The 71,543-nt window shown below is 41.8% G+C and overlaps 2 protein-coding genes across 4 annotated transcripts in view; both read left to right on the top strand.

Annotated features, from left to right (window-relative positions):
• Window positions 1-5,858, top strand: part of CHST10 (carbohydrate sulfotransferase 10) — an 18,058-nt gene extending 12,200 nt beyond the window's left edge. For all 3 annotated transcript variants that reach the window (XM_062601603.1, XM_062601602.1, XM_062601600.1), the window contains exons 5-6: window positions 1,215-1,320; window positions 3,200-5,858. In XM_062601603.1, coding sequence (XP_062457587.1) covers window positions 1,215-1,320; window positions 3,200-3,737 — 644 coding nt within the window. In that variant the 3' untranslated portion in view covers window positions 3,738-5,858. The remainder of the gene's footprint in view (window positions 1-1,214; window positions 1,321-3,199) is intronic.
• Window positions 5,859-28,935: 23,077 nt separating this feature from the next.
• On the top strand, window positions 28,936-65,510 carry LONRF2 (LON peptidase N-terminal domain and ring finger 2). Its single transcript, XM_062601598.1, has 12 exons — window positions 28,936-29,701; window positions 46,041-46,159; window positions 49,745-49,867; window positions 50,973-51,134; window positions 51,612-51,831; window positions 53,856-53,952; window positions 54,345-54,459; window positions 55,132-55,253; window positions 56,100-56,258; window positions 59,030-59,192; window positions 61,157-61,306; window positions 61,668-65,510. The coding sequence occupies exons 1-12, from the start codon at window positions 28,936-28,938 to the stop codon at window positions 61,824-61,826; spliced, it is 2,355 nt and encodes a 784-aa protein (XP_062457582.1). The 3' UTR covers window positions 61,827-65,510.
• The last annotated feature ends 6,033 nt before the right edge of the window (window positions 65,511-71,543 follow it).

Here is a 71,543-nt window from a genome sequence, read left to right as displayed (position 1 = left end):
ATCCAGAAGGAAACAAAGTCAAAAATTGACAAGTTTCCCAGCAAAACTTGTTTAGGGAGGACTGTATCTTAAATACTTGAACATTAGTTTCATGTCTGATGTATGGATGAAGGAGCTGAAAAGCTAGCAAGGATATGGATGCATGTAGGTATGGATATTTGCCTTAAATGCCTGTGAAAGCCACACTCCAAGAAAAAAAAAAAAAAAGGTCGTTTCAGTTTCTGATATCTGTTGTCTCCATCTAATTCTCTCTGGCTACCAAGAAACAGAAGATGGAATAAAACTGAGAGTCTTAAGTGATATGAATTACACATTGTAGCTCTGGCAACCCCTGATGTTTTTACTGAACCTTTTATTACCTTACCACTCCCACAGTCAGAATACTGGAAGAGAGAAGGCTATAGAAGCTTTCTGTTAGACAGCTGTTTTGTATCACCCTGCCCCTATTGCAAATTAGTACTCTTGAAATGATACTGTTGTGTGAAGGTTTACTCCTGAAATCCAAAGGGTCTACATGAAAATATTTCCCCAAGTCATTACAACTTCCAGGATCAGGGTCTTAAAATAAATGTATTAGGATTTAGTGACATTTTTCTTGACAGCTTATGTGCTTGAAAAATAAATTTCTGCAGGATTTCTGACTTTAAATTTAGTGCTTTTAAATATATGTAATATTGTGTGACTGGAATTTTGTTTTCAGCACAGTGTAGCTGTTGAAAGAACTTCATGGATCTTGACAGCGAAGTGCTTTTGTGCTGAAACAGTTCCAAAAGCAGCCTACAGTATTTATTTTTTGTTGCTTGTAGAAAGTCGGTCAAAAAGGCTGATCTCGTCTTTGGAGTTAATCCTCAAAGTCTTCCTCTCTCTGTATGTGTGGGCAGAGTGAAAGAGAACGGGGATAGTGAGGTAGGGAGTTACAGGCTTAGCCATAATTGCTGGTAAAATTTATGTAATGTGCATTTCTAAGAGATTTGAACTGATTTGGTCTTGAACCGTGATGTTACATCTCCTAAAGAGTTTTAACAACTCTTAGCATTACAGTCAGAATCTCTCATCATTTAACAGTTTTAAACATAGTAACCGTAAGTACTAAAAATAGAGAAAAGAGAAAGATAAAAAGCTATGAGCCAAAGGCACAAACATCCTTGCTTGTACTCACTCTCTCTTTCCCCCAGCCCTGAAAGATTTATTTGCTCTCTTTCTGATTTGTCTAGGAGCATTTTCTTCCATAGAAGAGATCCCAGAAAATATTGTGCACGACCATGAGAAGAATGGCCTTCCACGTTTGTCCTCCTTCACTGATGCTGAAATTAAGAAACGGTAAGAGGTGGCTTCCCAGGAAAGTGGGCGCTGCTTGGAGACAGCAGTGTGGGTGAGCAGGCAGTAGTACAGTTGAAATCTACATCTGGAATGGAGGACAGCAGAGTTTTTGTCCCACCACTGATATTAAAGTGTTATTCCCTAAGCCACTCAGATGTTGCTGTGACTATTCCCCTCCTGTCTTCAAAGACATACACAAGTTTAACTGATAAAACAGTTAGATGATCCAATGGCTCCTTGGTATGGGATTTCTGTAGTTCAGTACACCACTATTTGTGGTCCACCCGGATCCCTTGTAAAGTAAAACTTCCCAGCTCCGTGTAAGATCGGCATTGCAGGTAGATTCTCTTATCTGGGTTGAGCCATACAGATTTAAAAAGTCACTCCTCCTTAGCCACAGACTATTGTCCATTCAGCTGAAGCACTTCATCTTTCTGTTGGAGTACTCATGGTCCATTTCAGAGCAGGGAGTTTATTTTTCTGCAGTGATGCCTTCTAAATTACTCTGACTAGGTTGTATCTGCTCTTGTTCTTGTCTCTGCTAGCTCCTTTTCTGTATACAATCCCTGTAGGGAGTTGCAGCATGGAGAGAATAGGAAGTAAAATGACAGTGGACACTTGTAAGGTTGTGCTTGCATAGTTTTCTTGTACATTAAGCCATTCTGAAGAATTAGCACCTTATACAGGAGGTGGCAGCCATCACTTGAGCACAGTCCAGTGATTGTTGCATTCAGTGTTATGAATGCCACTGATCACCGTTGTGGTACTTCATTGCAACTGATAGTTTGCAAAAGGAAATATTATCACTGTGTTCATGAGGACATGGATTTATCTCCTGGTGAACAGCCCTGCATAGAAAATAACTGTTTGCCCAGGGGATGAGCCATAGTTAGGGTATTTGAAGTCAAATGTCATCATTTGGGGTGTTACAGTCAGACCATTACAGAAATAGTGCTGGAGATACATAACATGGGTTCTATTGGGAATTCTGAAGTAAATTATTGGGGCACTTAGCGGTAGCAAGAGGGATTGTGTGGATCTGTTGATCTACTTTGCTCACCTCTTGTCCCGCCTGGTTGGGTGTCAGTCTGACAGAAGACTGATCAAGAGCCTGTTGGGGCTGGAAAAAGTCCATCCACTTATTTTAGGATGAGGATGAGGACTTACTCTAGGATGAGAGGATTAAGCTCTAAATCACTTTTGTTAGCTGTTTACCTGAAATAAACTTTTATTTTCAGTTTACTCCTCCTACAGATAATCTCTAACTACAGCATGTTACAGTTCAGTGATGTCACGACAAAATATGAAATTCTGTTGAAGACTGTTGGGTCTCGTTAAAATATTCTCAGCCATTTTTAAAAGCATGCCAAAACTTCAAATAAAATACCAGAAAATTTTTTTTATTTTTTATGTAAGCAGTAATTTGTCTAACTACCTGTCATTGAAATCTGCAACCCTCTGCATGCATTTAGGTGTATTGAGTCACTTTTTTGCGTGTCATTTTATGTATGTTGCTTCTTATTTTGAGCCTAGTCCCATGACATTATTAAGTTCAGAGCTTTCAGCATCTTAAAGGACTTGGTCTTCTGTTTATATCGGTCAAGATAAACTAAGCTTCTCCTTTTGCATAAAGTGTGACAAATAGCAAATACTGTTTATAGTTTGTATTGTATACAATTTATGTCTTTTTACTAAACAGTTTTCGTATTTTGACTCTTTTTGACTACAGTATTAATAGACTATGAAAGTTGCATATGTAAGATTCATATTGCTGTCTCTGTGATCAGAGTTTATGTACATTTTGTAAGTCTTTGCTAAACATTTCTGATACCGCTTTAATTATTTAATTTCTTATTTCTTTCTTCCTTCCTCTATTTAGACTGAATTTATACTTCAAGTTTTTTATTGTTAGAGATCCATTTGAAAGACTTATTTCTGCATTTAAAGACAAGTTTGTGCACAATCCTCGGTTTGAACCTTGGTACCGGCATGAAATTGCTCCTGGCATCATTCGTAAATATAGAAAGAATCGCACAGAGACTAGAGGGCTGCAGTTCGAGGATTTTGTGCGCTATCTGGGTGACCCAAATCATCGATGGCTGGATGTTCAGTTTGGTGATCACATCATTCATTGGGTAACATATGTGGAACTGTGTGCCCCCTGTGAAATCACATATAGTGTGATTGGACACCATGAAACCCTGGAGGATGATGCTCCATATATCTTGAAAGCAGCCGGCATAGACCATCTGGTATCATACCCCACGATTCCACCAGGGATAACAGTGTACAACAAAACAAAAGTAGAGCGGTATTTTTCGGGAATTAGCAAGAGAGACATAAGACGCCTCTACGCTCGGTTTGAAGGCGATTTTAAACTCTTTGGCTATCGGGAGCCAGATTTCTTGTTAAACTGACACCTAGAATAAGCTCTGGAGAAGTGTCGGGTGGATTAACCTAAACCCCCATGAATACCAGCTGCGACACTGACAGAGCTAAGAATGACCTTTTGTTTTCTAGCTTTTTGATGTTGCTCCATTTTTCAGTGAAATATTTGTCATATGAACAATTAGGGGCTTATAGTTGTTGTTTACTGACCGTATTTTCAACATGTGGCATTGAAATCTGTTAGGAGTGAAATCTCTATTATCTAAAATACAGAATTCCACTTATTCCCTCTTCCCTCCAGGGAAAAAAGAAAGGGGGGAGGGGAGAACCAATGGGCTACGACCTTCCTGGTCTCTCTCCCAGCTAGAATACCGTTTAAAAAAACAGAGTGAAGCATTTGTAAAAGATGGCAGTTTCACTGTAGGTTAACTCTGACATGTGGGTGAAATTACAATTCATGCTCATGAGAAAGGCATGTAGAGTCTCCCACGAGCCATGAAAACTAGAGGCCAGCACAGGACTAAAATTTGATTAAATACTTGGCAAGTAAAATCATCCAGGTTCTGTCATGTGGCTGATACAATAACAGTAATGCTGATCTAATCCCATTTTTTGTTTTTCACAGAACGAATCTAATTAGACAGAACTGTCCAAAAAGGGGGGGAGGGGGCTGGTTCCAAGCCCATTTGTCTTTGTATTCTTGTCAAATGTTTACTGTACTTACTTCTGGCCTGCTTTTTAAAATATTATTTAACTCCTGGCTATGTAAGTTATCTGAGAACTTCAGAGACAAATGGAGCACAGAGAAATATAAAGCTTTTGGGGAAACTTTAAGGAAATTTAATTTAAAAAGAAAATATGAGTAGTAATTTGAGAAGCACATCACAAGATGCTCTCTAAATATCAAACATTTTAACTTGTTTTATCTTCTAACAGTTAAGGTTAAATAAGCCACAAAAGCAGGATGTCATGTAAAATAGTTGCTGGAGTTAATTTGGGTTAATGCTTCACCTTTTTCTTATATCATGCCATGCTCAATGTTTAGTACCTTAAAGAAGACAGAAATTGCCCCCCTCTGAAAATGCATCTCTCTACTGCTGAAGAAGGCAGGATAAATCTTTGATTTTTCCAGTGTTTTGCTGCTATGATGTCTTAAGTCAAAAATGCCCAACATCTGTGTTACCAATGGGTGAATTGGCAACTTGCCAGGAGTTTGAATGTCACTTAAATTTATGTGTATACTTTGTGCATTAAAAAAAAAAAAAAAAAAAAAGCAAGCAGAACTGAATGGGTGCAACCATAACATTTGCTTGTGTTTGCATTCTTCCTGTCTGATTAAAAAAAAAAAAAGTCTCTTGTCTGAGTTCACCAGCAATAAAGATTAATGCGCTGTCCTGCAGTTCATAGGAAAGAGAGGCTGTGTATCTGAGTTAGAGGAATTGGTCCATCACAGTGAGGCATTTGAGCTGTATTTTTGAAATCATAGTCCTAAAGGATTAATTTTCAGACCAGTAACATTGCTGACGAGAAATGCTAATAACGGTCAGTGCTATGGAGCCTGCTCTTAAATCCAGCTACAGTATGTTTTTGATAGCTTCCTGTATCAACATAAGGAAGCATCTTGCAGTCGAGAAAAAGGAAAGCTGTGCCAAACTGACATGTGCTGCTCTCTGCAAAAAAGAAGCCCTGTTGTAGTTGGATGTAATTTCAGAAAGATCTCAACAGTCTGATTGAAACAAGGGAGAATCATTAACTGGGCATTGTTAGCAAGAGAATACTCCAAGGTGGCAACGCTGGAAGAGTTGTTTGGGGATTTGTTTGTTTGTTTAAAAGAAAAAACTGAGAAGTTACAGTACCCTAGACTTGTTAGTTCTTAACTTATGAGAAAAAGATGTTAACAGCTCCAGGTTTGTGTGTGTTCTGTTTTTCTTTTTGTTTGGTTTCTTTGTTTTTGTTTTTAATACGGGAACCTAGCAAAATGTATTATTAAATGCGTTTTGGAGCTAATGAGCTGATCGATTACCTCTCTGCCGATTTCAAATGTAACAGTGTGAATAATGTATAGTGAATTCAGGCCTTAATCTTTAAATCTAATAAAATAGAATCATTTTTCTCTGAAAACATAAGCTACTGATCACATAGCACACAAATGTATCTGGTTTTATTTTTCTTCATAAACTACTAAATGTACTGATTACTTAAATTGCCAGATGGAAAGTTCTAAGTAACAGTGTTTTCCCTAATAGCCTTTTCTGAGTTGAATTCTCTTGGGAGTTTGATGGGAAATGTGGATGGATTTATGCAGTGATGTAGAAAGCTCCAGCAAACTGTATTCTGAGTGCTCCTTTCCCCCAATTCTGTGCTCCTGCACTTTTCAGGCTGCAATTGGAATAGTCATTATCTTTTCTTCAATTCATACGCGAAGTTTCTCCTTACAATGCTTACTCCTGAGCTTTTTTTTTTTTTTTTTTCCTTTTCTTTTTTTTTTCTCTTGAGGCTAAAATAAATTACAGAGCAATTTTGGCATGACTCTTGCAGAAACTTAGATAACATTAAAATGTTTCAGATATTTAAGGAGAGTCCTTAAAGGGGTATGGTGAAATTTGTACCATGTAGGTTTGGTGCAGATAGAATGACCAGAGGATTTGGTGTCCTAGAGAGGACTCTTGCCATGTCAGTCATGCTGAATTAAATTATTGTGCTTTGTTTTAAATTAATTGTAGTCTATACAAGGCGTTTACAAATTTAATCCCAGTGGCATGCATGAATGACATTTGGCTGTGTGGTTGTCATTTGCCTACCACTTTCAAGCTGTAGTGATATATATGTATTTTGGGAACTACTCATCCAAGGTATTACTTCTCTTTTTTATTATCACTGCAGCTTCAGAAAGCAAATTTTCATGATTGCTTTATGTCTGTCTCTCTGTGTATTTCTTTTTGTTGTCTCCTCAGCAACTTCTGAATCTTTTAGGCAATTTTAACCACATTTTACAGGGGAGGGTTGAGTTCTTAAAGATACTGAGTTGCAGTAACCTTTCTGAAAAATGACAGCTAGTTAGAGGAAAGAAATATTCTTTGTGCATTTTCTTGATGCACATATCCCTCTTTCTTGCAGTAGAAGTGGATCCAAAATCTACGTGCCTGTGAGCAAACTTTAAGGGCAGTGCCTGTCCCCTTTTCTTTCAACTCTAGTGCACAGTCAGTTATTGCCAGTGGTCTCTTTCTGATTACACACCGTGAACATGCTTCTCCGTAGTTAGAATTAATGTGCAAGTTCTTATTTTGGGACCTGTTCTTTAAAAGAAGTTATCAGTTCAAGAGTGTGCATAAAATACGTTTTTCATGGATACCCTGTTGTCATCTCTTGCTGTTGGTGCTTGGATGTTGCCCTGGGCAAGAGCCCCCAGCTGTCACCGCTTGTCCCTGCAGTCGAATCAGCCAAGCCACCAGGCAGCTCTGGCTTTTGTGCAACGTTACTGCGCTTTTTCCTTCAGGTGTTAGTATATTTACTCGCTGGCAAAGCCAGCTCTGATCTTATCTGTGCCTGAGCAAGTTTACTGAGAAAAGCGTGATGATACAGGCATAGCTTAAGCTCATTTCTCAGACAAGAAAGGATTTCCTGTCAGTGTATCAGTCTGTATCTGATACGCTTGAACTGCAAGAGAGAGAGCAATATTTCTGCTTAATGGCCTTATTGTAGCTTACACTAAGGCACAGGCCTACTATTCTGCTAACTAAGGGGACCTTAAAGGAGATGAGCATTCAGCGAGTGCTTGTTTTGAATGTAAGGCTGGGGGGACTCTTGACATAGGAATTGCGCCCTGAAGATTTATCGTGGCTAACTCCGTGCTACGTGTCGTCTGTGGAGGCCGCTGAGGTTTCCTTGTGGCCTGTGCTTGAGAAGACCTGCAAGGTAAAAAGCGGCTTGTGGCTCTTGTGTGGAAATTCCCCTTTTTAGCCAAAGTTAGCCGCGTGTGTTGCTGGGCCACTGCTTGGGGGATGGTTTGGGAATTAAATTCTCTATTAGCAGCGAAGGCTGCAGTGCTCAGGCTGGCAAATGCCGAACGCCTCTCTCACGGCGAAGGAGGGAGCTTGTCTCGCTCTGATGTTTTCAGCTGACTTTGGCACTGCTCTCTATAGATCTTTATTTTTGTGCTTTTTACAAGCTGTTGTATTGTTTTCCCGTGCGGGGCGATAGCCCGAGGTGCCTCATCTCATCGTCACCAGAGCAGCTTTGAAAGATCTGGGCCTGCTTTGCTGCGCAGTAGAAGTTTCCCTTGTGAAGTGAGCGGCGTTAGGCCTGCAGTCATGCAGCTGGTAAGAACAGAAACGGTGCTGTTCGGGGCTAGCTACTGTGAAATCATCGTTTTCCCTTTTCAGCCAGGCAGGAGAGAGAGGGTAAAGAAAGATACGTTTGCTTTGAGTCAGGAAAAGGAACCGCACTGATAGAAATTCCAGAGTGGTAAACTGGAGCAACGTCTGGGAGAACAGCATGAGAAAAAGCAGCGGGCAGTCGTTTTAAAGAACCCCAGGGAGGCTGGACTCCATGCCGAATGGAAGTTGCTGATGCTCACACTTCCAGTGATGAGTGGTAGCAAATGTGCTTCCCTGTATCGTGTGTCTGTATGGCAGAGAAGCCGCTGCCAGTAAGACAAAATGCACATGACAGACTGAAAACATGAAGCATCTGCTGTACATGAATGTTTGAAATCATTCAAAGAAAAGCAAAAGAAAAGCTTTTACTGCAAAGGAACAAATTAAAAATAGTCATGAAGACTGTGTACCTGGAAATGCAGCACCCAGCTAACAGGCAGAAATAGGCTGACTGCCCTGGAAGTGTACAGGGCATTTCTGAGCAGCTTGTGGGACAGAAGAGAATCTGCAAATACAAGGGTAAACATGGGCCACAGGGCATCTATATACTCTCTGAAAAGCTATTTAATACTGAGAACCTAGCCAAGGCTACCAGCCTTGCCTAAGCACATAGATCTTCTCTGGGATAAATGTATGGCTGTGCTGGGAGCATACAGAAAGGAAGAGCTCTTGTGAAATACCTAGCGCTGCGAATAACTACAAGTTGCACACCCACTGTGATTTAAGAAGTAGGAACATTCTGTTATTTAGGTTTCTTTTATTTCTGCAGTCTAAAGCCTTTTTTTATTATTCAGCTTTCTTTCCCTGTCTTCAGGGGTCTTTGGACAGTATACTACACCGTGACGCATCATTCTTCCTTTGCAAAAGGGTTGGAGAGGCTATGGGACATTTCCTCCATGATTTCAAGGAGTTACAAAGACAAATTCAGAGCAGGGAATTATTATCCTTCATAAATGACTCGCTGTGATTGTGAAACATCAAGATTGCATTAGCTACTTCTTAGATATTTCATCTGTAGGTCAGGAATTCACTTACAGAAAAATTATTGCTATTCTGTTCTGTATTTGAAATCTTTGTTTTTCTGTTTTGAAAGAGATCTAGTAAGGCTTTACAGCAAGTAAAATTTAAAACCTTGCATACAATAAAGCTTCACTTTTGAATCTACCTATTTTACTGTCATTCTACTTTAAGTAATTTATAGAGTAAGATTAGGCCCTTTGCACTTAAATACTCTGTCTCCTCAATTACTGTCTGTTCCTTGAAATTCTGCATTTTTTGAACTTGTAAAAAGGCAGCTAGAAAGGAGACTCAGAAAACAGGGCTTCAAAATGTGTCATTACTTGTTTGTGAAGAGGACAGAAGCATACTTCTTTAATCTGACATCAACTTTTTTTTTCTTTCATTATCTTTTTGATTTAACTCTTTCCAGTAAAAACCATCCAGATATGTATTTGTGATTAAAATTACATATTTTGAGAAATATGTGAGAGTAAAAGGATTAAGGGCAAAGAGTTGCAGCAAAAAAAGGGGGGGGGGACTGAAGGAGAGGCCTCAAACAAAGCAGTGGCAAGTGGCAATGTGTTGCTTTCTTCCTCTTGAACAGTAGACAGTAAAAACACAATTTCATTTTTCTGGAAGCTGACTATTGACAACAACAGTACTTTAATCAGCTTTTAATCTCAACACACTATTTAAATGCATCTCTGTGTGACAGCAAGATACTGCAGTAAGTTGTAATTGTTTTTTTGTGGACTCAGAGTGGACCTAGAAGGTTATTTGAAATGCCGTTCTGATGGAAAAAAACTCAGCTGCATTGCTGCCATGTAAGGATCTATCATATGATTGTGTAACAGTCAGAGAAAAACCACTTTGATAGATAGTGATACTTTGTTTTTGGTAATCCTCTTAATGATGAATTTCTGGCTTAAAATACAGCACAGTAGATTTGCTTTGTTCATGCCTCTCTGTTCTGAATAGCATTTTCAGAGTTTTCCTACTTCTTTATTTTGAGGCCTCTTTGCTGCAACTTCTGTTTGGGAATTAATTCAGGATTAAACAGTTTGCATTGGATTTTAAGGTAAGCATGTAACTGGACTGTAGGTAGGACAATGTGAGGACGCTGTGGGCTCTGATTGAGACTTGTTAACCAGCAATGTAATATGGCTGTGAGGAAGCTACCACCTGACTCTGACATGTATCCAGCAAGGTATTTCCAATAATGGCCAGTAATTATGAAGATGGTGGATAAGCCTGCAGAGAAACTTCACCTTGACGCCTGTGTCCAGTGGTCATCAGCTGTGATCTAGCACAGGTGCAGCAAGGGGTGGATGGTGTTTCAGCAGGATGAAGAGCCTACCTCCAAAGGGGAGAGCAGCAGGCATGGCTTGTTTAGCCTGCGAAAGAGAGAGGGTACAACCACTGTCTAAAACTGTACTGGAGGAAATGAAGGAGAACAAGATGAGCTCCCTGCAGAGAAGGAGGGGAGCCAAAAGACAGTGCAGTAACAAAGACAAGTCAGTCTGCATTGACTGGAAGCCAGCTGAGGCTGGGAGCTGGCAGGAGGTTTTGTACCTTGAGGCTCTGCATTGTCATTTCAGTATATGCAAAGGAAATAGAGATTAGGGTGCTGTTATATTGTCTGCTGAAGCAGCAGAGGCCTTGATTTCACGACCCATACGATCTTTCAAGTCCTGTGCCTTCTCCCAGGCTGGTGAATGATGGCTGTGAGCACAGGGGAGCAGCATTGGTGTGCGAACACTGGGTAATCTGACTGTGGGAGGAAAAAGGATCGGCTGAAGCAGCTAGGGCTGATGCCACATGGTCATGTGCACCCTGCTTGGCTCTGTCTGCCAAGAGATGGGCCACAACTGGGGAGCTGTTGTCATCTGCTGCCCATGAGCCTGAAATGCTCCCTCACCTCAGCTCTCTATAGTGTGTGCTGCATCTCACAGGGCCCTCAGCCGGTTTGCAAGGTGAGGGAAGCCAGCCACCCCCATGCTATGTTCCTACAGTGGGCAGGTTACATTATTTATTAAGTTGTTTTTTATCTTACATTAATCACATTTGGAGGTGATGGAAGAAGTGTCAGCTTTTGTAAGCAGCTGGAAATGCAGAATTAATGATGTTTCCCCCTGCCTGTCCTTGGGTTGTGCATCTGACACAGAAGTGACTTGGTAGGAAACAAAAGGGAAGGAACAGAATATTATGTAGTAATTCCTTTATTTGGAGAGTGATAAAGTGGCACCTTGTGCAATTACTGTTACCCTTCTGAAGTTTTGAGGATCACACTGCCCATCTCCCTCCCTAACCAAAGGGGATGGTTGGGCAGCACAACCAAACCACAGACCTCGGCCCCAAAGCCAGATCCCATTCCACAAGGACCAGATTGACTCGGCTGGCACGGTGGCAGCCACATGGACATCTGTGGAGTATCATTGCTGAGGAGTGCTTCTACACGGTGTCACCATTGCAGGCTGTGCTGCTCAAACAAGTATCAGCTTTCAAAAAATAATCAGAGCTTCAGTTTACCTCTTCTTTCTCTGTCCCTTCTGGGGTGGTGGTGAGGACAATGATCACTTTCTGCAGAGGGGAATTGCCATCATCAGAAATGAAAAAGCAATTGCTGGAGGGATGATACAGCAAATCAGCTTTATTTATGACTGCACCTTGTAAACAAAACTTTCTTTTATGAGGTGGGGAGTAGTAAAGATATTTGTAATGTGTTTAGAGAAGGTGAAAAGTTCCTATGGAAGGCAGAGCAAGAAAAAAATATTAATGGCTCTATAATCACTAGATAGTTTTAAAAGACTATTGTAACCTCTGGGTTTAATCATGCAGGGTGAACTTACCAATGCAGTGCTTACTGCTATTGTCTAGTGCAGGTTACATTGAATACTGTCAGGAGCTTAATTTGATGCATTATTTCAATTTGGCCTGACACCTAAATGATTAGGGGTGTATGTGTTTGCAGTTAGTGCAGCAGCCGAACGTTCAAGACTATGAGTAATAGGCCCATTAGCCACCTGAAACTTTAAACTGTAGTTGAGGGCTTTCTTTGTGATGTATTATTCCAACATGCGTTAAGTTTGCTAAGCACTTTACTTGAGCTAAAGGCACAGAAAGATTTAAAGCCAAACAGCCATTTTTCCACTGCTGGATCTTATGCTCTTTCAGACAGTTTCTAGCCAGTGGTCTTCAAGGAGTATGATTTAAAAATACAGGGAACTTTGAACCATCAGAATATTTTTCCCTATCAGAAAGACTCCTTTGCTGTATTCTCCATGTCTGTTGGTGACTATAGAAGCGTTCTCCCAATGCTGCCTTCCTATCAAAAGGTACTGTCTTCTGAAAATCCCTTTTGTTCTGTGCCACCAAGTAAAGGACTTTGAACCCAAGTGCTGTGTTGCAAAGAGCCCATATTCCCCAGCAGCCACCCAGATGTGGTGCCCTGAAATTTGCAATTTCACAGGTGTGTGGAAGAAAACAACCCAAAGCAACCTTTATTTTTTCCCATATGTTTCACTGCAGAGTGGGGGAGTGATGGGAAGAGAAGAACCCACACACAAAAAACATAGGGATAGTGCTTGTCTGTTGCTTTATTTCATCTCTGCTTTGAGCCCAAATATAATTTGCCACTATTCAGTGTGTGCTCTACTTGAGAGTGCATGAATCAATAAGAGTAGAGGGATTGTGTTTTTTGTAGGATTTCTTGGGTTTTGTTTTGTTATTTTTAATGCATGTCTTATAGAGATGGGTTCTGCAAAAGTGACTAGATTCTAGAATGCCTCAGCTTCATCTTTGAGGAGCTTAGAAGCTGTTTAGATAATTTGGCTGAAATAGTGGTTGGTGGTTGGGTGGCTTTTTTCTTTTTTTGATTTGATTTCTTTTTATAGTCTCTAAAGTTGATAGTGCCAGCTGTAATTAAGTTTTCTAATGCTTGTTTTAAATCTCTGGCTTTGATTGCTTCTAATTTTGCCAGACTTGGAACTAATCAGGCTGAAATCTCGTGTACTAGGTGCCTACCTTAAGCTGACTGTTGTGGAAGAGCTAAAATGTTTATGCCATTTCTGGGAATGCTGTTTGGAACAATTACTTAGATTGTGCCCTGATGGGGGCGAGGGGAAGTCATATGGTGCTACAGAGATGCAATGGATGAAGGACTTAGTGAGAAAGTGAGATTGTTCTGTTGTTCAAAATGTGCCTTTTTTGTGTGTGTGGGATAAAACCACTGGGGAAATTACAAGTATTTGAAAAATTCAGGCCACATAAACTCTAGCCATAGAACTTTATGGCTAAATTCTTCAAAGAAAGTATGGCCTGTCCTGGTCTGCAAATGAAGAAGAAGGCTTTTCCACCAACTGCTGCTGCTCACTGCAAAAGCCTGGTGCAGGCTGAGGTGCTAGAACTGAGTGGTGAGCCACAGGGGACTAGAAGCAAAGATAATTTGGGGATAATCTGGGATAGGCATAGGTGAGGAAACTGAACTTTTATGGGTGTTTGGGATGGAAGAGTAATAGGACCAAGATCCAGTGAGATGAGGACAGTGGAGGAGCAAGGGGCTGACTGAGCAAGAAGACTTGAAGTAGAAACTTACAGAGGATACTGGGGCTGACTGGACTTGTTTGGCTTTTTAGGTGCCTACATCTAGAAACCTATATTCAGGGAATGCTGAATTTGCAGAGTTTGGTAGCAAAAGTTGGGAAAAGCCAATTAAGGGCTTCCCCCACCTTTGTCTGCCATACTTCCTAGCCTATGAGTTATTCTTGTTACATTGTCACATGCTATTTTTTTTCACGGAATTCCCATCTCATTCATTGTACAGGACAGATGGGTGCCCCTGTTAGGGGCTTGAAAGAGTAAGGTGTCTTCAGGGCTGCTTCTTTATCTCTTGCAGAAGCTAGAAGGTGCCTACTCAGAGAGGGAGGAACTGAACAAAGAAAAAAGATAATCTTATGATCCGTCATTAATTGGCTACAAAATTTTTGCACGTTGCTAATTCAGTTATCTAACTCTGACTTCTCACAAGTGGCCATTAATGATAGGTTCCTCATTTTCTGACTGCAAGCCCTGGGATGTGACTTGCACAGGCAATGTTCATTCACAGCTGTAACTATGTCAGTCAAGGCTGTAATCTGAATGTAATATTAAATCAGGTTTTAAGTGCCTCAGCTAGGACTGCAGAATGGGTGGATATTTTTTTTCTCGGGCTTTCTGTATGTCAGAGCTCCATCTGTAAAGCTGGGTTAATAGATGTTCCTTCTCCTCATGGGCATTTTGAGAAAATAATTACTGGTTGGAGTACTCTGTAGGAATGAATGCCATAGAAGAACCCTTGGCCGGGGGCGGGGGGGAATGTTTTTCTCAGTCAGGCTCTGGGCAGCATTATGTAAGCCTGACCTGTAGTGTAAAACAAAGCATGGAAAAGGTACTTAGCTACTCAGCCATGGAGGAGCAGAATGAGGGACAGTGCAGAAACCCAAAGGGACAAGTTAGAAGGCTGGACAAAGGGCAGACACAAGCGTGTGTGGGGCAGCTCACAGGCAGTATTATCACACTTCATGATTGCAGGCACATTTCCCTCTGGCCAGCATTGCTGGTGCTAATGTTGGCTGTGAGGCTATGAAATCACAGACCCTCTAGTGTGCATCTAGGTCAGTGTTTTCATTTGGGCTGGGAGCATGCTTCTGAAATGAAGCACAGGACTGACCCCACTTTGGAATCTCTGGTCCCCATGCTTCGATCTCGGTGCCTAAAGTGACCCAGAGAGCACCTTATATGTCCTGCCCAGAACAGGAATTCAGCCCATGGGGCTGGGCTAGAGCTAGTGTGAAGTGAAATGCCTGCAGTGTGGATATAGCTTCCTCAGCGCTGTTTGGCTCTACAGATGCACTCCTGTAGGGCCCCATCATTGCCAATATAAATAAAGCCCTAGTCTCTCCCTTTGTAAACTGAATCCTGTTCAGAGCACTCTAATTCTAGTACTACTTAACTTTTGACTTTGACTTTACAGGCATAACATTCAAGGCAGCTCTTAGAAGAATTATGTTGGTGTGGATAAGTATGCACACAAAAGGACTCACTGCGCTTCTTAAGCGACAGTCACACTAGTTCACTCTAGTGGTGATGATGTGAAGAGCATCAGATGAAGCCACAGTGTACAGATCTATTCATTTCAACCTCAATTTCAGGAAGAGAGTTCATCTATGTAATTCTGTTTTGTTATGATACATGTATTATTATGCTGCTTGAGTATCAATGTACTAAGTGTTTCTCACAAATGTTTGGAGCTGGATGGAGTTCATTCAGAGGGAGCTGGCTGATGTGAGTGCAAGGCTGCTGTCAATGATCTCTGAAAAATCATAGTGACCAAGGGGTGTCCCTGATGATGGGGAAAGATGCTAATGAAGGAGAATCGAGAGAGTGATAGGGCAGTCAGCCTCACCTTGGAGCACATGTCCTGGGAATGTATTTTGAAGCTCATGAAGTACAAGGTGGCACTCAGAATCAGTCAGCATGGATTTACAAAGGGCAAATCATGTTTATTTAACCTGCTTTCTGTTGTGGAAAGACTGCCCCTGTGGACAAGGGGACAGCAGTGGATGTTGTATGTCTTGACTCTAATGTGACTTTTGACACCATCTCCCGCAGGACTGTTTTTTGAAAGCTGAGAAGACATGGGCTGGATGAACAAATTAGAGATGGATTCAGTTGGCTGAACTATTGGACTCAAAGGTAAGTAATCAGTGGCTCAATGTCCAGTTGGCAGAGAGTAATAAATGGAGTGCCCTAAGGTCAATACAAGGGGTCAATATTGTTCGATATGTTAGTCAGTGATCTTGCATGATGAGACAGACTGCACCTTCAGCAAACTTGTGGATGGTACTAAATTGGGTATCGCTGTGGGGGGAAGGTCTGCTATAGTGAATGGTAGAGAGACATTAAAATATTGAGGATGAGGCCAACAGAAACCTTATGAAGTTTGACAAGAAGTGAGGAATTCAGCACTGGAGGTAGAACAACCCCCAGGCATCAGCACAGGCTTGGCACCAAATAGCTACAGAACAGAAAGCAGCAGATAGTAGTTCGTCCTATCCCAGTTATATACTGTATGTTCGTCAGATGTATATACTGTAAGTTCTTTGACTGCTTAATGAGTGGCTATGGAAAAGCTGGACTCTTGCAAGGGTGAAAGACCATGGCCACAAGTTTCATCAAGGGAAGTTCTGACTGGGTATAAGAAAAGAAATTCTTCACAGCAAGGATGAGTAAACACTGGAGGAGGTTCTGAGACAGGCTGTGAGACCTCTATCCTTGGAGATGTTCAAAACACAGCTGGACAAGGCGACCTTCTAACTGAGTGACTTCATCTAACTTTGAAGTTAGTCCTGCTTTGCACAGGGGTGGAATAGACGACCTTCTTTCCAACCTAAATTTTTCTATAGTTGTGTTCTGGGGAGGCAATAAGCATAGTTCTCCAACGTCTTTCTGACCTTTTCTTTATCTTTCCCTCCCTTTCCTCTTGAAAATAGAGGTTATATGGTGTAGGAACAGGTGGAATATCCTTGTTCTAGTTCTGTAAGATAACACACGCAGAAGCAGAAATGCTAGCTAAATATGCATTCAGTGCAAGTTTGTTAGAAAAGGATATTTATGTGATATCTGCTGCTAGCCTTTTCTCTCCACGTGATTAGCATTCCCTCTCTCTAACCCCTTGGCAGGCAAATAGGACCACTTTCCAATCCCTTGTACTCCAAATCCCCCCTTTGAAACGCAAGCAAAGCTGAGCTTGCTTAACTGTGCTCCTGACCTTGTTACCTTGTTTTCCAGGGGCACCTTCCCCTGACAATGTGATTGCTTGCTCAGGCACACTGTTTTCAAAGTAACCACTGGGTGTGACATGCTGAGAAAAACACAAACAGCAATTTCACTTGTCAGGAAGTTCCTCTGGCTTGACAGCTGACTATGTTGAGTCACTGACAGTTGTTTTTTCTCCTTTAACCCTGAGAACCACTGCAATAGACCCACTTTTACTTAGAGAATAGAATTCCTTGTGCACCTGAACTGCACTGTGTATGTGCTGTGTGCTTCAGAAATACAAAGTGTTTGATGCCTGCTAAATATTGCATTGATTAAAGCTTAACACCCACATAGCAACTGAGGTGTTCAGTGTGTGGTAGGAACACAAACCAATCTGTTTGTTAAAAATCCTTTTACAATTGCAGAAGCCGTACGATAATTGTGTGACGTTAATGAAATGTTCATAGAGAAAATCCTTAGAAATGGGTACTGGCTAGCTTCCACCATTATTGCTTGATTATTTGGCCCATTGGGTTTTTTTGTTGTTTGGGGGGGGAATAGGGCAGAGACTCTGGAAACAAAGAGTATTTCTTGTTAATTAAGAAAAACTACGTTTTGAATTCTAAATTAAATCAGAATACCCTTAAGCTGTCCTGCTGTGAATGTTTTTACGTAGATATTCTGGCAGAGTGCCAAGGGTTGTCACTACTCCTGTGCCTAGAATTAGTTATTTAGGCATGTACTTGGGGATTTCTGGTAAAGACAGAACCATATTAATGTTGCTGTGCAAGCTTTGAGTGAAACTTCACTTGAACACTGGCATGCAACTCCAGGAGAGACTGCTTCCAACTGGAATGAGTGCAGAGGGGCTAGTGACAGACCCATGCATTAGAGACCTGGGCCCTATTCTGGTTCATAGGTTATAAAGACCACAAAGACTCCATAATCATCTATTCTGACTTTCTGGATTGCTCAGGCCACTAAACAACACACCTGAATTAATTCTATTTTGACCTAGGGTGCAGGTTTAGGAAAGGGGAGGAGGAAGGAATCTGACCTCAATTTAAAAACATCCGTTCATGGAGAACGCATCACAGCCCTTAGTAAAAGGCATTAGTTTTAATTACCTTCAAAGTTAATTACCTTCAGTTGCCATCACTGTTAAATATTTATAATTAATTTCTAGTCTAAACTTTCTTCAACCTCCATCTGTTGCAAATGGGGTTGCTTTGGTTTGCTATAGCCTGAAGACTAGATGCAATGTCTGTCCTGGTACAGATGCTGGTGAAGGATGTCACACTTTACCATCATTAGACGTAGGGAGGACTGGAGCTGATTCATAGCAGTGGGTTCTCAACCTTTCCTAATGTTCTCACATACATCAAAGTTCATTTAATCCTCCGTGGAATAGGACACCGTTCTTGGCATGGACTGCAAGAGCACTGTTGGCTTTGCAATTTCTTTGACCTCATATGTCAGTCCCATGATACGTGGGCTCAGGAGAAAAGGAGAGAGATAAATGTAAAAAAATAAAAGAGAGAGAGAGAGAGACAGCTTTTTTATTCCTACGTGGTGTAAATCTAAACCACTTGCATGGTATCGAGAAGGCACCTTAAATTTTGCGGCTCTGCAGAAACAGTCTGTGTCCTTCTGAAAATCACCTGCATTTCTTCACACTTCACAGCACTGTTGTTTGTTCTCTTTGACCTTACAAAGCAGAGATGCAAGGATTAGATTTCCAGACATTGTGAGTCTTTTTCTTAGCAACCAGTTTGAATTTCACACTGAAATTAGTTATTTTACTGAGTAGTGGTGAGACATAGCACACCTTGGAAATAAGTGGTCATGAATGCAATTGTAATTCATCAATGACATTTGTCTGCACTACTTTGCCTGATTAGCTGATGCTGATTCCATCATACATGAAATCTGCTGACTTTATTGAAGGGCTGGGCAGGCTACCCCTCCTACAGACATAAGAAAGTTGAAAGTTACTGTCTAAGTTGAGTTTATGGAGGATCTGAGCCAAGCAATCTGAGGAGAAAAAGAAACTGCTGGAAGAGATGAGAATGGTATGAAGTCTGCTAACTACTTGATTAATAAAATCAGCAAATAAAGAGATGCCTTTATGTGTGCAGGAACAATAAAGGTAGACTATATAACATGCACAGGTTGCTTGAGAGTAGGCTGGAAAAGGGCTTATTCATGTGATAGTGTGTAAATTAATTGTCAGCTTTAACAGTCAGCTGTGGATATACTATATAGGATTTTAAAGGCTTGAATGTTTGAAATAAATCTCCCTATAGTTGTTAAACTAAGGTATCATGTGTTTTCATGACTGAGAAACAAAAAAAAATATTTTTACTCAAAAGGTTGTATCAGTAGAAACATTAGCTTTATGAAGGAGCTTCACAAATGTTTGAAAGCAATATTTGGTTTTGAATAGCCCAGTTACCTGTTTAGAATAAATTCCACAGAAAATATTTATGGCTTTAAGAGATCTTATTCTGAATGTAGGAGATTCTTAGTGTGTTTTTCCTCATTCTAATCATTGCCGCCTTCATTACAAAATACTTCGACTCAAATGGCTGCAAACTCCCTCTCCTCGTATTTTGTTCTATTTTAATTTCCAAAGAGTTTAATATTCGCTGAAGATGTATACTAGTTAACACATTGAGACTGAAATTAATCACAAAAATATTTTTCTGTCTTGTTTTACTTTTGTCCAAATCATTAGTTTTAACTGCAGGCATGGTGATTATTACCTTTCCATTCACTTTCTAGTGCTCTTCTTTTGCTCCCAGACGGTGAGCTTCACAAAATGTCAGTTCATTTAGGACAGAACTGATACCTACATTTTGCCTGGACAGCCTTTTTGGTAGAGAGACTTACTTTCATTTTTTTCCTTAAAGGGATTGTTCTCATCCTTTTTTTTTTTTTTTTTTTTTTTTTGACATTTTGATGTCTCTTTCCTTAAAATCTGGATCTACTTGGGAATTGACTAATTTTTGGTTAGAAAATATCTTATTAACCTGGATGAAAATGTTGAGTAAAACAACATAAAGGATTATCTTTGTTGCATCTGAGCCTGCCTAGGCACAAGTAATCTCATCTTTGGTGGCCAATTCCCTAAAGCGATTTTGCTTTTGTTTAGTAATTGATTCATGATTCCAGGGGAGGTAGGTTAAAATGAGGGGAAAAAATCAAAGATCAAAGCAAGCATTTTATCTTTTCCTCCTCTTCTTCTATTCTTCCGTTTTGCTAGTCTTGATGCTGAATTTAGTATTCTTTACCAAACATCCTCCCTGCTCAGAATCCTGCTAATTTCTCCAAAGCAAAAAGACGTACAAGACATCCCAGCCATTTGAAAGAAGCCGTTGCATCTCCTCCCCTCCTGTGGCACTCCTACCACAGAAATTTAAATCTGCTTGCTGCCTTCAGTCTCTCCTTCCCCAAACATCACAGCCTCCCATCTCCAGCTTCCTCTTACCCTTTACGTTTTCTTCGTCTCAGCTGCTCACTAGCCTGTGTGGAAGACTTCACTTCTTGCCCTCTTCATACAAAAGGCCAGCCAGCCTCATCTCCATGCCATCCTGCATCCTCTGCCTTCCTGCTTGCACCTTCACCTCCAAACGCATTCAGTGTGCCACCTAGAGCCACTGACTTTTGCTTTCCCCTAATTCTACTGTAGGTCCCCTCCAATTTGTTTTTGTCCCCTACACTACTTATGCTGCTATTATGTCCTGTCACCCCAGTAAGGGTTGTGACTTTCCCCCCTCCCCCATTCCCCTTTCTTTCAGATCCTATTTTTTTCTACCCTTTGGCAGAAGGACGCCCTCCCTCAGAGATTTTTTTTTAGCTTGCTTTTTCAGTGCTTCTCTGGATGATTTCAGCCCCTAACACAGCTTTGACCACTATCTTCTTTCTTTCTGCAGCTATAGAAAATTATGATGTGTTCCTCTAACTTCCCTTGGTGGTTGCCCAGTCATTGCAAAAAGGCTAGATCTACTTTATCACTACTATCAGTATTGCTGTATTTCCTCCTGTTACTCAAACCTGTAATCTTGGTGTCCTCTCATTTGGCCCTAACATTCAGACTTTGACTAAGTATTTCTCTTCATTCCTGCACTATGTTTTCCAGATCAAATCTCATCTCTGCACTCCCATCTTATTTTCCAAGTCTCAGCCATACTGTTCCCATACATCTAAAACTGCTGTTCTGTCTCTCGTGTATGCTCTCACAAACTCCAATCAGCATTCATTCAGTTGTTGCAACCTCCTTTGCTGTTCATTATTCTGCTATTCTTTCTTCAGGTCCTTCTATTGCCTTGCACCTTCTAGTATGTAAGTAGGAGCCTCCCTCAATCTCCCAGATTGTTCTCTCCTATGCTCCTGAATTTTGGGGTTCATATGCAGTTGATTTACTGTGGCTGAAGGCAAGGGGCAGAAAGGTGGTTTCGATGGCCAATGCAGTGGCTGTGTCCCATCTTTGCCCTGGGGGCCAGGGCAGGACTCCTCTAGCTCTGCCTGTCTGTGGCTGCTGCCAGATGGGAGAAGTCACATGCATGCACGAGCCAGGCACTGTCAGTGCAACCCCCTATCTTCTGACCCCCAGCAGAAGGTCTTGCAGTTCATCTCTGCTCTACTGCCCCTCCCCTCCTCCTCCTCCCACTGCAGGAGAGGCTCCCGCACACAAGTTTTCATCCCTGGGGCAGCAAAAAACACATTTCCTTTACCAGCTGAGAAGTTTTGAGCCAGTTCCCTCTCTACATCCCCTAATGATCATCCAGTGATCTTCTCTGAACACGCTTTTTCACAGCACAGCCTGCTGAGTGGAAAAACTTGAGGCTCTGACTTGGAAATAAAGGATGCCGTGATTTGGAAAGGCTGATGAAATCTGTTCACCACAGCTGTCGGCTGTGCCCCACAGAACAGAATGGCTGACCTTTTTGCTGAAGCAGCCCGCTCTGCTAAGGCAATCCAAAATCAATGTTTAATCAAATCAAAACATGAAAAACTTCTACCATCTCTTTCCAATACTTGCCTCTGCCAAAAGAAGGAAAAAAAAAAAAAAGGGACAAACACTCCTTGTTTAGCAAGTGGAAACCTGCCTTGTCCTGTCTGCTGCTCTGGACTAGCAAAGAATAACAGACATAATATTACTTTGCTGTCTTCTCTCCAAATTCCTATCTTCCAACCTCAAGGCTTTCAGGGCCAGGGATGTCATTTGGAGGTTTCCAATGTCTGCACTAATTAAAACAACAAGGCTCAGAGAGACTGGTATTCTGTGCAGGGCCCCCACTGAATACCTGACTAGAAATTGAAGTAGGAGCACTGTAGTATAGATTCCTGGAGTACTCCTAGAGTGAGGTCATGAAGAAAGCAGTTGGTAGTTCTGGGGGGAACAAGATACTGTACTTCTCTCCACCTGCTAGAATACGATCTCTTTTTTGCCTTAACACTGTCAGTTCCTCATAAGTTTTTTTTTCCATCTGACCTATATTTAATTTTGTAAGCATAATGTCTGAGAGTTTCATGAAAATGTGTCATACACTGACTCACAGTAAAGAACTGATCAAAACAGGACAAGAAAGTTTCTTACAGGCAAAAAAGCATCTCATGCATACATCAGATTAATGCTGTTCACCTTTCTCATGTACCAAAAGCTAATAATTTTGAAGTGAGGAAGGAAATGCACGTTTGAGGTCCAACTTTTCCTTTGGTTAAATCCCTGGCAATATTCCTGAAATAAAAGACCTCACTTAGATATTCATGAGAGCAGAGCTTGGGCCTCAGCACACAAATGGCACAAAGCAATGGCCATAGGATACTAAAGTATAATGCTAGGATATACTTCTCCAGGGTTCTGGAAAATCTGTTTCAGAGCACGTAGTCTCAAAGAACACTTGTTGGTGTATGGTGTTGCACCAACACTGTAAAACTGTAGGAGAATCACTTCTGAAACAGGGCAAAGTATTTACATTTCAATGAATTATTTATCTGATAATAACTAAACTGAAAGTATGATGTCTCTCAGTTAAAAAACATAGTGTGAAAATAGAGATGTAAAATTATATATGTGCAGAAGTTAGGCATGACAAGAATGAGAAAAAGCACCTGAGAAGATAATTCTGTCCTGAAAGGACCAGGAGAGAGAATATGCTGATCTCCATCTATATTTTAAAGTCAGCCTGTCTCCCTGAATTTTTGTGCAACACTCCAGAAATATGAAAAGCTGCCCCTAGATGCCACTAGGTGTCTCTTGTAACTAAGGGGATGTCCACACTGCAGCTCCTGATGCTTGGCTGAAATACAGCCATGTAGGGCTGTTGGCACCAGAAGGGATTTGGGAGGACACCAACAGCTATGTGCTATCCTGCTTTTTTAAAAAAAGCTTGATGTCAGGTGCCAAAAGGGTTTCTTGCCACGGTGTATTTCACCTCCCTTAACTTTAGGACAGCATTTACCACCCACACAAGGTAAATGCTTGGGTCGTTAGCATTCAGTCTCGGCTACGTGCTATTGCATTTAAGCATGTAGAGCAGTCCAAAGGAGTGCAAGCGGGGTTTCACTAAGGCACAGCTAAAACAGAGATTGCAGCACTGGCATAAGTTGACCCATTTTCACCACATACTGGCTTCTAGATCCCACTGCTGCTTGGTGGGCAAACTGACCCCGTGTGTCCAGAGGTGGAGACTGGCGTGTGCAATGAGAGCGTCCTGCTCCAAGCCTGTGCCTTCCCAAAAGTCCTGCTGCTGTCAGCAGCAGAGTGAAACTGAGGCCTTGTTACTTCATCAAAAATAACAAGAAAATACCTGTGATAATATGAAAATCTAAGAATGTGTGTGACTTACCAAAGGAGACTGAAAATAGTCTTTAGCTCTCTACCAGGAAATAACAAAGCAACTTATATGGAAAGAGACCTCGCTGAAAGAAGCTGACCATCTCTGCAGCTGCATGTGCTGGGACCACCAGCCTCTCTCCAGGCCACTGTGCACTGCCGGTGGCGTCATCCTGCTATGTAACTCTTTAATTAGAAAATAGGCGCTTATCTCGGAGTGAGGAGCCTCTTGCTCCACACAGCAGCTATTTGAAGGGCATCCAGTAGTACACTTTAACTAATTGGTTCCTTTTGCATCATAGGATGTGTTAATGATTTCTTGGACAATTATCAATCTGTTTAATCTTCCAATCAGCCCATGCAGGATGTAGTTAGGAATAACATCTTTTGTACATGATACACGTGTCATGCTAAAAGAATAAGATGCATCTCCCAGGCTGGAATGTTGCAAGGAAGCATGAAAACCTCAGAAATTTCTTGGCTCCTGTGATTCACAGCAGCTGGACTGCTGTATTAAACATCTTCTGGGGAGGAGGGAGGAAAACATCTTCATTAAAAAATTGTTGAACATTTATGCCAATAGATGCTAGCTAGAATCTTTATCATCCTTAGCACTATCCTACACTCTTCCTATAAAAATAGGATTTCTGAAAAAATGGAAATTACTATTCTTTCCATTGGTGGTCTTGCTTTAATGAACCCCTTTCCTTTACAGATTATTTATACACCATTTTCTTGTTATACTCAGGACAGTTGATCTCACCTATTTTTAATATGTTATTAATAGTAGTTCTCATTATAAAAGCTAGCTCATAAGTGCGCTACCTTTAAACATCATGATATGGAATTCTTTATCTTTGGTGTTTATCACAGGTTTTCTTTAAAAAAAACATGCTATTTCATCTGGGGCAAATTCATTACATTGGCAAAAAAATTTAATAAGAATAATCAGAGACCTTTTCATTTGAAAGCCAGAAAACATGTTATAAATGAGGCAGTGATTAAAGGAAGAAAAAAGCATCTGAGTGCTAGCTGGAAGAATTGGCTTCAGCCCTCTGCTGCAGATTGTCTTTGTGCCACAATATAAATCGTTTAAATCGTGTTTTGGGAGAGGGATCACTAATTGTATAGCTCTCCTTTTCAGAGTGCCCAAGCTGAGACTCGGACTCTGAATGACCTCTCAGCACTTCTATCCAATTGTGGCTTAACCAAAGGAAGTTGTGCTTGTGAAATATTCTGCATTCCTGAAAAATCATGTTCTGACAGTTCATACACTTAATATCTCAAATGGAGTGCCTCAAATTAGTATTTGTCCCACTTTGGACTTAATTCATCTCTATGTCTACTTCCCATCTGTAAATCAGTGGAATAGTATTCCTTTTCCCTCAGCTTTTGTTGAAAATGTGTATTTGGGAAATATTCAATTGCTGTAATCCTAAATTTTATAGAAAAGGACATGAGGAAATGTATAATTCTGCCACTGCAGTGAAGTATGAATAATATAAATTGAAAGTATGGGGGACTGCACAGTTACTAATCAGAATAAGATAAAGTATTGTTTAGATGCTCTTTAAATGACTACGTTCTGTCCTGAACACTGAAAGAGGTGTAAGTCCTAGAGAAAATAGTATGTGATTAACTTAAAAATGTATCAGGCACACGCATGAAGGATACAAGTTAAATTGGTATTGTGCTGCTTCCTATTTTTCCTATGTTTGACTTTGCAACTTCAGTTGAATGTTTTAATGCAGTACATGTGTATGTCTGTGTGCTGATGATATATTATCATTCTTTTCTAATTAACTTACCCCAAAACAATAAAAGGCATATTTCCTCCAAAAGAGCAACAAAACATACTGGAATTTAACAGTTCAAACTGTCTTGGTAGAGGAATTAAAAATGTTCTCCAAATATGTAAATAGTGTAATTCCAAAGTTGCTTCCCCTTCTCCGTTACCCCTCCCAATTTCAAGTAAAATTCTATTCTGGGGCAAAATCTTAGGAAAGCTGGGCCTCAGGCAGACGTTGAAGATTAGGCTATAAAGTCAGAGGAAATCTAGTTTCAACTCTAAAGCATTTAATAGTAACCCAGTGGAGAAAGCATCTGTAATTCTCCTGTTGGAAAGCATAGGGACATCTGCAACTGCATATAGCTTGACATGGCCTTATGAGGCCACTCCTAGATGGAAACATACTACTAACAGGAAAAATCATACTGCTGACAGGGAGCACCTCTAACAACCTGCTACCATAATCACTGATTTTGGCTGAGGGTCTTTTTTAAGATGATGAAACTGGCAGAAGCTTTGCCATGGATTTGACAAACATGGGAGGAAGTCCTTCCTCTCCCGCAGCAGGCAAATCTTCAATCCTATGGAATAACTATAGCCTTTCTCTTAATTACAATTATAAATTAACTTTGGTGTTTCAATCAGCTTTCAGATGCCTTATGAGAAACCCATTGTTTTGGGGCTGCGACAGTTGGCTGCTCTTAGTTCATCCTAGAAAAAGCCATGAGCCATGTCCTGTCATGGGGCTCCGGCTTCAGACCTTCTGGCAGGATTTTCCTATGTCATGTTTGACCTTGGATGAATAACCTGAGTGTACGACCAATAATTTCAGTGATAAGAATGAGGTTTGTAAGTACAGATGATTAACAGTTTTACTTTAACTTCTTTCCCTTGTTTTTGCTGTTAGGGTATCATTCTTTCCTGCAAAGTATTAATAGGCATCTACATGCTTGTTTTATACTGAGCCCTCAGTCTTCGCAGTCACAGATATTCCCCCATAGCTCTTCAGGTAATAGCAGCTTATTTTGCTGTCACGTTTCTCTTATTGCATCACATTTGTCTCAACAGACTGTCAGTTTAGTCCCTTCTGACAAATGAAAGCACCAGACTCTGTAATAACCTCTATAGCAAGAAAAATTTCACTCTAAGGCTGATACGGAAAAAAAGTACTAAATGAATGGCCACTATTTGGGACATTTATGCAGCCCTCTGCCAAATTCTGCTCTTGGGCTCAATGAATTCTTACAAATGTTACAAAAGGGAACCGTAGCTTTGTTTCTCAGATACAGAAACAGCAGCTATTAAGGAGAGACTACAGATACTAGAGCAGGGTAACGCCATTTCTAGACATATAAATGAACTGTGTTCTTGGGCAGGAAAACCTGAGAAAGAGAATGCAGCCCCCAAAATAGGGCTCTCATCACAAATGAGAGAGAAGAAAGTGTGCTCAGACTTTAGTCTGTACTGGGCTGGGAGGGGCGGGGGGGAGGGGGAGGTAAGGAAAAAGATATCATGTTGAGTCAGCTTAAATTGGAGCGAGATAATTTGGTTCTCTTGCAAATAGATGTTTTCAACGAAATAGAGGCTGCATACCAAGAGACTATTGATCGTGTTGCTAAATAAAGTAGCGGCCTCCCTCAGTGAGAGGTTCTTCTAGAAAGCATGCGGTAAGCGTTGATGAGGAAAGACCTGCAGCCCTCCCAGCACGCCCTGCCAGTTCGACAGGGAGCGCAGCAGCAAATTACATGAAGGACGGGTATTGTTCCACGCTGCCACCTGAGACGGTGCCCACGAGGGCAGCCGCCGCCGTCCCTCCGTCGGGACTGATGACCTTGCGGCTCAGGTGAAGGACTGTCGCGGAGCAACGCCAAGACACGTGGGGGAAAAGCAGCGTGGCGGAAGGGATGAGCCTGCTCCCTCCTTTAACAGGAAAGCAAGGAGGGAGGTTTGCAGCAGAAGAGCTTTACGGCTAGGAGGGCAGGATAAGAATAGTCGGCAAAAACGCAGTCCATACTCCTCAGGATCCCGGGAAGCAGAGGGTGACTCCGCAGAGAGCGCAAACCTCTGTCCTCCTTCCAAGTTCCTGCGACGGGTCCTGGATGAAGAGCACAACCCGGCAGGAACAGCCACCCCACCGGTGCGCTGCAATTTGTGCATAACGTCCCCGGCTGACCATGATCAGACGGCACCGGGATTCAGTCCCATAACAATTCCCAGTGAAAAAAATCAAGAAGGGGAATGGCAAAGCGGGGAAAGGATGCTGAGGTCAGCTTTTAGATAGAAACCTTGAGCCAGGGAGGGTGGTGTGAGCGCTGGGACCAGTGAGCTTTGCTCAAAGCACCATAATTAGAAACAGTAACGATGAAAAATGGGCACGTTATGGAAGCAGACAGACCAGAAGCAGTGGGGCATGCCAGCACTGACAGGCTCTTTGGGGGTGGGGGTCTGGGCCTAGTGAGAGAGAAGAAAACACCCTCCATCGTCCAGCTGCTGTCTAAAAACTGACTGAGCGCTGGTACCTCTTCATCAGATTGATACACTCCCCACACCTCTGAAGAGTTTGTTTACAGCAGTGTCCAAAATAAACATTGCCTACCACTATATATATATATAAATATATAAACACACACACACACACATATATATATATATATATTACTCCTGTTAGTCCTGCGGAGCAAGTTGGATTCCTTTCTGACTCACGCATGATTAACCAACTTCCAGCTGCATTAGCTTTATTGTTGCTGCCGATGCACAAGCCAGCGCTCAGCACGACTTTCAGATCCCAAGCTGAGTTGGCAGGGCTGCCACTTGCAGAAAAGGATATTTTTTTCCCCGAGAGTTGTGTTAAAAAAAAATAGAAAAAAATAAAACAAGAAGAGAGGGAGAGAGACAACACGTGCTCGCTTCCCGGGGAACCAGCGAGAGCCACCGTCTGAGGCCGAACGACGGCAGAGGCGGGCGGCGCGGGCCGCCAGCCGGGGCGGGGGGGCGGCGGCGGCGGCGCAGCCCCGCGGAGGGGAAAGAAGAGGAGCTGGCGGCGGCCCAGCGGGAACCGCCCCCCGCCGCCGCGGCAGCGCGGAGCCGCCGCCACTAACGGCCGGGCCGCGCACACGTGCGGCCCCGGCACCTGCGCCGGCCGTCGCGGGCAGGGCGCCGCGGCCGCCAACGGCCCGGGCGGCGGCGGTTACACAACCGCCCGCCGCCCCTTACATAAGCCGGCAGCCGGGCCCGCGGGGGGCGTGGCGCGGCTGGCCCCGCCCCCGGGCTGGCCCCGCCCCCGGGCTGGCCCCGCCCCTCGCCGCAGCGGCCCGCCCCCTCCCCTGCCCGCCCCCGCCCAGGAAGGAGCCGGGGCCGGAGTCGGCGGCGCCGCGGGCCCGGCATGGAGTAGGGCGGCCCGGGCCGGCGGCGCGGCGCGGCGCGGCATGGAGCTGGGCGCGGGGCCGTGCGCGCCGCCCCCCGCCGGGGCCGCGGCCGGCGCCGGGGCCGGGGCCGCGGCCGGGCCCTGCGCCGAGATGCTGCAGGTGGCCGAGGAGGCCTTCCGCGGCGGCAACTTCGAGCTGGCGGCCGAGATCTACGGCTCGGAGCTGGCGGGGCTGCCGCAGCCCGAGCGCGGCCTGTGCCTGCGCCGCGCCGACGCGCTGGCGCGGGCCGGCCGCATGGCCGAGGCGCTGGACGCCTACAGCGCGGCGGCGCGGCTGGCGCGGCTGCGGCCCGAGGAGCTGCGCGAGCTGGCCGAGAGCTTCGCCCTCAGCATCCGCGACAAGGAGCTGCGCCTGCCGCCCCGGGCGCTCGGCGGCGGCGGCGGCGGGTCCGAGGGCGACGCGCTGGGCGACCCGGCGTGCTGCCGCCCGCCGGAGCTCTTCGCCTGCCCGCTGTGCCGGCGGCTGCTGTGCGAGCCGGTGACCCTGCACTGCGGGCACACCCACTGCCGCCGCTGCGCCCAGCGCGGCGACTGCGGCCGCTGCCACCGGCCCCGCCGCGCCGCCGCCGCCGAGCCCGCGGGCGCCGCCGCGCCGCCGCCGCCGCCGGGCGCCTGCCCGCGCGTGAACGTGGTGCTGGGGCACCTGCTGCTCAAGTGGTTCGGCGCGGAGAGCCGCGCGCGGCGGCTGCGCGCCGAGGGGGACGCGCTGCGGGAGCGGCAGGAGCCCGCGGCCGCGCTCGACAAGTACAACCAGGCCCTGGAGACGGGTGAGCGCGGGGCGGCTTCCCGCCGCCCCTTCCCTTGCCCTCCCTACCCTGCCCGCCGTGTCTTCTTCCCTTCTTTTCCCTTTTTTCCTTTTTTTTTTTTTTTTTTTTTTTTTAAGAGGGGGCGGGAAGGCGGAGGAAAAGGGGAAAAAAAAAGAACAAAGGGGAAAATTCAGGAAAAACGCTCCCGCCCCTGCGCTGCAGGCTGTGCCGTGCGTAAAGCCGTCCCGAGAGCCGGGGCTGGTGGCCGTCGCGGGCTAGCGTGAATGAAACATTTCTTTTCCTTCTATCTTTTTTTCTTTGTTTCCTTTTTCCCCGCGATGAATGGCAGGAGAGGTTATATTGGACCGAGGGAAGTTAGAGTGCGAAGTTTTGAGAATGAATCCTGTGAGTGTGGGGTGTTTTCCTTTTTTTTTTCCTTTTTTTTTGGGGAAGCGAATTGCTATTTTTTGCCTCGCTGTTATTTTTGTGCTCGCTCAGAAGGTGTCTTGCGTTTAGCTGCCTGCAGTTGATGACTCATTATGCAGTATTTCTAGAAAATCCTCGTTGATATTTGCGGGGAAACCATCTTTTATTAGAGAACATGCTATAGTATTCCTGCTAAGCCTTGCCATGACTTCATGGAAGAAGCAGGTTTGTGGATGAGATTGGTGAGCCTTGAGCCACACTGCTTTTTCAGCAAAATGCAGCTGTTGAGAATGCTTCCCTTAAAGCAGTAAAATATGAATAGGTATAAAAGATCAGAGACCTGCTTTTATCTTTAATATTCGGCACAGTGGAGGATAATTCTGCATTTCTACTTGTGGAGGCTGCCTGCCTGTGTTTCGAGTACCTGTTTGGATAAACAGGCATGCAGTGCTTCATGTGCGAAGTATTCTCTTCAAAGAGTCTGAGCTTGAGCAAAGGTGGAGTAGTCTGCCTTCCCCCTTCTCTTTCAAACTGAGGGCAGTCTTAGTTTGTCAGAACTAGGTTGTTTTCAGTCTCTGGCTAAGTAGTAGGCGGATTCTGTTCGGTCTGTTGTAGCCTTATAGTATGCTTGTGCGTGCGTGTGCACGCATCCTTTTTTGTTTGCTTTTCAAAGCAGTGGGGGTGGTACAGCACAGTGAGCCTCTAAAATGCCTGAGGAAGCAGAGAGCTATGAATAGCCAGAATCCCAGCAAATCCCCTGGGACCTGCCATTCCTCCAGTCTGACCGGGATAGATAACTGGTTTAACTGGAAGAGGAAGGGGGAAGAAAGCCTCCGTAGCATTAATGGAGACAAAAATTGTGCAGCTAAATCTCTTTGCCTCTAGACAGATGCAATGTAAAAAAAACTATTTCTTCTGTGGATGGAAGAGCTCCTTTTCCACTGTGATTTAAATTGCTGTCCTTGTTCCTGGCTTTTCATCTAGGAATAAATGGCTGTGAAAAATTTTCATTGTTTGCTGGCTTTTACAGACAAACCATTATTGCTAGTCCCTGCCTCGGTTTCGTTTTTCATCGTAGTTGCACGATACAGATCAGAAATACAGAGAGTTCTGCACAGTACATCATGTGGCTCAACTTGCAGTTGATGCTGGCTAGAGAAACTGTTAGTGTTGCTATTTATTTCACTTTTATTGCTAGACATGACAAGTTTTTAGTCATACCCAAGTCTGTATAACACTATTATGTGGTTTAGCCAAAGTAATCTCTGTTAAAGTAGGGCAGGACAGAGAGCTCAAGAAAGAAGGTGGAGGAGAGGAGCTTGATGTAGGTCACTGTTGGTCGCAATGTTTCAAGTATTGCAGTCTTCCAAAAAAATTGGTCCAGGGTCCCATTGCCAAGGAAATGGCATCTAATACATGAAATAAGTAACTGTTTGGCATGACTTTTAGAGAATTTGTGTTACATGTGCTAATGTTCAAGGATGCACTCTGCAGCTGTGATAGTGATGTGCTTCTTGCTGCTTTGCATGGAGGTAAAGAGAGTCAGAAGGACTTCAAGTGTGCTTGTGGCTTGCTCTCACAGCCTGTGCTACCCTTCGCCTGTTTCTGTAGTACCTAACTCCAGTCACAGCTGCTGTACTTCAGGGTCTTGAGATAACTTCCTTGTGGTGTCCCTGTTTCAGTCTTCTGTGACTTTAGAGTATGCTGGGACATGTTCAGAAACTCATCAATGCAAATGAGGCTAAAATTGCTTAATATGACACCCCCCCATCCACCCACACTAGATATCTCTCTAGCTTTTGAAATCCTAAAACCATAGGCTGACAACATGTTGTAACTTCCTGGTAGCAGATCCAAATTCCTGTTGCTGAAGGGCAGATTCTCCCCCTCCCCCAGTCCCCCAAACAGTGACCTTTTTTATTGTTTCATGTGTACTGGTAGTGATTTCTTCAGTTCAAACTGCTGTCAGTGTGGCATTTGTTTAAATTTTTACCGTGTGCTCATCAGGTACTGCTTTTTGGCTTGCTAATGTTCTGTTGTTGCTTTCTGGCCAAGTATTACAATAAATGGGAGAAAAAAAGAAGAAAAACATTACTATTTTCTTCCTGTTCACTTACCTCTTAAGTGTTAGCATATGGGCAACTTGAAATGCTTATGAGCCAGTATCAGGTATTTAAGGCCTTTAATTTATGAGAGAAGCTTCCATCCTCCTTCCAAATGCTTATAGATTACTGCTGAGAGTCAAGGGTGTGTGTATTTTTTTTTTTTTTTGTTTAAGAAAGTGAAGCAGAGAACTGAAAGATACACCAACAGATTGATTATACAACTGCTGTATAAAGTTAGCTAAAAATCCAGGCTTGAAAGGAGGTAAGGTTCAGTGGGATTTTTGCTTGTGTTTCTTGTTAAATACTTTCCCTACTCCATCTGCTACAAGTGACTTTGTATGACTACTGCTGTAATATTAAAGCATGTTTGCTGGTTGGCAATCAGTTCTCTCATATTCTATTTGGTGACATTTTGTCTTCTAATTTGCTTTTAATTCTTGAGGTGCTTCAGTACTTGAAGTCTGCTACAAGCTGACTAAATTATAAAAGGCTCCTTTCATGTAGCCTTTATTTCTTTCCAATAGAATTTGGAGTATCTGCTGCTTAATTTCAGATCTGAAGAGGTTGTATGCCTTAAAATTGTCAACTTTTTCCAGGTGTACTAGTTAGTCTTGTAAAAGATTACTTGAAGCTGTAGATCTGTTCATTCTGTGTCATTAAAACATCAGATCTACAATACCACCACTGCTCTACTCTGAGAGTCTGTGTGTGTGTGTGTGTGTGTGTGTGTGTGTATCCGTGTGTGTGTATAAAATAGGTACTATGTATACTATATATGTGTGTCTGTGTATATACATGTGTCTATATGTAACAAATGTGCATAATATATATTTTTAAATTTGATTCTACTATTTGATCTTTCCAGTCCTCTTAAGGTGCCAGCAGCTTGGTGATCTCTGCTATTTTGAACAAAGTCACTTGCTGCTTCACTCTCACAGACACTGGCAGAAATTCTCTATTATAGGAAGGTACCTAGTTACTGCAGCCTCAAAGCAAATGCGTGTGAGGATGCTTGAAAGGAAGCATTTGATTCCAGCTGGATTACTCTTTGTGCCAAGCTTTACACTGTTCAGTAACTGTAGTATCAAATATTGTCCAGTTACATATTTGATGGCTGTTTGCCACACACAGAAAATTTGGAGAGGTGGGATACTGGAGGTGGGCTTTTCTATACCATCCTCCGTTTCTTAAAACAGAGGTCTCATTTTCTGATTACATGAACAAGTCAATTAAAATATATTATCATATATGTCTGTGAACACATACATATGTATGCATATTTTTATTCTCAGCACCATACAAAGCTGGTAGGAGTTGCTGTCACAAGTGTTCTGAGGCCAAAGAGGTTCATAGGTGCCTGTTCCTGTCCCTGCAGCATATTCTGAGTACCTGGTGGTAGATACTTTTGCTCTCATTTGCTGTATGAGATGAAGATGCTCTGTGGAGAGGCTATGACTGTGTATCTGAATTCACAGACCCTTCAAGCTAAGTGCCTGAAACTGGAGGAACTAGATTTCAGTAACAAATTAACATGCGTATTTTGAGAATGTGCTTTTAGGATCGTGATTTTTCTAGAAAGCTATTCCTAATTATGGAGGTAGCAGGTGGCTGTTGCTTAATAGGGAAGCTAATGAGCAGGACTTTCCCCTATGCATAGCTGAAGTGCATAGCTTTGTAGGGCTAAAGACTGTATTGTGGGTGGGTGGGGGGAAGAGAGCAAAGTTCAGGCTTAGGGAGTGATGTTTACCAAAAAAGAATATTCTGTCATGTGCAGGCCATCTGGGAGCATATTGTACATTTCAAGCTAGTCTGTTGGTTTTAAAATTAGATCCTATATAGAGCTGAAGGAGTCTGAGCTCTTCTCAGGGTGAGAGCACACTAGTAAGCAAATAAACATGCAAAATATAAGAGGAATTGGGTACTGGTGACTCATTCCTTCAGCTGCTGTTTCTCTGCACCTCTTTTCATATTGAGACAGTCTATTAGCATCTTGTGCCTTTCCTGTAAATAAGCCTGAAAATGCCTGCTCAGAGATAAAAAGCCCAGCAGTACAGTCATCTTTGGATTTTGTTGTTGTTGTTGTTGTTTTGCTTTGTTTTTGTAACAGGGCTGTTTTCTGAGCAGAATTAACAATTAATTCTTCCGTGGTCTCCTCAGCTTGCATGTAGCTCTGCTGCAGAAATTTCCCTGCTCACAAGTGCCATTCAGCCCGCTGCGCGCGTGTGACCCTAATCCCGTAAGAGCCGCTTCGCGCAGAATTGCGTAGGGATGCATGAAGTCCCGTGGCGTAATTAAGTCGGTGCTGGCTCGGCATGCAGCGCAGGCTCCGTACCAAACGAGCGCGCCCGCTCGCAGAACAGCCGCGCACGTAGTAGCTGGACATCGGCGTGCCCCGTGCCAGAACACGTCGTTTCTGTCTGCAGCACGTTGGCTGTGCTGTGTAATTACCAACTACTATAAAGTCTTCCTTTATAGGCTGCCAAGCATAAGAAGTGTCACTGTCTCTGGAGATCAATAAAGTCTCAAAGCGCTCCCTCAGAGTGGCTGTTTTTATTTCTGATATGCACACAGATGGACTTTTTTTTTTTCCCTGCCGCCTCTTGCCCCCATGTTGCCACGCAGCCCCTCCCCTTCTTTTTTTCCCCTTTCTAGACTTGCTGTGGGTTTTTCTTGTTTTTGTTTTTTTTTTCCACGCTGTGGTGTGGAAGTGAAAGGCAATATGGCATAGGGTTTGCATGAGGCTGTTGGGATCTGAGCCTGCTGTGCTAGCCTAAGCAGGAATAGGTTTCACCTGGTGAGGGGATAGCTGGTGGACGTAACTGCTCAAATTGCCCAGTCTTTTTTTTTTTTCTCCCCAGGGTTGTCAGTAAGCTACTGGAAGATAAAACACTCTGATAGTGCTGAGATTTAAAAACAAGGTTGACAATGCGGGTGTGTGAAGGTGGATGAGCATGCCTTTCCCCCCAAGCCCCTATCTGTCAGAACTGGAGACCCATGTAAAGGACTGTGCAGGAAAAGGGGCCAGAGTGGGGAGGCACGTTGATCTGTACTCAGCATCTCACCAGTGGTGGAGCGCTGGGAAGAAACTGTGCTGCCCTTAGCATAGCAGCTGGGTGCTGGTGCTTCCTGCTGTGTCTCCTGTGATGGGGAGCCCTGCGCCCCCTGCCCCTTGCTGGGGCTTCTTCCAGGCACCGGCAGAAATGTCAGGTATGGACTTTCTCCAGCATTAGTGGGAAGAGGAGGATCTACCTCCCTTGGCCAAACCTCAGGGAGAGAGGTTTCTGCCTCCTTTTAACCCAGTGGCAGTTCACCTTCAATTGGCATGATCCAGAAGGAAATTTAGTATTGCCATTCAGTGCTAACTTGTGTTTTTGGTAAAACAATTCATGGGCACTTACCTGGTGCCTTCTAAGTTCTCCCTTAATATAAATTCATTTAAGAGGGAGTGGGGAAAGGCCGAGGGGGCAGAAGAAAACAGCCATAAAAGAAAAAAAACAAACAGGCACGTGAGGACAATGCAGCAGGCCAAAATACATCTTGCTATCACACAAGCAGAGCCTTTGATGACAGCCGTTTGGGGCTGCTTTCCACCTACCTTCCCCGTGCGTGGCACCTCTGAGTTGCTGCGTGTTGGCTACCACTAGAGCCCTGAGCAGCAGGTGAGCTGCTGGCCATGCTGCTGGAGACTGCTGCAACACCAAGGGGGGCCTTTTCTGCCTCAGCACTTATCTGCAGGCTGCCTATGGCCCTCTTGGAATTTTATCTCATCTGGTCTATATATACAGTTTGTGTCACTGTCTGTACATTCAGATTCAGTTCTGCTGCTCCTAGTGTACTGGCTAGGTAGGTGATAGTTCATGTGTGTTTTTTTTTTTCCTTCCATTCTGCCCCACCACTGTCCCTTAGCTTCACATCAGATCAGAGGATGAATATCTGCACTCACTAATGCTGGATTGCAAGCTAAATCTGTTGAGGAAATGCAGGTTCTGGAGCCCAAACTTAGCTTGCTAAATAATGATGAACATGTTCCAAAATCCAGGTTTAGTGTGAGGTTGCCCTTTTCAAGATATGAGAGTCTGTTAACAGACTAGTGTCCTATCCTGTTGCTCATGTCTGACTGAGTAGAGAGAGTGTTCTTTCACATCCCTGACCATTAAATAGGAAAAAATAGTGTTATAAATAGAAAATAAGTATGTCTTGATGTGTCTTTGGACTTTGCATACTGGCCATCAGATTGTTAAAACTACAATCTTTCTTACTTTAGGCGATGTTTTAGTGCAAGTGGATTCAAGAGCAAAGTTGCTGATTTTCCTGCCATTTGAATGCCAGGTTGCGGGGGGATACTGCTGCTAGGCAAGCACGACATACGTAAACTTTCAGCAAAGCATCCTCAGGGTTAGGCTAAGTATTTCCACTGACAAGTTGAAATTGCTACAGGTGTTTTGTTGTGTCCCCAAAATTATTTGCTTAGATGTTTTCCTTCGAAGTCTGCTCCTGATCTGTTCTGAATAAGGGAGGAAAAATATCAACACAATTTCTCAGTAAGCTGGTAGTGCTGTCCCCTGTTTCTGGGGAAAGGACATTCTCCACCTGATGCTATTGTACTGGAGAACTGACAGGAAGATCTTCCTGTGTTAGTCCTGGGATATGCTCAGGAAAGGGAAGAAACTACTGAGTCTGTCTGCAGGGAGCTACTGAATTCTTCCCGGAAAGCTGTGCTTAAATATTTCATAAAGATGACTGATGAATATCCACATTTTATTTAAGTTGTCGTTTTCTTAGGGCCTGTGCTCCTTAGTGGTGCACCTTGCACTGATGGGTCATTGTTTGAAGCAAACTGCTAGAGGTGGTCCAGGGCACCTACAGGTAAATTACGTATATTAGCCCACCCTAATCGTCTCTTCTTTTTTATACTGTTTCTAGAAGGTTGGTGTCAGAGGATAGATAGGTGGACTGACTTCTGATGTAGTAGAGAAGAGGTTGACTTGGTCTTTGTTCCTCGCTTTCCCGTTTCCGGTGGTAAAGAAATAAGTGTCTTGGTTTTGTACCAGCCCTTTAAAAACAAACAAACAAAAAAAAACTCCTCATAGACAACTGTCATGATTATTGGAATGGCAAATGATTCAGCTGCTTTAGTAACTGATGAAAGGAATATTTAATTTTTCAGCTGCTAAATAAAAATGACTTCTAAATGAAGAATGAGAGGTACTCCTTATGTGATAACTCATGGAAGGGAACATACCACATGTTAACTCTCAGAACAAAAACTTTGACTGTAATTTTTTTATTATTACCATTTTAAACCAAATAATGTAAATCTGAATAGAACATGCTATGAAAAAATAGATGCTTTTTTCTTAGAGGATTTCATCAAGAAACTAGCTCATCTTCTGTAACAGTATTTCTTGGAATTTGTTTTTTCTGTTTTACTTGCATACACAAAATGCGTAAATAGTAGAGTGGGAATTAAGGTTACCTAGAGACTGTTGCAGTAGTCTGAGTGTTATTTTTACATAATATATTTTGCAAACTTCTGTTCCATTTATTCTTTTTTCTTTTCTCTCTCTCTCTCTCTCTTTTCTTTTTTTTTTAATGGAGCTAGTGCTTAGAAAAACAGTAGTAAATACTTCACATATGACACTACTGGAAACGTGCAGAGTACTTAAGAGCAGGAGCTCGTATTACTCCCGATTTGTAAAGAGCTTAAAACTTAGAACTGTGATCCCATTGTTGGAGCTCTGAAACTTTTTCCACTCTCCGTGGGTTCTGCGGGAGGCAGGGGCTTCGTGGGGCTTTGCGAGTCGCACGTGGACGTACTGGTGAACAGACAGTAGATCCGTCCAGGGCAGGAAGGGTGGCACCATGCAGTATGGTAAACCATCTTTGGGTTTTGGAGATTTTTTGTGGGATTTTTCTTGTCTTGTTTGTTTGCATTTTGTTGTTGTTGTTATTAACATTGCTTATGTAACTTAGTTATGTACAAGTTAAGGCAGAAAGTTGTTTGTTTGTTTGTTTGTTTTTTCCTGAGTATGTCATCCAGATCTTCTATAATCACCTATAAATAATTGAACTACTTCAGAAAATTCCTCAGGCTTTCTTTTAGGTAGATACAGTTCCTTCTAGATACAGTTCCTTTGCTAGAATTGTTGAAATTTCTTCAAACAGCATGTTCTCTTTTTATTTTGCTGTGATAAAGTATTACAAGATGTCTTTTTGCTTTTGGAAGAAGACATTTATAGGACTGACTCTGGCTTCCTAATCTGAAAATTAGTAGGACACTCCACCACTCATTTTTTCCTTTATAGAAGTGTTAAGTAATCTGTAATATTTGAGGATAAAGCAGTAGGGTAGTAGCTGAGAAACAAGTAGGCCGTTTTTACAACTCATTGCAAGAAGAATAATTTAGAAGTCAGAAATTCTAGGCTGAAATAAACTTGAATTAGAAAAAGGGAAGGTTATAGAGACATGAGAAGTAACAGGTAGAAATGTAGTTTATTCACTGATCATGACAAGAAGGGCGACAGGATTATCATGTGTAAAATCATACTATGATAGAGTGTCTAGCTGTAAGTTGGCATTGGTGGCTGTGATAGTGGCAGATGTAGTGGCTGCTCATGCCTGGCTGTGAAGCGCAAGCTGTTGTGGAGTTTTTTTGCAATCACAGATTCATATGCATGTAGCATGGCTGCCACTTGCTTGGGGTGTCTGGGGCGCACTTGTGCCTTTTGAATATCAGTGCAGGTTTCAACACTCCCGTCTTGAAGCTTGCTTATTTTGTTTTCGTACTTTGGTCCATAGACTTCTTGTTTTGGGACAGTTTTAGTACCTGATACTTAGCAGGATACCCTAGTTCTGATAAAATAGGAAATATTTAGCTGTATACTAGAATGTTCTTGAATTGAGGACTTTTGCCATCACTTAATCAGTTTGTAAAGAAAGGTTGTCTTTGGTTTTACAGGAGCGGAACTGCAGACAAAACGTAGGTTAGTGTAATTAGTCTGACGTACCTTTGCCTCGTTAGGCCAGAGGTATAATCTGAAAGTAAGGGCAGGAAGTTAGCTGTACTTTCTTCATAGCAGCTTTTCTTCCAGGTAGTACAAAGCATCTCTTACACTGTCGTGAGTAATCATGGGAGCAGTGATAACTGTGCTTAGTGGTGATGACAGTCTGGCTTTAAATAATATACAGAGCTTCCTAGCTGAGGACCTATTCAGTGAGCCTGAAATAAAACCACTGGGAATCCAAAGCATTTTGCAAGCACACACAAAAATGTGTATTTTTAAGTCTGGATTTTTTATGTGAAGCAAAATACAAATACAGTACTCTTTTGGAACAGCAAAATATAAAGAACAGAGGGCTAGGGTTGGTCTAAAAACTGTATATTCTTAAGAATAATCAGGCTCGTCTGTCACCTGTGTTCTTTTCTTTGGTTGAAGTGATAGTACAAGGGGGTTTCTTGTGATGTCTCCCTTTCCCCAAGAAAGGAGGAAGTGAGAGCGGTGGATGGTCTCGATTTTGGGGGGTTGCAGGGAGAGAAAAGGTTGCAGCTTCAGCTCTACCAGTGAGGTGGTGGCTATAATTTAATTGCCCACTCCAGTATAAATTGGTCTCTGCCCTTTCATCTCAGTGCGCTGTATGCTTGGATTTCACTTTTAGAGGTGAAATTCAAATCTTGCATGGACCAGCAGTGTAGCTGCTTAGTGCAAATGAGTCGTGGCAGAGCACTCTGTTTCTGGAATCTGTTTCCACATAGAGGTAAAGAGAAAATGTTGGTTTGGGGCTGCTTTTTTAATTTATAGGGGATACCTCTGTTCACTGAAAGCAATTGCCTTCTCAAATACTGTCAGTCAGATATTTGCCTTATAGAGGTGAAGATAAATGCTTCGTGTCTCTATGAAGATTAAGAAAAAAAAAAAGAACTAGTCCCAGCTTTATGGGAGACAAAATCTGTAGGAGGAGGTTTTTATCTTATTACACTTGCTGTGGGTAGCACAGAATGTGCAAGAGGAAATAGACTTTCAGATGTATAAACCCAGCGTTACTGCAGTTTTCTAACACAGGCTCCACACAGAGGATTGCTCCTTACGCAAGTTGCAGTCTGTGTGCAGAATGAGTAAGCCAGCACGCCACTTGTATCTGGCCGTGTTGCTCACACGGTGGAAATAGGTGTTTGCGGCACCGTTAGGCTGTGAAACAATGTGCTCATTCTGCACGGCAGCAGACGGTTATGTAAGGGATTAAGCTTACTTCGCTGAGCTGTCTAACCTTGAGTGTGCTGTGGGAATGTACGCGCGCGTTAGACAAGTTCATGGACAGCTGGCTGAGAAGCACTTGACGTTGTCCCATCTGATCCTATGTGGAATTGTATTCTGTCCCCATGAGCCTTCTCCTGCTGTGGCTTTTTTTTTTTTAAGGTATTGCTGAAGCTCCAGTGCCTACCCAGCACTTTTACGTGTTTTCGCCTGCAGAGTGCTATTCGCAGGCATCTGCCTCCTAATAATAGTTAAAGCTTATTCTATAGGACAGATAGGGCTGGGAGAATGAAGTTACGGAGAAAGAAGTGGATTGCCTGGGTTCTGTGGGCACTAAGACTTCTTGCACACGTTATCTGGAGGCCTTAATTTTTTTTTCACCTGCAGTAAGACAGCCAGTGATTTAAATGCAAGGAGGAATATCCATGAGATTCGGAAAGCATTTTTTTTTTTAATACAATTTTAACGTAGGCTGAGAGTAAGTGAAAAAACATGGGCTTGCTGATGGCAGGTGTGCATCGTGTTCATGGTCCCTCGCCATCAGTTTTGTGAAAGTGAATCAGTTCTTCATCTTTGCAGTAGAATGAAGTTTTAGTCTAATGTCACGAACATATTTACTAATTCTATTAATTGTCTTATCAAGCATCCTCCTTCTCCTGCCCTTCCAAAAACAACCACACAAAACCTACAGTTCTTCTTTTGAGCTGACTTGTCATGCTTGCATGAAGTGTGGAGGAAAAATTAGCTCGCTACTGACTTAATTAACCAGATCTTGCTAATTTCTCATGAATGGAAAATAGATACTTCATATTATTTTTCAAATTTATGAAAAGGCTTTTATTACTTAATTGTTCAGAACTGAATGCATAATATAACAAAGGAAGCTAAACTTCTCTCTAGTGAGAGAACACACAAACAATTTTTTGTGATGATATTTTTTCTGCTCATGTAGTTAGGAAATATGATTAGGATTGAAGCGGTTTTGAAGAAGGCAGGCTCTTCTAGGAAGAAATGTCAGATAAGAAGGATTAGGGAATTCTAGCAACTTTAAATTTGTTCTTTCTGTGCTGAATTCCTGGAAGAAATCTCAGTTGTAACCTCTTACAGTAAAACTTTTATCATAATCATTCTATTTGGAGCATTCTGCATGTAAGCCCTATTTGCTCTAATTGTCCTTCTGGCACAAGGAGATTCTGGGGAGTCCTGTTCCTCTGCCAGCATCCCTAACTCAAACAGTACCGTTTTTAAAATCTTGAATGCTTGAGCATATCTGGAAAACTCATTTGGGGTGTTAGGTTTTACATAAGGGAAAGTACATTCCAGTGAACATCTGCAAATAAGTACAAAGGTAGTGTGAGCAGAGTGAAGTTAATTTACTAGAAGCGGAATAAAGTCAACACTTGGGGAAATTGAGCTGAGCCAGCTGTTCCATCCACTTGAAGAAGCCAGTGAAGGCAGTCCAGGTAGGTTTTTCTGGACTGTTCGGAAGCACCTAGGATGCAGAGAGCACTTGAGTCCCTCAGCCCACGGTGCTGCTTAGGCCAGAGTTTTGTCTCATGCTGTGGGATTAATTAAGGCTTGGAGTCGGAAAGTCATGTGAAAAGGTTCCCAGGACCTGTGGCTCAGAAGAAATCTCTGTGGCATGGCTGCCTGGAGCCACAGATCCTGGGAGCCTCTGCAGTGGATCCATGATGCTGACAAGAACATAAATTTTACTGTGCAGCTGCAGGCTCCCAGAAGACTTTGATTCAGGAAATGCCATCTGCTGGTATTGTAAAAACCATAGAATTTTATAAACTTTTTTTTTTTTTTGGACTTGGTCTGAAATAAGTCATTTCATAAAAGAAATCTTTTTTTTCAGCTGTAGAAGAAATGAGTATGTAATTTTAAAATAAACTATTACTTATTATGAATTTATTAATAAACTTGACACTTTTTAGTGTACTAGTGTCTAGCAGCGTCCTCAACTCTGTCTGTCCTCATGCCATCCTCATCTAGCTTATGAGACTAATTTATTCTCCTAGCAAATGAGGTGGAGCAGAACAACTTGATAGTGTGGTACTTCAAGGATCTGTGTAGTTATTTAAGCTGTAGCTGAGCATTCGCTTTTTTCTTCCCACTTTCACACATAGCTGCAAGGAAGTTGGAAGCAGTGACAGGGCTCCAGCGGATGCCACAGAAACAGCTCTTTTTGGTGCCAGTCACACCGATGAAGAATGTAATGTTTTAATCTGTCTTAAGTTTCTGAAATCACGTAGCCCAGGATTTTTTTTTTTTCTTGGCCTTTCCTGTGGTGTCAGTAGCTCACAGCTAGCAGTCTCCAGACTATAAGCGTGTAGGAAAACCCTGCTGCAAGCCTGCCTTCCAGCGGCATGGGGGTGGTGAGTCACGGAGCACCTTGCTGAGCCCCGCAGAAGGTGCTAGGCTGGCTGCAGTCCCCGTCCGGGGCTGGCAGCGGGGCAGAGCTCGCGGTGGTGGGACGTGCCACAAGGTGAGAGCCTGCATGAAGGAGTTTGGGCACAGCTCCAGCACCTGAGTCTTGTCTAGCCACTTAATTTCCCTGTAGAAAACCAGTTGTTGTGTACTCTCATAAATATTGTTCTCTTTAGCAAAGCTGGAAACCTGGGTTTGGGTTTTTGTTTTGGGCTTTTTTTTTCCATTTTTTCCTCTCTGTCTCAGTTAACTGAACATTCCTAGCCAGTTATTCATTAAAATGGACCACACCTTATGCTCTCTGATTGAGAATCAGTGAACAAAAATACAAGCCCTTAGTAAATGTAGATTTTTTTTCTGGTTTGCCCTGTTTTTTTTGAGTTGCTTGTTATTTTCCCTTCATGTTATGAGAGCTCTTTGTACTTTGCTTCTGGAAGCCTTGCAGCCTTTGCAGTACAGTTGTGCTTTGCGGTGACTTCTCTATTTAAAACAAAAACTTTTGTGGTTGGAGACAAGATCACCAAAAAAAAAAAATAGTGAAGCTGTTCTTTTTCTGAATGCATGAATCACACTGAATTGTGTACAGAAAAACACTAGGAAACGTGGCTAAAATGTGCAGTAGTGAACAGAAGCAGGAAGCTAGCTTGCCTGCCCAGTTATCTTGCACTGCTTCCTTTACCTTTGCGGTGCCAAAAAATACCCGACCCGATACTCTGTTTAGCTGCTGAAACACTTCCCCCTTCTGACCACGTTTACTCTCTGACAGTATACTTTGCGCAAATACCTTTCTGCAGATACAGTGATGGAAATACCGGCAGAGTATGCATTTAGTATCAACAGGAGACACTTGCTATTTAAAGGATAGTTGAAGTGAGTAATTTTGTATCTGAGCATCCACTAAAAGGAGAAAAAGAACTTGCTTCTGAAGGTCTTAGGCTAATTGTTTTTAGTTTAATTTAGCTTGCAGTCCTCTTTAAAATTACCAGTTAGGGGAGCAGATGACTTCAGCAGTCCACATGTATAATATTAAAAAAGAGCATGATGTGGACTAGCTTTTCCTAACCACGTGTTGCCAACTTTCTTATTTTAGGTGTAGTTTATGGCTTTCACTATCTGAGACCAGTGGGGCAACATCAGTCCTGGTCTGTCATACCACAGTTAGTAGATCTGGCATAAATCCACGCTACAGCCAAAAAAAGGCAGCAGTCCTTGTGTGTTTCTTTCTCCTCCCCTGTACTAGCAGACACATTAGTGTGGCTGTACCATGAACCACTTGAGGGGAAACTGATCCTCTTAAACTTTTTATTTATTTGTTTTTATTGGATTAGCTTTCAGTCAATTGATTCCTTGGTCTGATTCACTGTGCAACCATGCGAACTTGGTTTGTGGCACGAGCGCTAGTGTCAACTCAAAGGATGGGAGGAGATGGGAAGTTGAAGTAGTTTTGGGCCATTGCTCCTCTTGAATTTAATGAGTGGCGGCATTTGTATCAGCTGTGTGCTTATTCTGTGTGTGTGTGTATGCACTTGTGTGTTTGCACAGCCTTCATATGGGTAATGTGCTCTTCTTGAGGATGTTTAGGATGCTTGTGCAGAAATGAGGCACATTTCACAATGAGTGAAGCCAAAGCACGCTGGAGACAGCAGGAAGGTTATGAAGACAGGACCCTGTGTAGTGACATGCAGGACGTGGCACTTGTAAGAAAAATCTTGGAGAGTTAGCTGGGAGGTGACATTTACAATTTGTAGGAATGAGGCAGTATGTCTCTCAAGATACCTTGCAGCCTTTTAAAGTATAAGTCCTAGTTATGACAATTTTAACCTGCCCACTTCTAGGTGGGAGTTACTGCGCTTAGCTTTCACTATCTGTAGCCAACTTCATGCTGCTGGAAACTGTTTCCAGGCACTTGAAGGACAAATCAATTAAGGGCAAATCATGCCTGACCAACCCCGTTGCCTGCTGAGATGCAGTGACCACCCCAGCAGACAGGGGAGAATATTGTTTGTGGTTTACCTTGATGTTGCCAACGCTGTTGGCACAGTCCCCCACAGCATTCAAATAGCCAGACTGGGGAGGTGCCAGCTGGTGGAGAAGTGGATGGGCTGTGAGACACATGGGATAGTGGTTAATGGCTTGAAGGCTGCTGGGCAGATGATTTCCAGAGGCATAACTCAGATGCTGATATACTGGCTGGTGCGAGTTAACATCTTATTAACAACCTTGATGAGAGACTAGAGTGCACTGTCAGCAAGTTTATGTAGGATGGCAAATTGAGAAGGGGGGAGGAGGCGGTTGATGTGCTGGAGGGCAGGGCTGCCTTTTAGATGGACAGCCTCGGGGCATGGGCTGGCAAATATTGTCCAGGGAAAGTGTAAGTCCTGCACCTGGGGCAGAATAACCCCTTGCCACAGGATGGGCTTGGCAGCCACTGGCTAGAAGCGGCTTTGCTGGAAGGAGTTCCTAGGTGAATGAAAGCTGAGTATGAATCAGCCTATATTATTCTCTAGCTCTAGAAAATTCTACAGTGAGGCTAAAATTTCATCTTAGAATGCATTATAGAGACCTTATGAAAGGATTGAATAATGGTGTTTGAAATGTTTGTAGCTCGTATAGATTGAAAGTGGTTCATGAATGAGTGAGTACTAAGTTAGAAATGTCAGTGATCATCAGAGATCTGTTTGCCTTGAGGAGGGCAAGATACTCTGGAGGCAAGTGAATATGAAATTTGAAGACTCTCTGCATTTTTCTTGATGAGTGGCTTCTGGGATATAGGTTAGCTGAGTCCTATGTTGGAGGTTCCTCCATATGCCATTTTATTTTAAGTAAAGTCAACATCAGGGCTGCTTTTTCACTTTCTTTTTAGTGTCCTGTAAGCAAGGGAGGGGAAGAGCAGGTGACATCCTACATGCAAATACGAGATCAACAAAATCTGCCCTGATAGACAAAATACAGAGATTGCTTGCAGGTGGGGAGGATTAAGTTTTAAGAAGGAAGGAATTGTCTTATTTCCATTACAAAAGAGTACAAATTTAACCATTGTACAGTTGCGCTTTTTAGGTTACTCTAGGTAAAATTCAGTTACTATATTTAAAACATGGTAATGTTTCTTTTAATGGAGTTCTTTCTTATCTTTTTGTTTTCCAGCTCCTTGCAAGTGTTCATTAATAGCACAGCGAGCAGAACTCTGTATATCAATGAAAAACTACCAGCAAGCTCTCCATGACGCAGAAGTCCTCTGTCGAAACAAACCCCATTGGCCTGCGGTACGGTACTTGTGTGTTGCAAAGAATAAGATGAAAACTGCTTGTTCCCAGGTTTCTCTTTGCAGTGGGGACAGAAATTTTGAGGTCACCATTGGAAGACTGTCCTGGTGTTATCGGGACTGGAAATGTCTACCAGAAGCTTAGGTTCTTCATATGGCACACATGGGGAGAGTCTAATGTGGCTCCAGTATGTAGACTTTCTGTGGTGGGCAGCCAGTGACATGATTTTTTTGTGCTTGTGCATTGATCTGCTACTGCTAGTACTGTAGCTTGGGTGGGATTGAGTCCAACAGCAGAGGGGTTGCCATGCATTCTGGAGCTCCCTTTGGGATAGTGTGCCCCATGATAGTGAACAGCTTAGCCAGCTCCTGGCTGCTGTGACTTTCTGAGGAGTTTCCTAGATTATATTTCAGGACTTTTTTTCCTTTAAGACTAAGAGTTCATGTATCTAATTCCTTCCTGTGTCATAGTGATTCATAGGAGGGTTTGAGAGATTTTTCCTTAATGAAATGAGGTACTACACGGAGCACTGGTTGTGGGCACTCTGAAGGAAGTCACAGAAATAATGTTAGGAAAGAGAAGTTAGGAATAAGCTCGCAGTGCCCATAGTTACCACCTATTGCCTAAGGGCAGACTCGGTGGCCGACAGTTCATCGACTTACTCCCTCACCCCATGAACAGCAACACCGCAGCACAGGTTTGGCCAGATAAAGCTCCCAGGTGGAGACAGGGTGGCATGGGGAGCTGGATGAGAATTTTCGGAAGACCTTGACTTGCTCTCAGTCTTTGCAAGACCAAGAGGGTGCCACATGAGCTCCTCAGCAACCTGCTTCACCAGGGAGGGTTGCAGGTAGCGCTCTGTTTCTAGCCTGGGAGAAAGTTGGATGCTTGTCTTCAAGGGATAATTGTTTTATCATCTATTAAGACCTTTTTTATATGAAGACAGGTCATAATCTTCTCCCTCACCCCCAATTTCACTGTTTAAAATTTGTCTTTTTGTCTAGGATCATTACTAATCAAGTCAGGAATTCATCTTGGGCAGCTTTGATTGGGTTTCTGCACAGAGGGAAAGATGGATTAAGCGTGTTCAAATGTTTTTTGAAGTGTCTTGTCTGTTTGCCTTGAATCCATGGAAATATGATGGATGTCAGTTGTAGGCGGATAAAAACGTTGCTAATCACATCTCCAAAGAATGCTAATCTAAAATGAAAATTGTCATCATGGCATACCAGCAATATAACAGTTATATTTCTTTTGTGTATGTATTTGTCAGAATTTCCAGGCATGCTTTGGTAGTCCAGAATTAATATTATACAAGAATTCTAGGCATCTGCTTTGTTTTGTGTCTTGCAACACTTCATCCAGCAGCAGAGATCTAGCTCAAACATGCATTGTCTAGTTAAAAAAAAAAAAAAAAAAAAAAAAAAAAAAAAAAAAAGAAAAAGAAAGAGGTAAGCATAGCATTCACCTACCAGAACCTTTTGGCCCATTGCTGACTTAAACTTAATGGCTCACTGAGTTAGTAAACCTCTGTTCGTTCTGCAGGTCCATTGTAGTAACTAGAGCAATAGACAAGTCTGTTTTCTTTTAGTCACTGTGAAAAGCATATTCTCGGACTCTGAGGCAAGGAGAAATTTCCAGCTGTAATTTTCCTGTGAGAAGCAGAAACAGATGCCTTCCCTAAAGCTGCACAAGGTCCTGGCTAGATCTAGGCCCTTCAATCTGATGCTTGTCAGTACAGTACAGTTTGAAAATCAGAAGGGGAGAAATTGGATGTGATAGTCCTTAAGTGTAAAGGCCTCAGTTTCTGAACCTAATTTCTAGTGTTATATCCTTAGATATTTCTCCCACAGAAAGCCCTTCTGTGGGAGATCAATATTCCCTTTGTGACTAATACTTGGATATGGTAATTGCTCTCATGGCCCCTGAAGAAAGATGGCAAACAACCTTGTAGCCTCTCCAGTGCAATGGAGTTTTCTTATAAGCAATGTCTGACTTGTTAGGAGTTCCCTAAAAGGATTTTACAGAGGCTGTGCACTTGTCAAAATAAAAAGGTCAGGTCTGTGGTGATACCTCTCCTCTTACTGTGTTCAGAAAAAAAAAACTTACAGAGATCTTGATGTGAAATGCCTCCAGCATGTTGACCATATCTGAATCCCCAAAAGTGGGGATTTGGCTTGGAACCAAATACAGTTCTGTCAGTACTCCTCAGTCCCAAACTCCTATTAGAAAATCTTGTGCTGTCTAGTCACTGGAATAAATAGGCTTCTTCACTCCGTTTTAAAGAAAGAGTCAGATTAAGTACTCAGTGCTCAGCTTGAGAGATTGCCGTGTATTGAGACTTCTTGTTTAGTTCATCGAATGACATATGTTAATTAACCTATCCTAGGCAGTGCTCATTACTTTGTTTTGGTACAAGTCTCCTACTTACCTTCCTGACAGTAGTGAGGAAAAGATCTTAAGTGGCAGTGAGTCAGATTGAATGATTATTGAAAGACCGAGAGACTTTCTTGGGAGGATTCTGTGAAACTAGATCTTTTGGCATTAGCATGAAGAACAGAAAATGTGTCTGTGCTTACCTGACCAGTTTCTGAAGGAGTTGCACTTTCAACACAGCCTAAAGATAACCATATAGATCAGAGGTGGACTTGAGTTTGCAGAACACAGTTCTGTCTAGTGAGCAATAGGCAAGTGTTTAACTACATGTTTAGTTTTTCTCCATCTTTAAGGCTATAATTTCCATAGCCAGATACGAACCACAAATTGATGTCTGCAGGGAAATTTGAAAGTGGAGCATTCCTCTATACTGGATACAAGTAAAGTAGGACTTGTCCCAAGCTGACTATCTAATCTGTTGTCCATGGGTATTCTACATTAGTGTTTGGGAGAGGTGGAAGGGGCTAAAAATTCTGGTTAAGTACTGGTTAGTTCTAAATTCATTATATGTTGGTCTTTTCTAGCCATGTGAAATAAGTCACAAATCATGTCTGTTCTGACAAGACACCCAGCAAAAGTGAGTGTCCTAAACATGAAATCTTCTGCTCCCTCACCTGCCACCTCCAGCCTGCCCTGTGCTACTACTTTTCCCAAGTAGTTTTGTTGCAACCAAAATTGACTTGATATGTGAAGTGGTTCTCCTAGATATCAAGATGTAGTATTCTCCGGCTCCAGGGAATATCTTTCCATGTTCTCTGTCTGGTCACCCTCTGAGGAAAGGCTTGGTGTCTTTGGCTGCTGATGATGCAGCACCTTCGGCTCCCCCTTGCAGTGGCTAGCCTCTGAGGCAGAGGAAGAGAGAGGAAGAACAGCGGGTTCCCAATGGCATTTTTTTCAGCAAAAGGTCATGGTTTTCCCCAAGTTACATAGATTGAACAGATTGACACCGAAACAACATCAGAAATGTAATTCTGTGACATCGTATAGCCGACAGCTTGTGGTCAATAATGACAAACGATAAGCAAAATCTGCAATGCTGACTATTCTTCACTTGCAGAATGGAATAAATTTCAAGAAGTCTGTTTGCTGGTGGCTTACTGCGTCTTCAGAAATGATCTCTAGAATTCTATGTTTTCTTTATGTGAACAGGGTCATTATGTGAAAGCAAAAGCTCTTTCTGGATTGGAAAGGACTGAGGAAGCATTGAAGGAGTTTCTGTACTGTGTTGCCTTAAATCCTGAATGGAGCGCAATGAAGAAAGAAGCCCAGAAGGTATAGAATGTATTTATTGTCCACTTCTTAGCCATTGCGCTGATGAACCTTATTAGTATTATGTCGTGGGAGAGGCCTCTTGCATTTAGTTCATGTCTCGATCACAGGGATTGTATATTTGTAGACTCCACTACAAATCTGTTATTTGTCCCCTACAATTTGTAGATTCCATTTCCAGTACATCAGCTGGATTTGAGCATGCGTGGATTAAATAGGCTCAAGACTCCTAATTTTAGTGTCCCTCAGAAAATGATTTTTTTTTGCAGAAACTAGTGAGAGGGTTGAGAGGGGGTTTATGTGCTACCCTTTCAGGAGGTGAAGGAGTTGTTGCCTCTGTAGAACTTCGGTGTTTAACTTGCCATAAGGGACACACTTATTGCTAACCTGCCATAAATAGGTTCCCTGTTAGGTCTATATGGGCAGATTTTTGAAAAAAAATGAAAATTCATCAGATGCATGGTGGAGACTGGTGAGAAGGGGAGAAGGCTCTTCACAGTTTTTAGCTATCGATGAAATATGCTTGAGGGTAGAGAAATGCTTTTTGGGTGCAGATAATGAGAACTGAAATGCATCTGTGTTAATCAGCTTTGATAGGAAAGCATGTTCTGAGTCTTCTGGAAGTAGCGATCTGAGGCTCAGAGAAGAGAGGGATAGAAGCAGGAGAAAGAGAGTGACAGAGCACTGGCACAGGTTGCCGAGAGAGGTTGTGGAGTCTCCTTCTCTTGAGATATTCAAGACCTGCCTGGATGCAACCCTGTCTAACGTGCTCTAGGTGACCCTGCTCAGCAGGGAGGTTGGACTAGATGATCTCCAGAGGTCCCTTCCAACCTTACTGATTCTATGATTCTATGAGGCAATAGAATGTCACCCTGCTCATGGAGAGCAGAGGCTTTTGGGGAAGGAGGTAGATGCTCAGAGATGATGATCTTGGGATGTCTCTACAATTGTGAGAATTGCCATACAAGTTTCTTGCGAGCACTGAGGATGTCCTAGTTTTTGCAAGCATTTTAGCATTTGGAAGCTGCAAAGTTTGTAGTATCTGTGTTCATACAAACGGAAAGATCCTGTCTTAATACTTCTTTTTTTCTCTCTCTTAATTGACTAGATAATGTGTGAGATGTTTTTCCCAGCCTTTGAAAATGTGCATGATAGTCTAACAGCACCTTTCTCTAGTCGAACATCTTATACAAGATTGAAACCTGCATTTTTGAGTAGCATAAACACACAGTCAGCTGCTGAAGATAGTTCTATTGCTGGGTCCTCAAAGGTAAAGTGAAAAGCACTCAACATACAAGTACTAAAAGTAACACAAGAATCTGTCTGATCTCTGTGACATTGTCTTTGTCTACACTCAAGTAGGCACTTTATTTCATGGTAAGCCTGTTTTCTCTAGTTCTTTTGGGATGTCTTGATGGGGTGTATTTCTTCATAAAAATAAGAGAAATTTCTTTCTGCAGAGAAGAAATGAATGCCTTCCTGTGGGAGTGTTCATTAAGGGTGCTTTTTTTTTTCTCTCTCTCTCTGTGCTGTATATACTCTGAATCTTAGTATGATGAGAACAAAATTTGCAGAGAAGGGAAACGACCCTGTTTGTTTCATGTAACTTGAGTGTGCCCCTGTTTGATATTGACCTTTTTCCCTTTCTAAACTTACTGTAGGGACATTGATGTATTGCTGAGGTGTACAACAGAAAAAAAGCAAAATTGTCTCATGCCTTATGTAAATGTTCCTGATTTCTTTCTAGGATACTGTGTTCAGGTTAACAAAAAACCCGTCCCAAGAATCTGATGTATTTAGAAGCACTGATTCTTCTGTTTCCCATCATGTACTCTACTTTGAAGACAACAAGAAGTCCTTGGGAGCTATTCTCTCCAGTCTACCTGGGGCTGGCTTAAAAAGAAAGCTGTCCAGTGAAATGAGGGATTTACAAAGCTTGGAAGTGCCCAATAAGATTCCTAAAAAAGGTTTGTGCTATGGTTTATAAAGTCACTTACTTTGCACTTACTTAAAAAAGATAAACTAGTTTTTTTTGTGCTTCCTTTTTATAGGTGTAAATGAAACATGAGGGATTGAAATAATATTTTGTTACCTAGTATGTCTGTTTCTGCTATAACAGCTTTACTCAATTAGCTATTGGACCATATAGATTTAAAAGATCTTAAAGCCATTTAAGTACAAATACTATTTACATTATTACAGAACAATCTCAATTAATTCAGTGAACACTCTTTTCATTTTCAAAGGAGCATTTCTAATATATAATACACCAATAGTTTAGTTTTTGTATTGCTGGTGACATTGCTATTTTCCAGGCCTCAGAGGTATGACTGAACTTCAGTGACTTTCTATATGAAGGAAAGATACAATAAGCTGGAGAACTAATCTTTAGTTGGTATCAGGAGCAGTCACATGCAATTTTACATGAATTTTTCCAAGCAAACAAAGAAGCCTTTTGAAGGCTAATAAGTCCACCCATTCTGTCACTTGATAGCTGTGCTTACAATTGCTGTGCTTCTCAAGCTTATAACAAAGACCTCTAAAGTGTTTTTAGTGCTCTGGGAAAAAAGTGGTGAAGGCAGTATTTTGGATGAGTAGTGAAATAATTGGTTAAAAGAGGCTTTTAAAATGCCACTATATTGGCATGCATTTTTTACCATAAAAGAAGAAAAAAAACACCTCCTGGACAAATCCGACTTCTGCCTTGAAATGTTATTGGTCTTAAGTGCTGCTTTTTGTCTGGCACGTCCACAAATTATCATTTTGTGACCAGTTTCTGATCACATTGCTGTGAAGGGAAAAATGCTGTACTTGCATATGAACTGCAAACTCAGTAAATAGATTGGGAAATCTGACCCTCCTCTATCTTCACAGTAAAGGCCAGAGATCGCATTTTATGCATAACCATTAATTTCTGGTCTGTGCTAGATCCTGATGCCATGTTGCTATTTGTGGAACAAAACAGTTAGGTTCTTGCTATTACTAAAGGCTAACATGCAAGATATAAGTTAAAGATAACTGTTTTCTATCTAGGCCATACAATGCTGCTGCCCTCTCCCCTAGTGTGTACTTGAGATAAACCAGATGTTGAGCATAAGTTATCCTTTAACAAAACATCTTAATTTTTTAATTTAAAAAGCTGAACATTTTTTTTAATGGTCAGTGATTTTGAATGATAAAAAGGACATGGAGGCAATAGTCATGGTTTGGTTACAACCCTCACTGGACAGAAAAGATGCAGATCGTAAAAGAAGTTACAGAATCTGCTTTTACAAATGTAGTCAGAATCTTAAGATGGTAATTCTTGAGCTGCTATGAAGATTGAGGCCCCTGCTCATAAATGTATTAACTACAGCAGTACCTACTATCCTCAAAAAAACAGGATGGGCAAAATTTTAAGTGTTTTGTTTCTGTATTTGCAGAGTGCTGAGCTGGTGAAATTAGTGTTAGCTACTTTGGCTTCAGTAGTCTTTAAAGTTTAAGCTGTTTGAAACATGGGATTTCCACAACAGGCTAGTGTAGAAGAGTATAAGCCTTTTTATACTTGTGAGAAAAATTACTCCTGCTGAAAAAATCTGTAGCAAACAGTGCTGAAATACTTTAAATATGTGTAAACAAATTAAATTCTGGACTTAACATACTCAAAAACATCTGGCCTGGCTGATGTGGGAGTGGTGATAGTGGTGGGAAAGCAATAGCAGAGCATTTTAAAAACTAGCCTTAAAAAAACAACAACCATTTTTGGAGAAGAAAATCATGGGTATTCATCTCTAAAATGCTTTCTCTGGCCATGGACTTCTTTCTCTGCTCTCCAAAAAGATCATCTGCCAGAAAGTCTAAAAATTAGATGGAAACTATGTTTTTTTGTTAAACAAAGCTCAGGATAAATTAGAGAAACAAGATTCTTTATGGAAAAACAACCTGAACAGCATTCAAAATTGCAGTAATACTCAAATGTTTTTTATAATTCTCTTCTTACCTACTTGCTTAGATGCAGATGTTTTACCTGAAAAAACTGCCATTACTTCGAGTGAGATACCAACAACCCTTGTGGATGCTTCCGACTTCGAGTGTTCCCTCTGTATGAGGTATGACTAGATTGATCTGGGATGAAGATCTGAAAGCTTTTTTAGCTTCTGACAAAAGGTTTTATGTTTTAGGAAGGCAACTGACAACAGAATGTCGAATTCATTACTTCATTTTTTTTTTTCTGAAACTGGCATCTAACGACCCTTTAAAATTGGATAGTTTTCTTCAACGTGCTTTAACTTTGTGAGTCGTTTAAAAAACGGAAAACCTTTTCCTTTTTTTCCTTTTTCCCTTAGGATGGAAAACCATCCTAAGACAAAGAGACCACCCATGATTTATATGAAAGGAGGAAAGGAGATGGCTAAGTTTAGTCATTCATTTCCACAAATTAGGAATCTGTGTTGTTTATGTTGGCAGCTTAACTTTTTTTGTTCCATGTTTTCTTGTTCAGGTTGTTCTACGAACCTGTTACCACTCCTTGTGGACATACCTTTTGCCTCAAATGCCTTGAGCGTTGCCTTGACCATAACCCACATTGTCCACTCTGCAAAGAAAAGCTGTCAGAAGTAAGTATCTCCTTGCTCCAATTAACAAAAACATACCCAGTAGTGTTCTGTTGAAAACAAGTATGTTGGAGGTATTTTATGATTCACATATGGCAGAACAGCAGAGTAGTGCCCATAGCATCAAGCTGTTCACAGACCTTATTTGCTCCAGAGTATGTTCTGTCATTCCTTAAAGAAAAGGATGGTGCTTTGGGTAATCCAGAATTCTGGTATCTCTTCAGACTCCTGCCTGAGGAGTGGCAAACGGTCCCGTTCCTACCATCCATCCTCTGGATCTCTGCTGACTGTGAACAAGTAGTGGTCATTCCTTGATTGAAACTTGTGCTCCAGTATGCGTAATCTGTTTATACACTGAGTGCTTTTGGGGGAGGAGAAACCTATGAACTCTAGATAAAAAGATCATATGTATCATTTGCAGAAGAAAGGAGGAGCTGCTTTATCTTGGTGTTAGCACAGCCTCTGCCAAGTGGAAGACTTGGAGTTAAAATTAATGGGGCATTGGAGTGAGTTACATATCCTTAAGTCGGAGTTTTGATGTCTGAAGGCTGAGAAGGAAGAGGAATCAGTAGACTAACGGGCTTAATGCTGTGTTTATAAAAGGGGATGGGTTGGAAGGAAGAGACATTAGCTGACTTTTCATTACCGGGGTTCAGAGTTGACTCTTCTTTGCAGTTTCTGGCGAGTAGAACTTACAAAAAGACCGTCCTTACAGAAGAACTGATAATCCGTTACTTGCCAGAGGAGTTGTCAGAAAGGAAGAAGGTTCATGAGGAAGAAATGAAGGAATTGTCAAAGTAAGCTCTTCTTTTTACTATGAACAGTTGTCACAGAAATGTATTTTTAATCCAGATTACTGGAGAAACTTTTCGTTTGCATATGGAAATGCATAAAATGCATGAAATGAATTTGTAAATGCACCTACTAGATGTTTCATATTTTTGGCATATTTATTGCAGATAAACAGGAAACAATATCCTTGGATAGTGGAGAGACACAGCAATATCTTACAATAGAGTTAATTGCTTTATTCCTTTCAATCAAAATAGTATCAGCTTTCAGAGTTATGGTGGGAGTTGTCTGGGAGTAGAAGCCCAAATATGAATGGATTACACTTCAGGTCAGGATAAGTGCAAAGGTTCATTGGTGTATCAGTGCTGTGTCACTCTTACTCTACAACTCAATGAAGACGAAAAATAAAACATACAATTAAAGTTGAAAAAGTAATATGAGGATTTGCTGACTTTTTTAAAATTAAAGGGCTTTACTAAACTTTGAAATCCTCCGTCACCTTGCTTTAAACATGACTAGTTCTTAGATATTAAATTACTGTAGAAAATTATGACTGAAATCCTGCCGTTTGTATTTAAGCTAGATGTGTCTATATGCACACATTTGGGAAACTGCTATTACTTCCTGAGTTTCCTACTATGTAAGTAGATTAGAGGATTGTGTCCTTCATGTATTAACAGGAAGAGTCCTGAAATATGTTTGTGGTTCATCATTTTTAAATGACAATCAGATATGTGTTACAAAAAACGAGTCTGAGGAAACCACTGGAGTCAGTGCTGTATTAAAGGTTTATGCTGAATATAGCAGTATGCAGAATAAAGCTGAACTTTTTTTTAACAATTATTTTGTAGTTTGAATAAAGATGTTCCTATCTTCGTATGCACCATGGCTTTTCCTACCATCCCTTGCCCACTTCATGTCTTTGAACCTCGTTATCGTCTAATGATAAGAAGATGCATGGAAACTGGTACCAAGCAGTTTGGCATGTGCTTAGCTGATGAATTGAAAGGGTAAGGACATGAGCTAATGTTCTGTGTTGCAGTGTTGTGATGCTAGTGGAATACTACAGCACAGTATATTTGTCTCCCCAAATCACTGGGATCTTGCCATTCCTGTATGAATCAGTACACAAGTTGGTGGATTTTTATTTTAGTATATTGAACGTTCCTTTTGACACAAAACTCTTCAATTTTATTGCACCTCTGTTGGGTGAATAGCAGGAATACACTTCCTCCTCCTAGGACAGGCTCCAAAAATAGCACTTAGTTGTGTATGTGGTTGAATAACTTTTCAGCTTGCTTTTTCTAATGAAGGCTAACAAAGTCAGTTTGAAGTTGCTCTTCTATCTGCTCTTTTTAAAAAAAATCTAAATCTTTCATAGTTTTCCTACATAGACTGTATCATTTGAATGAAACAAAATATAGCCTTGGCTGAGATGCCTGTTTTGTGGCTGAATGTTGAATTTTGATATTTGTCTCTCCTGCTGTGTTCACTTTCTACAGTGAGTAGGTTGTCTGCCTATATGAAATCCATTTTTGTAACTTCTGACATAGGTGTTTTTGCAGATAACAACTCCCTATGTGGAGACTAATACTGATCAGTGGTTGAAAGTCTAGATGAAACCTTCACTTTTTATCCTTTATAGATAATGTAACAGTTTTTGGGGGGTGAAGAAGATGTGGGAAAAAAATGATATTTTAAGAGAAGTCTACTTTATGAGATGTGATAGATAGTTACCACCTTCAGAAGATATGTTGGGAGTAATACAGATTGTAGATTGCAAGTGTGGGAAGTTTTAAGGACACACTAATGCTCAGGAGCAGCCTTCTTACAGGGGGGTATCATGACTGGAGCTGAGAGGAGGGGAGTCATACCAGGCTTTGGCAGCCTTCCCTTGTTGATATGCCCCCCCCCCCCTTTTTTTTTCTCTCACAGATCAGAGCATAATTGTAGAAATAGGAACACGGGAGATAATACAGCTTCCAGTCTGCTCTGGCTGTGCTTTGTGTCATTGAGAACCTGCCAGTGTGCTGTTGTTGAGGCATCCACGGTAGTTTTTTGACTATACTGAAAACAATAGTTGACTTACTCAATAACATCGTATATGATATTTTAAAATGCAGCTGCTGGGGTTAGACTTTTATATGTACTATCTATTTTGAGCTATTAAAATAATTAAACATTTTAAGCATGGTGTCTTCTACTTTAGCCATTGAAACACAGGATGCCCTCATCTGTACGCACCTGGTAGGCTATTGTAGCTTCTTATACAAATAAAGAGATTCTCTCATTGATTCAAAATTGCAAAATCATCTGGGAATAGAAAAAGTGGGGAAACTTGTTTTGCCTCATCTAATACGATGTAGGCATGGGAAGCTGAGATTTGTACCTTCTTTGAAAAACATGGTGAGATGTTCATTACCTTCCTCTGTTTTAGTTTTCCGTTTTGAATTTAAACTGGAGGGGAGAGTTGTTTATGAACATTTAGTACGTGTCAGCATGTCAGTATATTTTGTGCCCAATTCTCGGTGTTTTCTTGTCTCTTTCTGATTGAAGTCACTTTCTATTCAAAAGTAACTTCTCATAGAACAACAAAAATCGTTCATCACCTTTATTTGGGGACTAATTTTTAAACTCTCTATGAATGTCCCCAATAGCCTTAATTTACAAAGAATAAATTATGTAGCTGTTTAAATAATTTCACTGTAATAAACTTGATCGTCATAATCCTACCGGTAGACCACACAGCACTTATTTTTATATAACTGTGTTCTTGCTCTTCCTCAGTTCATGTTTAGTGTAATGAAGGAGAGAGAATGGTTATTCACAGTGGTCAGCTTTTTTTGATGTTAAAAACATGATTTCTAGTAGAATGGAAATGGGAATCATTTCTCTGCAGTGCTGCTGTTTTTTCATTACTATGGTGCAACACGCTGCCAAGCCCTAGTATAACAAGTATTCCCCTGATGTAACATTTATCAGGCCCAGTAGGGATTTGTTACCTTGAGATTAGACTAGATACAGCGCATTCTTCTGGTTAATGATAAGCAGTAAGCTGAGGTACAAAGCTGTAAGGTGCAAAGTTGTGGATCAACATACCATGGTGAAGAATCATTGTGTGATCAACCTTTTTAATGGAGTAACTAAAGCACGAATGCAAGATAGATTAAAACTGATAGTTCAAATAAAGATTTTTCACATGCTTGTTTCCAGGACATGATTAAAACCTGTAACTTCTTTAAATAAAACAGATATAAATAAATGTGGTTCTGCTAACAGTTGGGTTTTTTTTTTAACTTAGAGAATACAAATGCAAGAAGAATCTTGCTGTGAAAATGCCTTTTCCTTTTAGAGCCTCTAATCCTCTGCTTACACCTCAGAGCAGGGTGGGTAGCCTTGGACTGTTCTGCTCATCAGCCCTGCACTTATTTCTCAGTTTCTTACAGTGTCTTAACCCATCTAGTTTTCTTTGCAAACCAGGTGAACTTACCACCAGCAGGTGGCAACTCCCAGCATGAAACATGTTCCATTTAGTTCCCCATCCCTTCGCTACCTCCCCCAAATATTTAGAAGCTGTTAGTGCTGCTTTCTGGGACCTTTCCCTTTGTGGGAAAGCAGAAAGGGTAGGAGTTTCATGGCTTATGTGGATAAGCAGAAATGTATTGTCACCAAAGCAAGGATCCTCTTTCAAGTAAAAAGTGGTGATTTATGCCCAGTATTTGTCCTGATGTTTATAACACTTGTTGATGACTTCCACTTTTATGCCCTTCTGTCATTTCAGATTTGCAGATCATGGCTGTATATTAGAGATCAGGGACGTAAAGTTTTTTCCTGATGGGCGCTCAGTTGTTGATACAGTTGGTGTCCGTCGTTTTAGGGTCTTAAGCCATGGCCAGCGAGATGGATATAACACAGCAAACATCGAATATCTTGAAGATAAAAAGGTGATCTATGGTACAAAGTTATTCATACCCATATATTGCTGGATTCACTTAAATGGCCTTTCCCTTGTTGCATTTCAAGTTAGCTGTGCAATATCATTATAAAAATTTTAGCTCTGTTTTGGAAACCGTGAACTTACTTAGTCTGCCTCTTATTTACTTCCTTTTCTTCATTTCTATCCTTATGATTGTCTCTACCCGAAGCGTTGCAGTCCTATTGTCAATCTCAAAGTAGCTTCTGAGACCCAGATGATGTGATCTGTCATGATGTTTAGATGAGGTCAAAGTAGTGTTTTAAAACTGGTATGGACTTGCAACCCTTCTAAGAACATGTTTCTGTTGTTACAGAACTCACTAATCTCTCCTTTCTCTGAATACAGAATATCTGTTTCTAGCTTTCGCAAGCTTCATATAACCTTGTAATTCTGGTTTACAGAACAGCTCCTCAAAGAAACGTGGGTTTCCATTCTTAAAAAGAGATCTTAGTGACATATGCTTACGATGCCTGTACCAGCATCCATCAAAACTGACTAAGAGCAGAGAATTGCAGGACTGGGAGTAGCTTTTAAAAATAATAAGTCCTCTTATGAAATCTCCTGCAAATGAGGTGCTTGTGATGGTTTTTGGCCAAAGTGTGAATTTTTGACTGTGCTTAATTATGACTTCCTGGATCATCTTCAGAACGTGTCTGTAAAACGTTGATACCTCTTAACATTGAGCATAGTAGTGATCTCATGCCAACTAATGACATTCCATTCTGGTCACGTAGTTCTTAAATGTACTTTCATAGTTGATGTATAAGTCTGTAGAGTTCAAGTAGGGCTTTTTCAGCTTATGCAAGGTGATGCAATTGTTCGTCAGGGCAGATAAGGCAGATCCTGCAGAGATGTCCCCCCCCACAAATGGTTGAAGCACGTAATCTATTCAGAATTATTGCTCTGCCCTGTTTAAATCCCCAGTGAAAGATAGTGGAACATAGACGTCAAGGCATTGTTTTGTAGATGTCGCCAGAGACCCAGCTCTTTGTAATTAGAGTGAGATTTACTTTGTCTCACTTGCGAAGCTGAAGTCTGAGTTCATCACCCTGCATTCCTGTTATATTCGATGATGAAAAATCTCAGTCCAAAGCTGCCTATTTATCTGCTCTGTCTTAGATACCTACCTTAAGATGAGATTAATTGCCCTCTAGAGCTGTTTCTCCTCGACTGTGAAGGGCATCCAGAACAGTTAGCTCAGATGTGTCTGAGTAGTGCAGATAAAACCCACCTTTGGTGTGTACAGCTAAAAAAAAATGACTTGCAGTGCTTTTTTTCTAGGATTTATTTTGCTTATGCTTTTTTCTTTCCCCTAATGACTAAATAGTCAAGTCTGTGCAACTAAAACACTTCTTGCCTCAGTGAGGGCCTTTCCTTATGGCTGTTCCTGATATTGAGAAATCATCCACTTTTACCTGCTTACTGCCTCCTCATGCACCTGCCCTCCTCCACCTTCTCCCTGGCTGTTCTACCACAGCCTTAACACTTCTATAAAACGTGTTGATTTCTAAATGCAACAGAATCCCTATCATTCTGCTTGGTGGCTGTAGGAATCCTTTTATTTTACAAAATAATATAACAGTGTTCAGAGGTTCTTCTGTGATAGGGACTAGAGTTTATGGATTTGAGGGGCTTAATACGATGTCTGGGATGAGAAAGCAGGTCCTTCTGTTGTGCCAGCATTTATCAATGGATATTAATAAAGCAGTAACTTTTCTAAGAAATGTCTTTTCAGAACATTGCTTGTAGGGGAGGGTAAAAAGAATCCACATCACAAGTTTGAAATATGAGACTTGAGTACAGTTTGCTTAGATAAGAACATTTGAACAGCAGCTGTCACTGCATTATTGTGCTTCACTTGCTTCTGGGGAAGCATATGAACTCCACAGTATCAAACTTACTTTGTTCCCTCTCCCTTCTTTTAACAATAAGGTTGAAGGACCAGAATATGAAGAACTTGTCCGCCTTCATGATTCGGTTTATGATCAAGCTGTTGCCTGGTTTACTTCTCTTAAAGACAATATGAAAGTGCAAATTCTCAATCATTTTGGGTCCATGCCAGGAAAAGAACCAGAGCCACAGGTAAACCTTCTCGCATAAGCATCTTTGTTCTAGATGTTAAGTTTTTCCGTAAGACTGTTTTCTGACAGAGAGCTTTTTGTTTTTTTCCTGCATCCTAAGCTCTTCTTACTTTACCCAGTTTTGATCTATTAGCTTGAAGTGTGGTAAACAATTACTGTACATCAATCTAAATAAACATCTGAAGAGATCATCTTTAATGGGGCAAATAGACAAGAAGAGCACCTGAAATCAAATGCTGGGTCACTCCTTGAACTGTTTTATCATAGCTTTCTTAGCAAACATAAGTAGTAGGGGAAGGTGGTGCTCTTTGTGGGACACTGTTGGTAAATACATTATTACATGTCTCTCCGTCCTGTTTCAGAGCAATCCCAGTGGTCCTGCCTGGTACTGGTGGCTCTTGGCAGTGTTGCCACTGGAAAACAGAGCTCAACTGGCTATACTGGCTATGACTTCCCTTAAAGATCGTCTTATTGCCATCAGACGTGTGTTGATATTTGTGACTCGCAAAAGACCCAGATAACATGGACTTCAGCTGTGAGCAGGCACTGACAACATCTCATGATAGGTTGTTTTGGGGGGTAGGGAGAGGGGTTGTTTTTTTTTTTCAAGGAATCTTTCAAAAATGAACAGCCCTTTCTGACTGTGTCCAGCATCCATCCATTATGTCGGTTTGTTATTCTGGGTATTCACCAAACTTTGCACTCTATCCAGTTGTCCTGGTGAAATCTGAGCCTCTACAAAGCTGTGCTACAGTTAGAAAGTAGCTGGTAGATGTGGATAATTGCTTCAAAGTGCTATAATAGAGTTGATGTTTCTAGCCTGCAAGAGAGTTAAGTGCTGGAGCAGCACCACCGGCCCACGTGTGAATTCGATTTCTACTTAGTAGAAAGAGGAATCTGGACAGTGGACTGAAGAGGTGTGTCCAAGACTTTCCTGAAGCTGGTCAATAAAAGAAGAGTAATGCTTCCCCAGTAGAAAAATGCATGAAGACTATAAAGAACAGTACGCTCTGTTAGTGAACTGGTAGGCAGTCTGTCGTACACCCACATCTCTCTTTTTCAAGAAAAATCAGTCTGTGAGGAAAAAAAATAAGCCGTTTGTGGTCGAGGCATCTGAAGATGTTTATCTGAAAGAATAATAGCTACTGAATAAGTATACTATTTAGTAGCCTTAGGTAATCCCTTGTGTTGTGATTTGTGTGTTGTAACTGATTGAGTATGTACAAAATGTTTGAAGAGGTGTACTTTGGTTTATTTTAAAAAAAATCAAAGTAATCCAAGCTGGTCTTATCACTAAATTCAAATCAAACCAGCTCCCTAAAGTATGATAAACGCTGCTGTGAAATGATTTAATTGCAAGTATTAGGAAGGCATACTGCAGTTTTTTCTGAATGTGTTCTGCAAGGGAAGTTGGCTAGGATAAAACCTGGGAAAGCTTCCTCTCCCATCTTGTCTGCAGTGCCGTGCTGACCTAATGCTCCGTTGGAATGACCTCTATTAGAACGTGTTTCAAACTGAAAGTGGTGTAGTTTAGTACCAGTTGCTGTACGTGATGGAAATCAGTCCCCATAACACCATGAGAAGAGGCACAAACCGAACACTAAAAGGCAAGTCTCAATGCAAGCTTATGTCAGGTGTTAACCTTCATTTGTGTTTTTGATTTTTTTATATATATTTTGTTTTTATCTAACTTTGATAGCTATTAAATTGGTTGCTTGTCAGTCAAATGATCAGCGTTTGTTTAAATTGCCAATGAAATAACTAACAGTGTTACAAATTCAATTGGCATAGTTCCCTACAAGTAGAAGTAATACTACCAACAGGGAAAAAGTTGACTTGAATCTCTATATGCTGCAAGCATGAGACCAATTTGAAGACTTATTCATGCGCAGAAGTCTGGTGAGATGAAATGGCTGTTTACCTAAATGGTCAAAGTGCCTGGTTTCTTTTTGTTGTTGTTGTTCATTTGTCCTTATTTGTCAATGAAGATATATTTTGTTTTTGTTTTCAATTTGCACATCAGTTCTGGAAGAAGACTGCATTAAAATGCAGCAAATAAGATATATTACCTGTTCTCTTTGGGTATTGTAGTTATAACCTGTGTGGTCTGGGAAACAAAAATACTGAGCTTTTTCCTTTCAGCAAATGGCTACCACAAATGGTTTCTGTAACATACCCTGAATGTACTGTAACTGCCTCTACCTTGAACACGCCTTTTCTATTTAAGTAATTTGTAAGTATATTCTCTGAATTGTGAAGTGCATAATTTACAACCAATGATGTAATAACCTCTACAGTAGCCTTCTGTAAGTTCTGCTACCCTCACCAAAATACTAAAAATAGAAGCTGAATACATTTCCTCCAGGATTTGAAGATGATGGAGAGAAAGTCATTGAAGTATAATGGAATTTCTAGAGGATTGTTCTATAGATGGGGGAGGAAATGTCAGAAATCAGTGGTTCTTAAGCTCACTATCAACTCAGCTACCAAAGGATGGTTTGGTAAAGTAATTCTCAGACCAGAAAATGGACTGTATTTGATCTTGCAATCCATTCTGTTCCACTTCTCATTCTTCCCATTGCTTTCTATGCTATGTATTTCTTCTAGATTCTCATCTCGCCCTTCCCTCCTTCATGTGTCTTGCCTAGTTTTGAGTATTAATAGTTTGGCAGCAAAGGGACCCTGATGGTATTTGTATATTGCTGGTCCCTGATGATATTTGTATATTGCTGGTCCCTGATCTTACATGTGCTTAATTTTACATATAGGAGTGCATTTAAGGAAAAAAAAATCAAGGTGCTAGTTAGTGTCTTCTTGGCTTTGCCTCAGTAACTAATGTGAATATTTTTCTTTGCAAAAGTGATTTTTCAAGGTATCTACTGTTGAGGTACTTCTAAGAGGAAACCCTACAGAACAGAAGAAGTTCTTTATTGCAGTTCTGTAATATATAAAGAGACATTTTACATGGAAAGTGACATTTTTATCTTCATGAAGGCCTGCATAGTTAATGGAGTGATGTTTATTGAAGAGAAAGCTGAACTGTAGAGGGATTTTTTTTAGTAAAGGTTTAAAGCAGTTTTTAAATATTTCAGTGACTGATGTTTTGGATAAATGATACAACTTAGAAATTGTCTCTGTGTGGATGCAAATAACAAATGAGCAGCCCAAAGCTGACATTTCTTCCAAAACATTGAACACTGATCAAATAGAAAAGCTTTAATAAAAACAATCACCACTACCCTGTGATACTTGCTTTCTAAGGGAGAGTACCCGTTTCATTGCTACCAAAATATCTCTGCCGTGTAATCTCCACAGCATCCAGTAGTACCTCATTGGAAAAGCTAGCTATCTCATTTCTCTTTTGGCTAGAGGAAATACTGACGTTACAGCCGTCGTGTGCTTTTGTGCAACTTGTCACCAAGGTACATATGGAAGCATGGAGCTGAGCTCCTGGAAGAGATAGACAGGATTTGTTGCCTTTCTAACTCATTATGCTCTTCTTGCTTGCTATCCAAGCAAGGATGCTGGGATATATGATGAGTCTCTTCACTGTGGTGAATGTGGCCCTTCTTTATACATCATAAAGAGGCCAAAAAAAAATCCCTCTACCTCTACACCTGTTGTTCACCTGTAAAGCTTCAAGCTACAAAATTATATATATTTTAACCTTTTTTTGTCTTTCAGAAGCATACTAATTGTTTGCCACTGAGGCCTTTTATCTACTGTATTTTAATAAGTTCATTTGATAGTCATCGAGATCTCTTTGTATTTCTAACCTGTTGATCTTGTCATGTTTCTTACTGCTCCTTTTTCCTTGTTCTCCAGTCCACTTTTAAATTGATAAATAGAAAGCTGTACACTCTCTATTCTATTACATTTTACACTAGTGGAACTGGTATTTTGGTAGCGCCTTAATTTTGCAGTTGTGAAATGATTGTATCAACTCTTGTCTGGGGCTTCTGACCAGATTTAAACGAGTATGTTTAATGTAGATAAACTTGAAACCATTTTTTACTGTTTTAAAGCTAGTTATGAAATGGAGTGTGTACATATGTATAAATATAAATTATTAATCTGCACCTTTTTTATCTAGTAAATACAGGAAAAGTTCATGTTCTAACCACATTTGGCACTTCTTGTTGCATAAGCAAAGCCAAAACTTTTTTTAAAAATTGCAATGTTCATTTCATGTATATTTGCAATATTCATGGGAAATGTATTTAATTTATGTGATATTTGGAATAAAACAGATTGAATATAAGTGTGTAATATTGAGATAACTCCATTCAGTTTGAGTTTAGTGGAAGACTTTGTCACTTTGTGGGTGTTTTTGAAGGGAGAAGCTTGAGATTGCTGTAAATGCAAATGTTTGTAATATAAATCTCATTTAATCCAACTGCAAAGTTGTGTGATACCACAAATCAAATGGTGAAGCGCTTCCCATTTTCATATTGTGCCACCACTGAAAATACCTCTCACTTCTAACTGAAAAAAGACCAGAGGCATGTGGTCAGAGATTCAGGAAAATGTCCCTGCAGCTAGGGAAAAGCAGGCTCATAGCTGAGAGCTAGAGCACTTGGTTGAAATGCTTTAGAGAGCCTTTCACATCTGAGGCACAGATGTACTCTAGGTGCAAACCCCTTTTGTCTTTGCACCCATTGCACTTCTCTTCCCAGCCACTGGTAAGGAGCTTACTTTTTTCTCACTAGAAGTGTCTGAAAGTCACCGTTCTGTGTATAACAGTATTCTGTATCTCTTGAGATCTGCTGTTTCTGTAGGTAAAATTTGCTGTTTCTGATCACTGCCACTGGTGAATTCACAGGTGCTGCAGTAGCCCAGCGCCATTATCATCGAAAGTAGACTGACGGTTTGGTTTCCCTAACAGGAGCAGAAGGGATGAGAGTTGGCCTAACAAAAGCATTAAGAAGCAAATGGCATTCAAGTGTCAATGATTAGATGTTGCGGTTCATAAATGCATCTTAAGAGTTTCAGCCTCGATGTAGGGAAGGTGGAGGAAGCTGCAGAGAGTGCAGCACGGGGTGGTTTGCTGAGCAAGTGGTCATGGGCGCAGCCTGCGGCACTGCATGTCAGTACGAGAACTGGAGCTAAAGGGAAGCAAGTCTTCAAAACACTTCTGACATTCAGGCCAAGGGAACTTGCCGTTGCGTGTGGTCCCACTCAGTTCCATCACTAAACAGAAGCCTGTTCTGGGCACTCTGCATGCAGCTGGACTGTGCACCAGCAGCCTTGTAATCTGCATGGACAGGAGAGTCCATGGGAAGCAAGCACCATGTATCACGGAGAACTATGTCTATCCAAACCTAGCCCAGACAATCACTGAGGAAGCTGAGGTGAGAGCAAAGGAAAATGTGCAAGTACTGTACCAAAAAGAGATTGCGGTTTGCTGTTTTCTATGCCCTCCAGGCCCAGTTCGGAGGGATTATCATAGGGACAGTTAAGGCTTCTAAGTTAATTTAACAAGGTGAGGGCACATGCCTGAGTGCTAATATGATTTGTATTGTGCCAGCAAAGCCCAGATGCAGCTTGGGGGCTAGTGCATGGCTGGGCACAGGGCTGAGAACAAGCTATGTGATGGCCTCTGGTGTGGTCCTGTGGCTACTTGCCACTGCCTGCCCATCTTGCCATTTAAGACCCAGCTCCTGGGGCCTCTAGCCATCTTGCCAAGAGCCCCTTGGGAAGTGGCAGAGGGGCACAGGAGCAAATGGGAGCATAGAGTTGCCATCCAGGCTGATGTGGGCTAGCAGAGGGAGGTTCACTTCAGGCCAACTTGCACCAACACCCTGCAGGGGGCTGTACCGCTGCGTAGTGCAGCACGGCCTCTCCGTGCCATTGTCCGCATCAGGTACAAACCCCCTCAGAAATAATAGAAGTGGGACAGAGAGATCCAAATAGAGTAGTGAGAGTGGGATGTGACAAAGAAAGAAGTTAGAGGTCAGGTAGTCAATCTTTCATTTTATAGATCCTTGGGTGAGAAACCTCTATTCTCTAGTCCTAAATGTAATCCAATTGGGCTGCAGAATCAATTCCAAAAAATATAATTAAGAACACAAAACACTTCACTGACTGACTCCAGTGAAATAAAATACCTCTCCAGTGCTGCAAGGTTTAGACTGTGTTGCGCGGTGAGTCATCAGGCATGGGTGGCTGCACGCAGCAGAGGGGTCGTGGGACGCAGGCCAGGCTTTCCAGCGACAGCAATTCCGTCTTGAGGCGAGCAAGCGAAAACAAGATTCTGAAGAGCGTATCGCTCTTCAGAAGTTGCCACTCAGCAGCTTCTCAGTGCCAGCTGAGCAAAACCACCACCAAGGCATGTTTTGTAAATACTAGCCTTCCCCCCCCCCCAGTTGAATGGACTTTCTCCTTTATTCATGCTGCCTTTGTGCCTGTATTCACTGAATGTTTGAGAGATCGAACTCGTAGGTCATAGGAATGCTCAAAGGGGTTGCTGGAGTGTGCACATAAATGCCACCTGAATTGTTTTCATATGCTAAACAATAACATTCTCTGGACCTTGCTCCTTTTGCCAAAGGAAGGCAAAGAAGTGAGACAGGGAAAGATGGCTGATCCAGCTTTCCTTTTCCCTATCCAGATCCTTGTACACCTCAAGACCCGGAGAGACATAGAAGCAAAATAGCAGTATGCAGTCAATAAATCTTAATGGAGGGGATTTTTTGTCCTGCGTTTTCTTCACTAGGAGTTGTAGAGACTGCAAAAGGCAACGTGTTGAACTGTGCCCATTTCCCTGACGTGCAGAGTGCTGCCATTCCTAGAGCACATAAACATTAGTGGTGAATACACGTTTGTATTACGTTCTGCTTCATCAAACCAGGAACCCAAAATAATGATGCTTAGTTCTGTCCAACAGTGCTGAAATTCAGAATGCTGAGTACTTGCTGGAAGCTGTTGGCCATTCAGTCATAAAATAGAGTAATCTGGACCAGAAAAATCTGAAATTATGTTTATAAGGAGGAGGGAAAAAAAAGATACGTGAATCTGTGCCAGCACTTTCCTGAATTTATTTCATGAATGCATACACTACACTGAACAGCTAGAAGTCATGTATGTTTTTAACTGGATTTAGGGCACCCAGAGGTATGGGGGTTGGGGGCATGTTGTTTCTAAATCAAGATGAACATCACTTGCTGACAACTTTTGTAGCGCTGTTCTGCAGAATGTGGGGTTCACCCTGATCTGCCAAATTGGAGACCAAGTGTATGCAATAAAGGAAAAATCTTCACTTTCTAAATGTTGCTTCATCTTTATTCTAGTAAGTGTCTGTTGCTTTTTATAGAGCAGTAATGTTGGAGCACTGTGCCAGGAAAGAATTGGATTTTGAACACAGGAACCAGTATTTATCTGAGGGTCAGACCAGCTCACTTCACTATAGCCTAAAGCTAAGTAGTCCTGGTGTAAGAAAACATCTAAATACTCTGCTTGGACGAAAAGAGGCAAGACCATCTATTACCTGACTGGAAGTCCACCTAGCGATAGCCCCTGCCCAGCACCCATTGTTTTCCAGTTCTCTCTCTATGAATGTTTTGAGGTGTTCAGGTGAGACCTATTCCCCATAAAAGGTGGTGAGGCCATGCTGGGATCTGAACCTAACACTGACTTATCTTTGAGGAATTCTGGTTAAACTACTGATGATGTTCTCTGTTACAGAGAGTGGGTCCTGTATTAACGCCTGTGACAAGGCTGCCAAGGTAAAGTTGGCCTCTACAGCTCAGGTAACCTCCTTCAGAGCCTAGGTTGCATTAGGGGCTTCACTAAAGGATGACTTCCTCCCTGACAGCTTTAAGCAGCTGCTTGAAACCCTGCCAGTACTTTCAGCAAACACTGTGCTGGAGCATCTGGAAATGGTGCTATGCTCTACAGGTCCATCAATAGGTGCTTTTCCATATGGAATGCTCTGAGAGCAACTTCTGGTTACATCAATATATGAGGGCCTACATGGGATGACCCAAAGTTTCAAAGCCAGTGGAAACTCAAATAGAGCTATTGAAAGTAAACAAAAGTTATTTACCCAGACCCAGATTTCCTTGAGTATCTGTGTCATACATGATTTTTCCACCCCAGTCTCCTCCCGCCTCCTCTTTGTTCGTTGTTTCTTTGCTCTGTGTTGGAAGTGGAGTGCAAGAGGACAGCAGAGGGAGCACCCTAACCTCAAACACTGTGCTTTGGAGTGGGAGCAGAATAACCCCAGAGCCATAGCTAGAACTGAAGTATTCAATCTGGTTTGCTTATGGTGCACCAAAGCTTGAGTGAATGTGTGCACCAATTTGTCAGGAACAAATGATCTTACTGTGAAGTAAGCTTTCCTTCCCTTTTACTCACTGCAGATATGGATCAGTCCCCCACCACCACCACCATCAGTAGGTGTAACTATGATATTTAGAATTAAGCATATTCAGTTCCCAAGGAGAAGCTGTAACTCCATAAATTCTTCATAGCAACTGCGTGGTATTCCAAGTGGCCTCATGTCCTCCCTCGACTCTAACTAGTACCTGATACTTCAAAAAGTAGAAGAAATACTTGGATGGAGAAAACAACAAAAAGAAGCTGGCAGGCCATCTCTCCCTAATCCCTCAGCTGGAGGCTTCCATATGTCCTGCAAAGTTTTGTCTTCTTTTTCTCTTCCAGACCTCTGTTAGTTGAATTTGAGGGAGGCTCTAACCTTTAACAAGTAATGCTGAATGCTCATGGCATTCATAAATGCCATCCCTTCCTTCTTTAATCCTGCTGTTGTGGCCTCAGTGCCATGATGTATGAGTGAATTCTTCAAATGACTTGTCCACAGAAGTCTTTTCATTGTCCTTCACGCTTCTTTTTTCTGGTCTCAGACTTTCTATTATTTTTACTATGCTTCTAGTTTGCTAGAGAGGTCCAAACTGATCACACTCTCCTAAATGAAGGAATTGTACAAAAATATACCTCCCACTTTTCACACATTCAAAAGTTTTGTTTGTTTTACAGGTAGTTACTGGATTGCATTTAGAAGCTTTGTGTCTAAATTTCATACTTCTCATCTTTTAGCAATGACTCCTTACCAAGTGGTGTTTTCAGGAAAGTAGTTTTCTTGTTTATTTGGCAGCAATTGACTCTGCCTAAGTGTCAGCTTTGGCTAGACTTTTCCGTATATTGTCATTACATATTCATTTTACTGTGCAGAGGCTTTTTGATTTTATCTTTATGAATAATAACAGATAATTTCTCTTGGAGAATATGTACTAAGACATTGGTATGAGTTGATGTTCTTCCAGTTAGTTGTAAGACAGCCTAGATACACCTGTTTTTACGAGAGAAATCTATTCTCCTTTATGGATCCAGCTGCTGATTCTAGGTCATCTTTAATTCATCGCTCTGTTACTTATGTGCTTGCTGTTGGAAAATCTGTTGGCACTGAGGAGTTAAATATTTCTTAGTTCTCGCTTGAGTCATCTGTCCCTGCTTCGGGAGTCATTTCGCTTGCAAGCACGTATGGGGTTGGAGTCAGTCCTGGAACATGAGCTCGCTGCTCACGTCTGACATGCACGAGCGCAGGCAGAAGCGAGGGAACAGCTACTGCAAATAAAGACACACCTAGGGGCCCTCCGTGTGCCTGAGAGGAGAAGGGGCACAAAAGACGTGGTGAGGGAGGATTAGCTAAGGACAATTTCTTGCTTTGCTCCCATTTCTTATAAATGGAAGAAGAAATAGAGGAAAAGACACGAAGTTTTTGGCTGAGTCTATATGCATAAACTGCGTCTGAGATTGTTCTCTGGCACTGAGGCTGCCTGGCACAGAGCAGCCTGTGTCTCTAGCGCGAAACCCTCTTTCCCACCCAAAAAGGGCAGCTGCGCACAAACTGCCTGTGGGAATGGTCCCTGGCTTGTGCTAACCGCAGAGCTGCGTCTGCTAATTGGTGGTGGGAGGGATGCTAGCTGGCTGGAGCCAAAAGCCTTTCCAGCACTGTTTAATTTAGTAGCGTAGACATGGCCTTGCCAGCTGTTTCTAAAGAACAAGTTTCATGACTAAGGATGTAAAGTACGAGGTGGTTAGATCAGCAGGCCCCAGGTATGGGAGGGTGCTGAGCACATCGGGAGCAGGGCTACAAGGGAAGCAGCTTGGCTACGGCTGGCTTCAGATATGATTTTGGTGAATGGCATAGCAAATCCTAACAGGCAACCCCAACGTAGGCATGTATGCCAGGCTTTACAGTGCTCTGACTTCCTCTCCCG

The sequence above is a fragment of the Rhea pennata genome, chromosome 1 (genome assembly GCF_028389875.1).
Source record: "Rhea pennata isolate bPtePen1 chromosome 1, bPtePen1.pri, whole genome shotgun sequence".
NCBI classification, from domain to species: Eukaryota; Metazoa; Chordata; class Aves; order Rheiformes; family Rheidae; genus Rhea; species Rhea pennata.
This window is presented reverse-complemented; position numbering and strand designations above follow the sequence as displayed.

Coding starts and splice junctions, on each gene's coding strand:
- LONRF2 (XM_062601598.1), top strand. CDS start 28,936: ATGGAGCTGGGCGCGGGGCCGTGCGCGCCGCCCCCCGCCGGGGCCGCG. Junction 29,702..46,040: donor CAACCAGGCCCTGGAGACGG/GTGAGCGCGGGG, acceptor TTTGTTTTCCAG/CTCCTTGCAAGTGTTCATTA. Junction 61,307..61,667: donor GAAAAGAACCAGAGCCACAG/GTAAACCTTCTC, acceptor GTCCTGTTTCAG/AGCAATCCCAGTGGTCCTGC.